At 36.4% G+C, this 72089-nt stretch overlaps 2 protein-coding genes across 6 annotated transcripts; both read right to left on the bottom strand.

The window, feature by feature from the left end:
- Positions 1 to 2228: 2228 nt before the first annotated feature.
- LOC117338647 (alpha-protein kinase vwkA-like) lies at positions 2229 to 5471 on the bottom strand. The gene is made up of 2 exons (XM_033900007.1): positions 5428 to 5471; positions 2229 to 4691 (listed from the first exon to the last, which is right to left on the bottom strand). Exon 2 carries the CDS (start codon positions 4688 to 4690, stop codon positions 3737 to 3739), a length of 954 nt encoding a protein of 317 aa, XP_033755898.1. The 5' UTR covers position 4691; positions 5428 to 5471; the 3' UTR covers positions 2229 to 3736.
- A 25066-nt stretch (positions 5472 to 30537) lies between these two features.
- On the bottom strand, positions 30538 to 59515 carry LOC117337580. Of its 5 annotated transcripts, none has more exons than XM_033898622.1 (5): positions 59313 to 59515; positions 39585 to 39641; positions 34466 to 34511; positions 33001 to 33061; positions 30538 to 32803 (listed from the first exon to the last, which is right to left on the bottom strand). In XM_033898622.1, exon 5 carries the CDS (start codon positions 32800 to 32802, stop codon positions 31798 to 31800), a length of 1005 nt encoding a protein of 334 aa, XP_033754513.1. In that variant the 5' UTR covers position 32803; positions 33001 to 33061; positions 34466 to 34511; positions 39585 to 39641; positions 59313 to 59515; the 3' UTR covers positions 30538 to 31797. The 5 variants fall into 5 exon arrangements, with proteins under 5 accessions (XP_033754513.1, XP_033754512.1, XP_033754514.1 ...); XM_033898621.1 differs by lacking the exon at positions 59313 to 59515 and adding an exon at positions 56614 to 56749; XM_033898623.1 differs by lacking the exon at positions 59313 to 59515 and adding an exon at positions 39764 to 39883.
- Positions 59516 to 72089: the final 12574 nt, after the last annotated feature.

The following is a 72089-nucleotide window of genomic DNA, read 5'->3' as shown; positions in this document are numbered from 1 at the left end:
GTCATGTTGTCGGGCGAAACATCAGTAGTATACGTCGTCACAAACTATGCTACTGATTCCCGCGCTTATTGACGCATAGTTTTTTTCTTCTTCTTCAAATATTAAATGAAAAGGAAATTGAATGGTTTCCTGTTGAATATTACATATCCTTCATTCGTATTACAGAATATGTTATTCTATATTCAAAGGCAAACCGTTGAATATCCTCTGTATATATGTTTGGGTATTCTAATTAGTAACAATTAAATTGGGATACAAATGACATGTGCCATATTATACAAATATATAAATTTAATGAGGTGGATACATGGTTATATCGACCTAAGCAAAAATATTACTTGCGGACGAAGTTCGAAGTCATTATTTCGATATAGGTCAATAGAACCATGTTTCTACCGAAATGAGAATGCTATAATTGTTTTATCATTTTTCTTGGTATTGTGGGAAGTCCAGAGTGAGATGGGTTGATGATACACATTTGAAATCAGTACACTGTACACAGAAGTTATTGACTACGTCAATCTTAAAATAAACTACCAGGGTAATATAGTCACGCTGACAGTTTACTAGGTTTCGATATAACATGTTGATCAATGTATTCATGTCCAGAAAAAAATCTACCCGATCAAAGGGGACCAGTGATTCCAAGAACGCATTCAGTTTTAAATATAATGTAATATCAGATTACATAAATACCTACACATCATTGCCAGGTGACATATTTCCAAGAAGTTGTTGAAATGTAATAGCATTGACCGTGACCTTATACCTACTGATGGAAAACTTATTCTGAATATCATCCCACTTAGTTAGTTTAACGATATTTTTATTCAAAATTCATTCAAATATACATACATTTCATCCCACTTGGCGACTTAGGTTGTCTTCTGACAAATTATTGGTGATAAGGGCGAGTCTATTTATATATGTCACCAGGTTTTACCTTTTTTGAGATAAGACTTTCACAGAAATTTATAGATAAATACACGTCACTTTTTAAATATTTGTGATTTATTTATAGGGATGACAGTCTAGTAACGTAGGTAACCTGATTGTTATGAAGAACGGGTAAACATCATACATTATCAAATATGGCGTGAATAATGCTGGTTGTTTTACGTCATAATAATAATTTGTTTAGATTCTAATTAGTAGCAATTGAATTTATATACAAAAGGCATGTGCAATATCTATAATTTCAGCCATGAAAACTGAAATATACATAGATGTGTAGCATCCAAGTACTCACTGTTCGACATATTGTTAATTGATTTAATACGTCTTATTGGCTTTTAGGATTGGACATATGTTACTAATTGGTGTGGGTATTAGAGTCGGATTCCGTTGATGAACTAGTTTATTTTGGTAACAGAAGACAACAGTGCATCAATAAATACATTTTATAACAATATCACAAATGTGTGAAACTAGATCACGTTTATTGAGTTTATCTGCCTGGTATCTTTACATAGGACAATAAGTCAACATTTCAAATATGAAGATTACAGATGTTGAATAAAATTATCAATTATAAAATACAAATTTGAGTTGATTACTTAAGGGGTTGTTACGTATGCAATTCCTTTTTTAGCAATTATTTTTAACCATTTTGGTTGTTCGAACCGGCACATAGCATTACAGAGAAAAATGAAACAGCTGTTAGGGACATTTTTATACTAATTATGATATTAATCAATGATATGGGTATATGATATACACAAAACTTGTCAATCAAATTTAATACGGCGACATCGGCAGGTAAAATAAGATTAGGTTTACAACGTACACATGTAACCTAAGTGTATTACGTAAGATCACCCTGACGACCAATCTATTTTAGTTCTTAGAAATATACTCACCTGACAATGATGTGTTGTTATTAGTAACAGTATTCCTGGAATCACTTTTCGACCTAACCCCCTTTGACCTGGCCCCCTTCGACTGGATATACTATTTATTTCCTTAACACGAATAAGATTTGATAAAAATGATAAAGATAAGAAACACACCTGAATATGTGCCTATGCTAATCCATATCAATGGATATAGCTCATAATACAAATAACAGTATGATTTAAACTCAAGCTTCGCGCTTGCCCTGGACAAATTGATATGATAACATTACGTTATACAAAACAGTATATGAAATAGACATGCTAGCAAATATATAGAAATGTAAAGATTAAGTAGTTGGCGAATCGTTCTATTGATTTGAATTGATTCCTATACGGGAACGGGGTGGGGTCTGGGGCTATGAATTTGCGTTGTGGCCGTCCATAATTCTGACCTTCCGCTCATAATCTTGTCCGGGTTAATCTAGGTTACCTCCGATCTACACCAAATAAATTATTGGTCCATCTTCTATCCCTACAATACTTGTTCCTGGAACTTCAGGCTAAGGGTATGGGTTAATTTAATTTTTGTGAATTTATCGTATCTGATAGGATGGATTGTAAATCGCCTAATTGGCTTTCTATTCAAATTTAAAACAAAAAAACCATTGATCTTATTCTATTTTTATTATTATTTTTGTTATTATTTAGTTTTTTGTTGTGCTATACTTTGAATTCAATAAACTATTCAAATTCTATATACCATTCTACTTTTTTCTGTATACCATTAGATATATAAGAAACTCACTTATAATGTTATAATCCAACAACATGCTGATTATTGAGATGTCACGTGTTATACGTTTTTACAAAGATCACTTGTTTTACATCACTACATTAGCAATGTGTGGCACACCATGTCACGTGTGATACATCATGTCACGTGTGATACATCATGTCACGTGTGATACATCATGTCACGTGTGATACATCACGCCACGTGTGATACATTATTTTTCACCACACATCCGTTTCTCGGTACCTCAGGTGTTTTTTGATGTTGTCATATTAACAACTGTAATAACAATTTAGTTATCTTAAATCTTTTTTATTTCAAGGTGTATAGTTATGAATCCAAACGAAATAACGAAAGTATTTATGCGAATTTTCAACTTTTTCAAGACGTTTTTAAAGTTTAAACAACCACTTCTTGCTCTTGTAATCCAAACACATTTTGTAATTTATGGCACATTGTTTTGAATGATGAAAAAAAATCAGAAAAAAATGGGAATCAGGAAAGTTGTCTTCTAAAGGTCAAATTTTAATGAGGTCAAGTTAACGAATTTTCTGAAATATTGACCGCCATCATTTTACATATACACAATTCTTCAAATCATTCTTGGGTGTACATGTACAAGAACCGAAAGTGTGTGGAACACTTCCGTTAAAGATTTACATAGCTAAAAATGTGCTTCAGTATGTTCTGTCTTGAAGATTGTGTTCAATGTGCAATAGTGACCTACATATGTTCAGCAAATCATTCTCTTGTGAAGATAGCATATGTCATTGTTTTTTAGATAAAATGTGAAACTCAGTTGGCTAACACTACGTAGGACATAGCACATGTCCCTGGGACATTCTAGAGAATTTAAACATACTTGATTGCTTGTCTCTAAGAGGTCAAATTGGTTCGTGGCAAGTACTTGATAATGCTGACCAATCTGTAGGTAAACACTTTGGCAACTCGCTGCAGGAGGCATTGTATTCGTGGTGGTAGAAGAAACTAGAGATACCGGCCTCTCCAGCATCTAGAACTGGGATGATATATCAATCAGTATGTTTGGACATCCGGTGAGGAGAAAGGATTCAGTGGTCCAGCATTGTTTGATTTTCCATGACAAGCCTTATTTTTGAAATCGTATGGAGGTGGGGGGCTGCGAGTCAATTCCTTCGTACGCCGGGGGATGTTTTTCTGCCGTTACCAACATACTGCGCTCAGTATAAGAAAATTCCGGACTATCGCATCCTGACCGCTTGCTTGGATAATGAACTGGAAACGTGTCTTCGAATGAGTACGGTTTTTCAGATGAAACACTCGATGACGCGGATAAGTCTGTAGGTGAAAATTTTGGCAACTCGCTGCAGGAGTCATTGCATTCGTGGTGGGAGAAGAAACTAGAGATACCGACCTCTCCAGCATCCGTATTCCCGTATTGTCGGGACCGCGAGTGAATACATGGAGTGGACAGGGTGTAGGTGTTGCCATTCTTCACTCCCTGAAGTCCGGATACCACCAGTTCCTCGTGACTAGCGGAGTAGGTGTAGTGACAGAACGCCTGTAGGACAGCCTCACAGTTGGATGTGATGCCGCCATTTTTGTATATGAAAGAGACAAACTCACCTTCAAGTTTTTCCTCAATCAACACGCCCTCTCCCTCGGATAACACTTTGTCGTAACCTTTTAGGAAACGAAAAATACCGTTAAACACTGAGACGTTGTCCATCACGGCCGCTAGAGGGCGCTGAAATTTAAGAGAAAACTTGTCAACGGTGTCAAACTTTTTCGAAAATCCTTCGGCGAATTCTTGCGCCTTGATCGCACCACTTACTTCCGCTTTGACATCTTCCTCAGTTCCTTTTCCGTAGTTTATACACTTGACTATTGCGTGTCTTTTACTCCAATAATTGTTTGGGATATACACATCGTACATCATGCCCTCAAAAACTGTTTTTCGAGAGCCAACCACAAAAGGGTATAATTCAAAACTAGAAAACCACTTGTGCCCCTTTCTACACTTGGTCAGAGACGGAAGAGTACAGTTGTCCGATGGTCCCAGATATGATATCAGAATCCCCATCCTGGAAATATAAGTAACGTAACATAAGTAAGTAACGCTCATATATACACAAATGTATATTGATAGATAATGTATGTTAACTGACCCAGAATAAGTAGTGTTTATACTTACTATTATGTATGCCTACTGTTAACATAATTACTATAGTCTCTTCAGATAACGGATGAATTTATATCCGTTTATTGACATCAATACACAATCATATGTAATAACGGTCTCGTTTTCCCCTGATCTATAGTTTATTGGAATGTAGCCCTGATAGGCGTGTACAGTTTATTCAGAAGCAAAATAATTTTTACAGATTTGTTTTTTATTCTTGCTTTGCTATACTTGCTTGCTCAACTAAATCGCCATTTGTATATTAATAATATTAACTCAATTCTTAGATTACCACTTCTAATTTGTTTTCCGCAAGTAATATAGAAAGTAACATCAAGTAATATAGAAAGTAACATCATGTAATATTAAAAAGCGCCATGTAATAACTACTGTCATAAAAAAGTTGTTAATCATTCTGTTTTAATCAAATTAGCACGTAGTACCAACTAACTGAACAATTCAAATCCAGAAATTAATTCACATGTGTACAAGAGTTCAGAAAAAATAAATGTAGCGTACCCCAAAAGATGATAACATATCTTTATAGTTGACAAGACCTGGACCAAGCAAAACACAAAAACAAAACAAACAAAAAACCAATTTTAACTGAACTCGTATCAAAAATTGTAATTGTTTACCTGAGAAAGATTTTATGTGGCGGCTTCCTGTCAGACCTCCCTCGATTAAATAGTGGCAGTGTATTGGCTGGTTCAGGTATATATACTCACGATACCCGATATGGAGATACATATGATTTGGAGAAGTAGGTTTCAATCAGTAAAACAATGTTAAACATGTATTTATGAAATCATGTTGTTTACTAGACAAATGAAAATAAAAACAATCATAACGATAAACTTGATTATAAATTATTCTAAGCATAAACTGGATATAAACGAAAATAAAACGAAAATGGACTGTTGCCAACTTACATTAGTTTTTATAGTGTTTCCTTGTTTACCGAGTAAGTATAGCGACACGTAATTTTATATTTCTAATGAATATGCTCTAAAATATAATAGGAATATTTTGTGTTCTATACATAATAATATGCAATAGTACAATGTGTATGTAGTGATTTTTTTTATATATATTTCTTTAGCAGTCGATTAGGTTTATTGATGTATAACTGAAACCGCAGACTAGCAAACAGGAAGTATTGTTATTTATATAAGATAATAGTACAGCTAAATTATTAAGAGGTTATAATTATAAGGCCTGGATGACTAGCCTCTTCTAATGCAACATTGAAGTTAATCTAGTTAATTTATGCAGGCGTTAAGATTATTAACAATTTATTCAAATAAAAGAGTAAGTTAGGTATATTCATTTAAATATATAATTTTTTGTCCTACATCTGATCTAATATTGAGAAAATATTTAAGGATTTCAACAAATTTGACCCCCGTGACCTTGAATTCAGGTCGAGGTCATTCATTTTGAACAACTTATGTAGCCCTTTATCCCAACATGCTACATGCTTCTTGGTCTCAGTTTTTGATAGTGTGTCCTATTTAAGTTTTTGCTATCCCTATTCCGCCTCCTCTCCCTCACTCTCCCAATACCGCCATTGTAGGACCTACCTGCACACACCTATAAACATATCGTTTTTCAACTTTATTCAGCACATAATCGGTGCATGCGAATCTATAGTGTGTCAGAGCACAGTACGAATTCTTGACAGGAACATAGGATAGGCCTGAAGACCATATCTTTATACGCTATCATTGCTTTCATATACGCTATATAATACATACTATTTACCTCATCCTTTGTACTAGAGAAACTCAATAGGAATCATATTATGTTTTCATGTGTTGAAAATAACTCTTCATATTTTTCGGTAAAGTTTGATTGTTTTTTTCTGGCCAATAACAACTTCCGGCAATAACGGGATTAGGCTTCGCTAGGTAAAGTTCAATGAAGAGGTATTAATCGTTCTTACTTTCGATATTTGACAGCTGGTATAGACTCCAACGTCAGAATGATCCAGGTCTCTCTGGATAACAGTATACCAGTCTATCAATTTCCATGTTCGGGATATAATCACCCAAGCTTCTGTAATATTATGGCAGATTTAGAATAATTTGCTACCGTTTAAGGACCTTTGTGTTTGAAACATGGCCAGTTTGATTTTGAATATATGACTGTATTAGTTAAGTGTTCAGTAGATGAACTGATACTCCTTAGCTTGAGCATGCGCATGTTCCAATGTGGTCCGCGAACAACGAATCTTGATTCTCCTGAGTTAACCTCTGTTATATTTCTTTGAGTGATTACTCTCCTCCTGTGTCATGTAGTGTGCCATTGTCTATGATATGAGCTTTAGCCTCTAAATTGTAGGACATCACTTGTACTAGTCTGCACTCTTTTCTGCAGTTTTCTACCCAGTCGCATAGTCCTTTTTACCCAGTCACACAACCCTTTCTACCCTGTCACACAACCCTTTCTACCCTGTCACACAACCCTTTCTACCCAGTCACACAACCCTTTCTACCCAGTCACACAACCCTTTCTACCCGGTCACACAACCCTTTCTACCCAGTCACACAACCCTTTCTACCCAGTCGCACAACCCTTTCTACCCTGTCAGACTGACAGAGTGAAACGATGGAACCGATAGATCAGAATGAACTAGTCAATAATATTGATGACTTTGTTTTATGGCCCCCATGAAAATTACGGGAAATTATAAGGCGAGTACTATCAGAACGAAAATTTGTTGAAATTAAAAAAAATTGCTGTTCAGACACTTTTAACTGTATGTTTTTGTTAACTGGTTTTTCTTTGTTTTTTGTTCTGTTTTTGTTTTTAAAAAGTAACGTTTTAATGTAAGCTGTTTTACTAGAAACCTCAGTTACTTCCATGACAGTGGCTCGTTTTTTTTTGTTTTTTTTTTTTTGCAGAAATTCCCTACCTTGACAATTAAGCACGTGCGAACATTCGAGGAAGTCATGTTTATCATTGGTTCGGTCATGTTAACACTTGGCCTGCCGTGTGCAGTTGTTTACAATGTCATTTCGATTAAGATATTTAAGTAGCTTAAATGTTATTATTTGGGACTGTTCGCTTTTGAAAAAACTGCCTTTACACCACGTCTGCTCAAGGAAAAATGTTTGTAAGTTTACTTCTATCCTCAGACCGAAGTTCTTGGATTCCGTCCATTGCTCATCGCTGACCCCGACTGTTGTTTGCAAAGAAACCTAGGCTTCTCTACTTCAACATCTAGGACTCCAGGCCCATAATCCGCTGTAAAAATGCCGTTTCCATCACGTCTGCTCTGCAACGTTTTGAAGCGAGAATCAACATGGTGGTCAGTTCGCTTACTGTGCTTACTTTTTGGCCATGCCAGGTCCTCGGTCAAACTTCCATGGACCAGCAAAGTAAACGCTCTGTTTTCGTCTTTGGAGACCTTAATGAGGTAATTCAATTTTCCTCAATTGGAAAACATGTCAAATCTGTTTGTTATCAATTACGTGTGAATCATCTACATAAAAATGCATGAAGTAAGAATTGATAATGCATTAATCAAAAGCTTAAAGCCCTCGTAGCCAGGGAATTTATCTAAATGTCAATTTCATGAAAGTAAAGTTGAATGTGTTTGTTCCTGGTGTTATGTAAACACTGCAGAGAAGGAAATTTCAATTCGAGTCAACAACATTCCCTCCATCAGGGGCACTCGTCAAAGTAGCGGTCGCGTTTTGGGCGTTCCCTTTTGAATTACTGGACGCCATCTTGGCCGAGCTACTAGCCGCCATCTTGGCCTTACCGCTGGTCACTTTTTGGTAGGAATTTTTCAATCCATCACAACCTGATTTGGGATTGGACTGTTTAGCCTTATTGTTTGAGTTATGCGTAGCCTCCGCCGTCTTATTTGAGTCCAATTTCGCCAATGGACTGGCGAACAGCTCCACTTCAGTGGAAATCATGTTGGGTTTACCACCCACGTTCTTTGTCTGGGAGGTCGCCATATTGACCAGTGGACAGTTCAATATTTACAAGCAGATTACTGCGGAATATACGGATGGCTAGTGATAACACTGCCTCCAAAAGTAACATAGGCTATTGTAGACAATTATGTCGTAATTTTTAACAGTCGATGATAAAAAGAAATAAGCAGATTACTGCTGATTAGAAAATTGATATGATTTTGCTTCTTCTTTAATCTGGAACCTAAGCGCACTGACTTCTGGGACCGGAAGTGTCTTCTCATTGGATCCCTGATTGACCAGATGACGAGGTAGAATACACATCTGAAGAAGTTATGCAAGTAAAACTTACCAGATCAAAATAGAAAACGATAGAATTACGTTATGCATTCCATTCAAAATGGTGTCGTCATGTTGTCGGGCGAAACATCAGTAGTATACGTCGTCACAAACTATGCTACTGATTCCCGCGCTTATTGACGCATAGTTTTTTCTTCTTCAAATATTAAATGAAAAGGAAATTGAATGGTTTCCTGTTGAATATTACATATCCTTCATTCGTATTACAGAATATGTTATTCTATATTCAAAGGCAAACCGTTGAATATCCTCTGTATATATGTTTGGGTATTCTAATTAGTAACAATTAAATTGGGATACAAATGACATGTGCCATATTATACAAATATATAAATTTAATGAGGTGGATACATGGTTATATCGACCTAAGCAAAAATATTACTTGCGGACGAAGTTCGAAGTCATTATTTCGATATAGGTCAATAGAACCATGTTTCTACCGAAATCAGAATGCTATAATTGTTTTATCATTTTTCTTGGTATTGTGGTCCAGAGTGAGATGGGTTGATGATACACATTTGAAATCAGTACACTCTACACAGAAGTTATTGACTACGTCAATCTTAAAATAAACTACCAGGGTAATATAGTCACGCTGACAGTTTACTAGGTTTCGATATAACATGTTGATCAATGTATTCATGTCCAGAAAAAAATCTACCCGATCAAAGGGGACCAGTGATTCCAAGAACGCATTCAGTTTTAAATATAATGTAATATCAGATTACATAAATACCTACACATCATTGCCAGGTTACATATTTCCAAGAAGTTGTTGAAATGTAATAGCATTGACCGTGACCTTAGACCTACTGATGGAAATCTTATTCTGAATATCATCCCACTTAGTTAGTTTAACGATATTTTTATTCAAAATTCATTCAGATATACATACATTTCATCCCACTTGGCGACTTAGGTTGTCTTCTGACAAATTATTGGTGATAAGGGCGAGTCTATTTATATATGTCACCAGGTTTTACCTTTTTTGAGATAAGACTTTCACAGAAATTTATAGATAAATACACGTCACTTTTTAAATATTTGTGATTTATTTATAGGGATGACAGTCTAGTAACGTAGGTAACCTGATTGTTATGAAGAACGGGTAAACATCCTACATTATCAAATATGGCGTGAATAATGCCGGTTGTTTTACGTCATAACAATAATTTGTTTAGATTCTAATTAGTAGCAATTGAATTTATATACAAAAGGCATGTGCAATGTCTATAATTTCAGCCATGAAAACTGAAATATACATAGATGTGTAGCATCCAAGTACTGACTATTCGACATATTGTTAATTGATTTAATACTTCTTATTGGCTTTTAGGATTGGACATATGTTACTAATTGGTGTAGGTATTAGAGTCGGATTCCGTTGATGAACTAGTTTATTTTGGTAACAGAAGACAACAGTGCATCAATAAATACATTTTATAACAATATCACAAATGTGTGAAACTATATCACCTTTATTGAGTTTATCTGCCTGGTATCTTTACATAGGACAATAAGTCAACATTTCAAATGTGAAGATTACAGATGTTGAATAAAATTATCAATTATAAAATACAAATTAGAGTTGATTACTTAAGGGGTTGTTACATATGCAATTCCTTTTTTAGCAATTATTTTTAACCATTTTGGTCGTTCAAACCGGCCCATAGCAGTACAGAGAAAAATGAAACAGCTGTTAGGGACTTTTTATACTAATTATGATATCAATGATATGGGTATATGATATACACAAAACTTGTCAATCAAATTTAATACGGCAGGTAAAATAGGATTAGGTTTACAACGTACACATGTAACCTAAGTGTTTTACGTAAGATCACCCTGACGACCAATCTATTTTAGTTCTTAGAAATATATCACCTGACAATGATGTGTTGTTATTAGTAACAGTATTCCTGGAATCACTTTTCGACCTAACCCCCTTTGACCTGGCTCCCTTCGACTGGATATACTATTTATTTCCTTAACACGAATAAGATTTGATAAAAATGATAAAGATAAGAAACACACCTGAATATGTGCCTATGCTAATCCATATCAATGGATATAGCTCATACTACAAATAACAATATGATTTAAACTCAAGCTTCGCGCTTGCCCTGGACAAATTGATATGATAACATTACATTATACAAAAGAGTATATGAAATAGACATGCTAGCAAATATATAGAAATGTAAAGATTAAGTAGTTGGCGAATCGTTTAATTGATTTGAATTGATCAAAACTTTCAAATGTACATCATAAATTCAGTTCAGTCCACGGTTTAATTCCAAACTTTCAAATGTACATCCTAAATTCATTTCAGTCCACGGTTTTCCAGAGTTTTTTATGTAGTCTTTTTATCTTTGGTTTTTAGCCCTGGACTAGATCATTATTTCATGTTTTGTGGCGGTTTTGGTTTTTATGCCAACCCCACTAAGGCTAGTATAGGTTCTTATATGTTTTTATCTACATTTTGATATTGATTGTAGTTGCCATTATTATATGGGTTCAACTACTTTGCAATCATGAAAATTATTTCATGTTAGAAGCCACTAGGTGGCTTTCTCAATAATAAATTTAAATGTCCCCTGGTGGATGGCCATTTCAATTTCATATACTTGTTTGAGTTATTCTTGATATAAGTGGAGGGACATAAATGAAGATCTCACATCATGCGTTAAAACGAATGTGAACAGTCATATTTGTTCAATTTTCATATCGGTTTTAAAAAAGGCGGAAATTAATTTGTTGCATTTTCTTATGATTTAGAAACATATTTTGCTGAAATTTGATCTGCCTTTAAACTTTAGATGTATAGACAACATCGGGATGTATCTCAAACTTCATTTTTTAGGCTGATGACACAATTTTGTTGTCAGAAATACCAAATGGTTTACAACAATTATTAAATGAATTGGAACAAATATAAGAAAACCAAAAGTTGCAATCTTCTCGAAACGGAAATGTGTACAAATTCACCATTTTACATTGTGTAATGCAGAATTAGACATAGTTGAAGGGTATGGCATATAAGTCAATTTTTGTTAATTATAAGAAACTTGGAAAATGTACTTGCCATGCCAGTTTTATTGTATTCGTCTGAAATGGGGATTGGAAAATACAAATATTATAGAAAAATCATTTGCAATTTTGTAAAAACATATTTAAGTTAAGAAAATGTACAATTAATTTTATTGTTTATGGCGAGCAAGGAAGATACTCTCTTGACAATGAAATCACATTTGTAGATTAATGTATACTAAGTGATAGGAAATTGAAAACGTGTTTTGTAAATGACTTTCATACGTTAAAAACTGGTTAAAGCATTCCTGGGTTTATTTATTTATCTATTTATTTATTTCCATTTCTACAGACCCGGGGGTCCACTTACAGAATGTATAATAAATACAACATAAGTAACACAGACTTATACATACAAAATATTGAACTAGTGGAAAATAGTATTCTTTAGTCGTACTTTGAACATATCAAGAGACAAATAAAACATATCACAGTCTAGCACAAGATAAAAAGAGTTGAAATTACATTGAATCCTGTTAAAACACTATCCTTTCTAATATTTATGCGACTTCTCTGACAGTAAAACTGAACGGAACGAGATGATCGTTGATTACGACCAGTTGCTAAAAGACACATTTGCTCAACTAAATAAGGACAGTCAAATACACTATTTACATGTGCCTTAAAACATACAAAATTCAAAAACTTGCAACAGTATTCTAGCTGGCTCCTAACAACACTTATATACAAAGACCTTAAATCGGATAAAACCGAGCATTCGCATCGACTTGATCACAGTATGTCTAATGTGTGTGATAAAACTCATTGTACAAGTCAACCATACACCGAGATCTTTGACACACGTTTCATTCTTCAGGTTCTCCCCATTCATACTATACATGTAATTGAAATCATAACATTGACTTCCATTTTCCACAACTATAAATCCAATAGCAATCGATATGTCCTTCAAAAGATGAAATAAAGACTAGTTAAAAGTATATTGAAAGATCAATTTATAGAGAAATGGTTTGATTCTACATTTAAGACACAATTTGGCATGGAAAAGGATTTGTTATAGAGCTTCATGAAAAGATAGAAAAATATGTGTGTAAATTTCTATCCTCTAATATTAAACTACCAAGATGGATTGGTATACCCATATGTGCTTAGCACGTTTATAGGTCAAAGACCGATTAATTTCGTTCATCACTTTTTAGAGTTTCGATTTTGCAGCTAAAATAACTAGACTATTAAGGTATGATTTCTTTGTGTCATGTTAAAGGTTACTTTGTAAACGTTTGATTAATATCAGACTATCGCCGTTGAAAAAAAATCTTTTTCTGGTAAAATTTTGACGAACTTAAATGAAATTGACAAAATTGTGCAGACCTTTCTCTATATGTTAGTCTACGATGGGTCTTTGAGTTATACACGTGCTAAGCACCTATGTTATACCTCATAACGAGAAAATTTGTAATTAGTGTAAATCAGATATTGGTGATGATATTCATAATATGTTCAAATGTAAGCATGAATCGGTAATATGTTTGAGAAAGGAAGAAAGAAAAAGTATTTCAAAATAAAACTTTTCTTATCCGAGTCGAGACAAAACACAATGGATGTTCAATATATTTGATGCTTAAGTCTACACAAAATTTTGTATATTTTTAGAGAAACTACGTAAATTGATTCAAAATGATCTTTTGTATCAAGCATTGCTCCTCCATTGTTTAATGTTATTTGTAATTATCATAAATTTGTATAGCATGACATATTGTAAAATTGTATAACTGTACGCCATGTATCTTTGTTATGTATATGTGACCTCTTGCTACACACGATAGAGTGTCAGATTGATATAGTGAAACATGGAAACCTTGACATGCTGAGGTGAAGGGCTACCAAGTTTGTTCCATGAATGACCTTGACCTACATTCAAGGTCACAGGGGTCGAAAATGTTAAAATCTTTAAACGATGACTTTTCGATAGCCAAGAAATTCCACAGACCTGATATTGGCTAATAGTATGCTTATATGAATAAATCTAGCTAAAATTCTCTGATAAATTAATAAAGTGGTAATCTGCATTAGTTAGTATCTGTATATAAATGACCTAGAACAACTTCAAAGTAGCTCTAGAAGCAAGTGAGCGAATCAGGCCCATTGAGCTTCTTGTTTTATCATTGATTGATCGGAACATAAGTAATGCCAGGGAATAAAACTCGCATTTACCGGTAGGTGGCATACATGAAAGCCTTCGATTTGCCAAGACATTTTCCATGGATGAAGAGACCGTATGATATCGTAACCACTGGAGTATCAAGGACGATGACCGTTTGGATACCCTTTGTGCCTGGGGTAGAGTTACCGTAAGGATCCCTTGTTTAGTAGAGGCAGAACATTGAACTATAATCGTATAGACCCCTTTTGTGACTGGGGTAGATCTCAAAACTCTTGTGATCGTGTAGACTCAAATATCGTTTGACCGTGTGGTAAGGGTAAAACTCAAGTCTCATGTGACCTAGTACACCCCCTTCATGGTAAGGGTAGAACTCAAAACTCGTGTGAACGTGTAGATCCATCTAATGGCAGCGATGGAAGTGAAAACTCGTGTAACCGTGTATATCCCTGCGTGGTTTAGGTAGAACTCAAAACTCGTTTGACCGTGTATATCCCTTGTGAGGTTGGGGTAAAACTCAAAACTCGTGTGACCTTGTATATCCCTGCGTGGTTGGGGTAAAACTCAAAACTCGTGTGACCGTGTATATACCATTCATGTTACTATAGGAAGAGGATATGCCTTCTATTAACCTACACAACTTATCACATTCTTGGCACCAATCGGCTGTCAGACTGACAGAGTGAAACGATGGAACCGATAGATCAAAATGAACTAGTCAATAATATTGATGACTTTGTTTTATGGCCCCCATGAAAAGTACGGGAAATTATAAGGCGAGTACTATCAGGACGAAAATTTGTTGAAATTAAAAAAAATTGCTGTTCAGACACTTTTAACTATGTTTTTGTTAACTGGTTTTTCTTTGTTTTTTGTTCTGTTTTTGTTTTTAAAAAGTAACGTTTTAATGTAAGCTGTTTTACTAGAAACCTCAGTAACTTCCATGACAGTGGCTCGTTTTTTGTTTTTGTTTTGTTTTGTTTTGTTTTTTTGTTTGTTTTTTTTTTTTTTGCAGAAATTCCCTACCTTGACAATTAAGCACGTGCGGACATTCGAGGAAGTCATGTTTATCACTGGTTCGGTCATGTGCAGTTGTTTACAATGTCATTTCGATTAAGATATTTAAGTAGCTTAAATGTTATTATTTGGGACTGTTCGCTTTTGAAAACTGCTTTTACACCACGTCTGCTCAAGGAAAAATGTTTGTAAGTTTACTTCTATCCTCAGACCGAAGTTCTTGGATTCCGTCCATTGCTCATCGCTGACCCCGACTGTTGTTTGCAAAGAAACCTAGGCTTCTCTACTTCAACATCTAGGACTCCAGGCCCAAAATCCGCCGTAAAAATGCCGTTTCCATCACGTCTGCTCTGCAACGTTTTGAAGCGAGAATCAACATGGTGGTCAGTTCGCTTACTGTGCTTACTTTTTGGCCATGCTAGGTCCTCGGTCAAACTTCCATGGACCAGCAAAGTAAACGCTCTGTTTTCGTCTTTGGAGACCTTAATGAGGTAATTCAATTTTCCTCAATTGGAAAACATGTCAAATCTGTTTGTTATCAATTACGTGTGAATCATCTACATAAAAATGCATGAAGTAAGAATTGATAATGCATTAATCAAAAGCTTAAAGCCCTCGTAGCCAGTTAATTTATCTAAATGTCAATTTCATGAAAGTAAAGTTGAATGTGTTTGTTCCTGGTGTTATGTAAACACTGCAGAGAAGGAAATTTCAATTTGATTTCCAGGTATAAAGCTGATAACATTGTATCTATTTTCAGTATACAGTACAGGTTTAAACTTATCAGATCGTTTGTGCACGTGCGTGTGATGTGGATATCAGAATAGATACATTACGATCGATGTATGAACAATGTGAGTATATATAGTAACTTGTTTTATTAAATTTCTTACCAATGTCATATGACAAATTTTCAAATGGATAAAAACGTAACATTTTTTACCAATCAGAACGGCGCTTTCTTTCCACCGCATTGGAATCCATCGATTTTTAGGTTCGAATACAACGGATTTATTTTGCTGTGCCTCTTCAGTAGCGTAGCAGTTCTTTTGTGTGTATATATAATACACATCTGAAGAAGTTATGCAAGTAAAGCATACCAGATAAAAATAGAAAACGATAGAATTACGTTATGCATTCCATTCAAAATGGTGTCGTCATGTTGTCGGGCGAAACATCAGTAGTATACGTCGTCACAAACTATGCTTCTGATTCCCGCGCTTATTGACGCATAGTTTTTTTCTTCTTCTTCAAATATTAAATGAAAAGGAAATTGAATGGTTTCCTGTTGAATATTACATATCCTTCATTCGTATTACAGAATATGTTATTCTATATTCAAAGGCAAACCGTTGAATATCCTCTGTATATATGTTTGGGTATTCTAATTAGTAACAATTAAATTGGGATACAAATGACATGTGCCATATTATACAAATATATAAACTTAATGAGGTGGATACATGGTTATATCGACCTAAGCAAAAATATTACTTGCGGACGAAGTTCGAAGTCATTATTTCGATATAGGTCAATAGAACCTTGTTTCTACCGAAATGAGAATGCTATAATTGTTTTATCATTTTTCTTGGTATTGTGGGAAGTCCAGAGTGAGATGGGTTGATGATACACATTTGAAATCAGTACACTGTACACATAAGTTATTGACTACGTCTATCTTAAAATAAACTACCAGGGTAATATAGTCACGCTGACAGTTTACTAGGTTTCGATATAACATGTTTATCAATGTATTCATGTCCAGAAAAAAATCTACCCGATCAAAGGGGACCAGTGATTCCAAGAACGCATTCAGTTTTAAATATAATGTAATATCAGATTACATAAATACCTACACATCATTGCCAGGTGACATATTTCCAAGAAGTTGTTGAAATGTAATAGCATTGACCGTGACCTTAGACCTACTGATGGAAAACTTATTCTGAATATCATCCCACTTAGTTAGTTTAACGATATTTTTATTCAAAATTCATTCAAATATACATACATTTCATCCCACTTGGCGACTTAGGTTGTCTTCTGACAAATTATTGGTGATAAGGGCGAGTCTATTTATATATGTCACCAGGTTTTACCTTTTTTGAGATAAGACTTTCACAGAAATTTATAGATAAATACACGTCACTTTTTAAATATTTGTGATTGATTTATAGGGATGACAGTCTAGTAACGTAGGTAACCTGATTGTTATGAAGAACGGGTAAACATCAACATTATCAAATATGGCGTGAATAATGCTGGTTGTTTTACGTCATAATAATAATTTGTTTAGATTCTAATTAGTAGCAATTGAATTTATATACAAAAGGCATGTGCAATATCTATAATTTCAGCCATGAAAACTGAAATATACATAGATGTGTAGCATCCAAGTACTCACTATTCGACATATTGTTAATTGATTTAATACTTCTTATTGGCTTTTAGGATTGGACATATGTTACTAATTGGTGTGGGTATTAAAGTCGGATTCCGTTGATGAACTAGTTTATTTTGGTAACAGAAGACAACACTGCATCAATAAATACATTTGATAACAATATCACAAATGTGTGAAACTAGATCACCTTTATTGAGTTTATCTGCCTGGTATCTTTACATAGGACAATAAGTCAACATTTCAAATATGAAGATTACAGATGTTGAATAAAATTATCAATTATAAAATACAAATTAGAGTTGATTACTTAAGGGGTTGTTACATATGCAATTCCTTTTTTAGCAATTATTTTTAACAATTTTGGTTGTTCGAACCGGCCCATAGCATTACAGAGAAAAATGAAACAGCTGTTAGGGACATTTTTATACTAATTATGATATTAATCAATGATATGAGTATATGATATACATAAAACTTGTCAATAAAATTTAATACGGCGACATCGGCAGGTAAAATAAGATTAGGTTTACAACGTACACATGCAACCTAAGTGTATTACGTAAGATCACCCTGACGACCAATCTATTTTAGTTCTTAGAAATATATCACCTGACAATGATGTGTTGTTATTAGTAACAGTATTCCTGGAATCACTTTTCGACCTAACCCCCTTTGACCTGGCCCCCTTCGACTGGATATTTAACACGAATAAGATTTGATAAAAATGATAAAGATAAGAAACACACCTGAATATGTGCCTATGCTAATCCATATCAATGGATATAGCTCATAATACAAATAACAGTATGATTTAAACTCAAACTTCGCGCTTGCCCTGGACAAATTGATATGATAACATTACGTTATACAAAACAGTATATGAAATAGACATGCTAGCAAATATATAGAAATGTAAAGATTAAGTAGTTGGCGAATCGTTTTATTGATTTGAATTGATTCCTATACGGGAACGGGGTGGGGTCTGGGGCTATGAATTTGCGTTGTGGCCGTCCATAATTCTGACCTTCCGCTCATAATCTTGTCCGGGTTAATCTAGGTTACCTCCGATCTACACCAAATAAATTATTGGTCCATCTTCTATCCCTACAATACTTGTCCCTGGAACTTCAGGCTAAGGGTATGGGTTAATTTAATTTTTTGTGAATTTATCGTATCTGATAGGGTGGACTGTAAATCGCCTAATTGGCTTTCTATTCAAATTAAAAAAAAAAATCATTGATCTTATTCAATTTTTATTATTATTTTTGTTATTATTTAGTTTTTTGTTGTGCTATACTTTGAATTCAATAAACTATTCAAATTCTATATACCATTCTATTTTTTTCTGTATACCATTAGATATATAAGAAACTCACTTATAATGTTATAATCCAACAACATGCTGATTATTGAGATGTCACGTGTTATACGTTTTTACAAAGATCACTTGTTTTACATCACTACATTAGCAATGTGTGGCACACCATGTCACGTGTGATACATCACGTCACGTGTGATACATCATGTCACGTGCGATACATCACGCCACGTGTAATACATCATGCCACGTGTGATACATCACGCCACGTGTGATACATTATTTTTCACCACACATCCGTTTCTCGGTACCTCAGGTGTTTTTTTATGTTGTCATATTAACAACTGTAATAACAATTTAGTTATCTTAAATCTTTTTTATTTCAAGGTGTATAGTTATCAATCCAAACGAAATAACGAAAGTATTTATGCGAATTTTCAACTTTTTCAAGACGTTTTTAAAGTTTAAACAACCACTTCTTGCTCTTGTAATCCAAACACATTTTGTAATTTATGGCACATTGTTTTGAATGATGAAAAAAAATCAGAAAAAAATGGGAATCAAGAAAGTTGTCTTCTAAAGGTCAAATTTTAATGAGGTCAAGTTAACGAATTTTCTTAAATATTGACCGTCATCATTCAACATATACACAATTCTTCAAATCATTCTTGGGTGTACATGTACAAGAACCCAAAGTTAGTGGAACACTTCCGTTAAAGATTTACATAGCTAAAAATGTGCTTCAGTATGTTCTGTCTTGAAGATTGTGTTCAATGTGCAATAGTGACCTACATATGTTCAGCAAATCATTCTCTTGTGAAGATAGCATATGTCATTGTTTTTTAGATAAAATGTGAAACTCAGTTGGCTAACACTACGTAGGACATAGCACATGTCCCTGGGACATTCTAGAAAATTTAAACATACTTGATTGCTTGTCTCTAAGAGGTCAAATTGGTTCGTGGCAAGTACTTGATAATGCTGACCAATCTGTAGGTAAACACTTTGGCAACTCGCTGCAGGAGGCATTGCATTCGTGGTGGTAGAAGAAACTAGAGATACCGGCCTCTCCAGCATCTAGAACTGGGATGATATATCAATCAGTATGTTTGGACATCCGGTGAGGAGAAAGGATTCAGTGGTCCAGCATTGTTTGATTTTCCATGACAAGCCTTATTTTGGAAATCGTATGGAGGTGGGGGGCTGCGAGTCAATTCCTTCGTACGCCGGGGGATGTATTTCTGCCGTTTCCAACATACTGCGCTCAGTATAAGAACATTCCGGACTATCGCATCCTGACCGCTCGCTTGGATACTGAACTGTAAACGTGTCTTCGAATGAGTACGGTTTTTCATATGAAACACTCGATGACGCGGATAAGTCTGTAGGTTAAAATTTTGGCAACTTGCTGCAGGAGGCATTGCATACGTGGTGGGAGAAGAAACTAGAGATACCGGCCTCTCCAGCATCCGTTTTCCCGTATTGTCGGGACCGCGAGTGAATACATGGAGTGGACAGGGTGTAGGTGTTGCCATTCTTCACTCCCTGAAGTCCGGATACCACCAGTTCCTCGTGACTAGCGGAGTAGGTGTAGTGACAGAACGCCTGTAGGACAGCCTCACAGTTGGATGTGATGACGCCATTTTTTTATATGAAAGAGACAAAATCACCTTCAAGTTTTTCCTCCAGCAACACGCACTCTCCCTCGGATAACACTTTGTCGTAACCTTTTAGGTAACGAAAAATACCGTTAAACACTGAGACGTTGTCCATCACGGCCGCTAGAGGGCGCTGAAATTTTAACTTTTTCGAAAATCCTTCGGCGAATTCTTGCGCCTTGATCGCACCACTTACTTCCGCTTTGACATCTTCCTCAGTTCCTTTTCCGTAGTTGATACACTTGACTATTGCGTGTCTTTTACTCCAATAATTGTTTGGGATATACACATCGTACATCATGCCCTCAAAAACTGTTTTTCGAGAGCCAACCACAAAAGGGTATAATTCAAAACTAGAAAACCACTTGTGCCCCTTTCTACACTTGGTCAGAGACGGAAGAGTACAGTTGTCCGATGGTCCCAGATATGATATCAGAATCCCCATCCTGGAAATATAAGTAACGTAACATAAGTAAGTAACGCTCATATATACACAAATGTATATTGATAGATAATGTATGTTAACTGGCCCAGAATAAGTAGTGTTTATACTTACTATTATGTATGCCTACTGTTAACATAATTACTATAGTCTCTTCAGATAACGGATGAATTTATATCCGTTTATTGACATCAATACACAATCATATGTAATAACGGTCTCGTTTTCCCCTGATCTATAGTTTATTGGAATGTAGCCCTGATAGGCGTGTACGGTTTATTCAGAAGCAAAATAATTTTTACAGATTTGTTTTTTATTCTTGCTTTGCTATACTTGCTTCCTCAACTAAATCGCCATTTGCATATTAATAATATTAACTCAATTCTTAGATTACCACTTCTAATTTGTTTTCCGCAAGTAATATAGAAAGTAACATCATGTAATATTAAAAAGCGCCATGTAATATCTTCTGTCATAAAAAAGTTGTTAATCATTCTGTTTTAATCAAATTAGCACGTAGTACCAACTAACTGAACAATTCAAATCCAGAAATTAATTCACATGTGTACAAGAGTTCAGAAAAAATAAATGTAACGTACCCCAAAAGATGATAACATATCTTTATAGTTGACAAGACCTGGACCAAGCAAAACACAAAAACAAAACAAACAAAAAACCAATTTTAACTGCACTCGTATCAAAAGTTGTAATTGTTTACCTGAGAAAGATTTTATGTGGCGGCTTCCTGTCAGACCTCCCTCGATTAAATAGTGGCAGTGTATTGGCTGGTTCAGGTATATATACTCACGATACCCGATATGGAGATACATATGATTTGGAGAAGTAGGTTAGGAGTTTCAATCAGTAAAACATTGTTAAACATGTATTTATGAAATCATGTTGTTTACTAGACAAATGAAAATAAAAACAATCATAACGATAAACTTGATTATAAATTATTCTAAGCATAAACTGGATATAAACAAAAATAAAACGAAAATGGACTGTTGCCAACTTACATTAGTTTTTATAGTGTTTCCTTGTTTACCGAGTAAGTATAGCGACACGTAATTTTATATTTCTAATGAATATGCTCTAAAATATAATAGGAATATTTTGTGTTCTATACATAATAATATGCAATAGTACAATGTGTATGTAGTGATTTTTTTATATATATTTCTTTAGCAGTCGATTAGGTTTATTGATGTATAACTGAAACCACAGACTAGCAAACAGGAAGTATTGTTATTTATATAAGATAATAGTACAGCTAAATTATTAAGAGGTTATAATTATAAGGCCTGGATGACTAGCCTCTTCTAATGCAACATTGAAGTTAATCTAGTTAATTTATGCAGGCGTTAAGATTATTAACAATTTATTCAAATAAAAGAGTAAGTTAGGTATATTCATTTAAATATATAATTTTTTGTCCTACATCTGGTCTAATATTGAGAAATTATTTAAGGATTTCAACAAATTTGACCCTCGTGACCTTGAATTCAGGTCGAGGTCATTCATTTTGAACAACTTATGTAGTCCTTTATCCCAACATGCTACATGCTTCTTGGTCTCAGTTTTTGATAGTGTGTCCTATTTAAGTTTTGCTATCCCTATTCCGCCTCCTCTCCCTCACTCTGCCAATACCGCCATTGTAGGACCTACCTGCACACACCTATCTCTGTTGTTTTTTTTGTTTTTTTTTTTTAAAGTGAGGATATCACGTGTTTATTGTTAATGGCAGTAAAAAGGAGTGGATATATCAAATTAGATTTTGAATAAATACCTTATGATTTATCTAAGGTATGGCACTTCCAAAACCCATCAAACAATAATCGCTACGAACAAATATATCTAACTGATCCTAATATCGTTAAGATCAACATATAATACAAAAGGAAAGGGGACAATCGATTATCTTACGGCAAAATCAGTATTGTTTTTGTTTGTTTTTGTTGTTGTTATTTTTTTTCGATTAAATGATTGGTTAATCCGTAAATATCCCGGAATGAAATCATTTTGATAATAATATACATTCCAGTTTTAAATGTACATATGGGTGAGAAAAAAAGATGATCTCTGTTATTATTTGATGATATACATTCGTCTTGGTTTCAATCAATTGATCTCTTAATATGTTTAGAGACTAAAAACAACCCCTTTAGTATCGAAACAAGACCTTAGCGATCTTCTAATTCGAAAGTGCTATAATTTCTTTTATGTAGATTAGCATATAAATCAAGAAACATATTTATGTAACATGCAAGTATATTTGTTTACTCATTAGACAATATTGAAAAGTAAAATGTAACAATTACGAGCCGAACATATAGAATGCGTGGCCTGTGTCATATCTTTGGACGTGTTTGAAGTAGAAAATGCTTGTATCAAGCTCAGTCTACTGGGATGTTCTGAACCTTTATTTCGATTTTTATTTTAGAATCAGGCTTAAACTAAGAAAACTTCAGTGACACAAAAGTCTAACGCATTAAAAAGACTTATTTACGTGTGGAGGATTAATGTTGTTTACAGATGCACACTGTAGTTATCATAAAGACTATCTTTTATATATTTGATATATTAAGACAGTTTCAATTCTTATATGAAAATGAAGTGCTCTGTTTTTAGTTATTCTAGGACCGCCAAATGTTTTAGCGATTGTTAATAAATATCGTAGCAAAAGTGTTTACAAGGTGTTATTTTTATTTTGTTTTATTTCCGTTTAGTTACCTGGTAGGACTTATACCGTTGACCAAAAACGATAAAAACAAACAAGCAAGTACACAAGGCAGCTGATCCATGAAGATTGATGCTGCCGCAAAGCAATCCACAAACGACGGGAGAAATTTAAATATATTTACTTTTAACATATTATATTGTAAAACGGTTGACAAAAGGATTAGACACAGGTTATTCAAATTAATTATATCAATTTTAGATACATAAAAGTTGTCCTTGGAAAATAACTGACTCGACTATATGAATAATCCAAGCAAACTTTTAATACCATCCTGCCATCTAGTATGAGAAATGTCGACCAAGTCATAGTTGATCCATGGAAGAAAGTGATTCCATCATACCATCCATATACGGGGGGAAATGTGACATTAAACGAAAATATTGTTCCAATTTAAAGTTTAAGGTCAAAATAATCTCCTATCTCTGTTTTAATACATGCTCCACTAAACATATCGTTTTTCAACTTTATTCAGCACATAATCGGTACATGCGAATCTATAGTGTGTCAGAGCACAGTACGAATTCTTGACAGGAACATAGTATAGGCCTGAAGACCATCTCTTTATACGCTATCATTGCTTTCATATACGCTATATACTACATACTATTTACCTCATCCTTTGTACTAGAGAAACTCAATAGGAATCATATTATGTTTTCATGTGTTAAAATAACTCTTCATATTTTTCGGTAAAGTTTGATTGTTTTTTTCTGGCCAATAACAAGTCCCGGCAATAACGGGATTAGGCTTCGCTAGGTAAAGTTCAATGAAGAGGTATTAATCGTTCTTACTTTCGATATTTGACAGCTGGTATAGACTCCAACGTCAGAATGATCCAGGTCTCTCTGGATAACAGTATACCAGTCTATCAATTTTCATGTTCGGGATATAATCACCCAAGTTTCTGTAATATTATGGCAGATTTAGAATAATTTGCTACCGTTTAAGGACCTTTGTGTTTGAAACATTGCCAGTTTGATTTTGAATATATGACTGTATTAGTTAAGTGTTCAGTAGATGAACTGATACCCCTTAGCTTGATCATGCGCATGTTCCAATGTTGTCCGCGAACAACGAATCTTGATTCTCCTGAGTTAACCTCTGTTATATTTCTTTGAGTGATTACTCTCCTTCTGTGTCATGTAGTGTGCCATTGTCTATGATATGAGCTTTAGCCTCTCAATTGTAGGACATCACTTGTACTAGTCTGCACTCTTTTCTGCAGTTTTCTACCCAGTCGCATAGTCCTTTTTACCCAGTCACACAACCCTTTCTACCCTGTCACACAACCCTTTTTACCCAGTCACACAACCCTTTCTACCCAGTCACACAACCCTTTGTACCCAGTCACACAACCCTTTCTACCCTGTCACACAACCCTTTCTACCCAGTCACACAACCCTTTCTACCCTGTCACACAACCCTTTCTACCCTGTCACAGAACCCTTTCTACCCAGTCACACAACCCTTTCTACCCAGTCACACAACCCTTTCTTCCCAGTCACACAACCCTTTCTACCCAGTCACACAACCCTTTTTACCCAGTCACACAACCCTTTCTACCCAGTCACACAACCCTTTCTACCCAGTCACACAACCCTTTCTACCCAGTCACACAACCCTTTCTACCCAGTCACACAACCCTTTCTACCCAGTCAAACAGCCCTTTCTACCCAGTCGCACAACCCTTTCTACCCAATCACACAACCCTTTCTACCCTGTCACACAACCCTTTCTACCCGGTCACAAAACCCTTTCTACCCGGTCACACAACCCTTTCTACCAAATCACACAACCCTTTCTACCCAGTCACACAACCCTTTCTACCCAGTCACACAACCCTTTCTACCCAGTCACACAACCCTTTCTACCCAGTCAAACAGCCCTTTCTACCCAGTCGCACAACCCTTTCTACCCAATCACACAACCCTTTCTACCCTGTCACACAACCCTTTCTACCCGGTCACAAAACCCTTTCTACCCGGTCACACAACCCTTTCTACCAAATCACACAACCCTTTCTACCCAGTCACACAACCCTTTCTACCCAGTCGCATAGTCCTTTTTACCTGGTCACACAACCCTTTCTACCTGTCACACAACCCTTTCTACCCTGTCACATAACCCTTTCTACCCAGTCACACAACCCTTTCTACCCAGTCACACAACCCTTTCTACCCGGTCACACAACCCTTTCTACCCTGTCACACAACCCTTTCTACCCAATCACAAAACCCTTTCTACCCGGTCACACAACCCTTTCTACCCAGTCACACAACCCTTTCTACCCAGTCACATAACCCTTTCTACCCAGTCACACAACCCTTTCTACCCAGTCACACAACCCTTTCTACCCTGTCACACAACCCTTTCTACCCAGTCACACAACCCTTTCTACCCGGTCACACAACCCTTTTTACCCAGTCACACAACCCTTTCTACCCAGTCGCACAACCCTTTCTACCCGGTCACACAACCCTTTCTACTCTGTCACACAACCCTTTCTACCCGGTCACACAACCCTTTTTACCCAGTCACACAACCCTTTCTACCCAGTCACACAACCCTTTCTACCCACTCACACAACCCTTTCTACCCAGTCACACAACCCTTTCTACCCAGTCACACAACCCTTTCTACCCTGTCACACAACCCTTTCTACCCAGTCACACAACCCTTTCTACCCAATCACACAACCCTTTTTACCCAGTCACACAACCCTTTCTACCCAGTCGCACAACCCTTTCTACCCGGTCACACAACCCTTTCTACTCTGTCACACAACCCTTTCTACCCGGTCACACAACCCTTTTTACCCAGTCACACAACCCTTTCTACCCAGTCACACAACCCTTTCTACCCAGTCACATAACCCTTTCTACCCACTCACACAACCCTTTCTACCCAGTCACACAACCCTTTCTACCCAGTCACATAACTCTTTCTACCCAGTCACACAACCCTTTCTACCTAGTCACACAACCCTTTCTACCCAGTCACACAACCCTTTCTACCTAGTCACACAACCCTTTCTACCCACTCACACAACCCTTTCTACCCAGTCACACAACCCTTTCTACCCAGTCACATAACTCTTTCTACCCAGTCACACAACCCTTTCTACCCTGTCACACAACCCTTTCTACCCAGTCACACAACCCTTTCTACCCTGTCACACAACCCTTTCTACCCAGTCACACAACCCTTTCTACCCAGTCACACAGCCCTTTCTACCCAATCACATATCCCTTTATGGAATTAACTTACATTTAGCCAAGGTAAGTTCAATAATTAAGTAAATACGTACCCGTTATATATAACCGTGGAAATATTTACCAGGGAATGGGGCAATTTTCAAAATTATCAGTACGCAAGCTTGGTGTATAGAGTATGATTATCTACGTAACTAATACGTTTGTACCTGTCATCACGGCATACCGCCAGCTTTAGCATCAGTACACTGTTAAATTTACTTACAGGTGTCCTGTATTACAAACGGAAGGCAAAATAAGGAAGCAATGGTAAAGTGAAATGTCATATAGACAAAATTACTTCAACAGTGACTAGTATAACCTGAACTTGTACTAACGATATCAAAGTTTCGTTAACAAATAGTCCCAACTTCCAGGCATAAAATGCTGCTTACATCAAGATCGCATATAAATAATTAAGTGAGGATACATCTTCTCAATAGCAAAACTTTTCGTTTGAATGAAAGATTTGGCACTGACTTTTTTTTTCTAATAAGACCACTGTTGACTTTTCTACATGTTGTTTACGACATGTAACATTCTGTCAACTATCTGTCTGACAGAGTTCCCGAATGGTGCAGGTTGACACGTCTATGAAACTCATTAAGTTCCTTGCATAACGTTGTCACTGGCTTAGTAGAGTCAAAACGAAAATGGTGAGATTTTTTAAAAGTTTTTCAAAGTATTGCTTTATATACGACTTCCTGTCCCTAAATAATCACTGGTTTGTCCTTATCGTTAACCAACCGAGGAATGGTGTACCCATTACGTCAGATCGTAGCTGTCTGGCCAATCTCTTCTAGAATTACAACATAATTGGATCGCCAACTCAAACTCCACACACAAAACTGTTAGTTAGGATCAAACATTGTATGACCGCAAATCATCTTGGAGTATCTAATGACAATATGCAGGCCTGCAAAATATACTAATACATATATAACACTCTATATCCTATGTTGAACTGCGAAAGAAAATAATACACCTTTTGCAAGTTGTATCTTATACGTGTCCAAAACAAATTAACACCAAAATGTGTGAAATATTAAAATTTCCTTAGATATAAACGTAGGTATCTGCAATGTAAATAAACACGACTGGGGAGAAAATGCTCGTGTTATCACAAATGATAAAGCTGGTGTTTTTTTTCTGAATAGAACTCGTGAGTCTGTGTCGTGCATGTGATGTGGCTGTGTAAGAAAAGATAAATATATAAATAATGTGTATAAATAACAAATTCCACAAATATGCCTAATGCAATTTCTGGTGTACATTATAAATAGATCTTATTTTTAAACATTAGGAAACAAGACCTTCATCAATGTTACATAACCTAGAGCGTATACATTGCTTCTCACAATAATGCATAAAATGACATAAACATATATAGTCCATAAACAAATTGCTCACATACACTGAAAGTTGTAAGGATGCATACAAATATAAAGACCAAGCATCATAAAATATCATCAAGAATTAATTAAAAGATAAAAAATATCTCACACTTTTGGAGGTTGGTAACTAATGTAAGTCCGTCTTGTTCTCGATCATAGCTACTCTCTTATATGTAGCATTTATTAGTGTTTTCTATAAAACAAAAACGAAAACGTACGCGCTGTTTTTGTATGACTTTTACCTGTTGAATCGAGTTCGAGGCTTGGCTTATCTTTATGTACATATGTTTTGGTGTTTTATTAGCTATTTTGTATCAGTAAATATTTTAAACCCTGTTACGAGGATTGATTGATAAGTTGTGAGCCTCGTGTTGAAGGAGTTGAAGGAGGTATTCAAGGAATCCCTAGTATTCTCTGACTATATAGGGCCGTTTACCTAAGGACTGGTGTCATTTGGTTAGTTTATATCGACGACTTATATATTATTATTATATATATCATATATTATTATTATATATATCATATATTATTATTATATATTATATCACAACTTATCAATCAGCCCTCGTATTTCGATATGAAATACAACATTTGAATCCGAACACAAAAATCGGCCCAGATGTTTTCCTGGTTAGTAATTGTTATCTAACAAAGGAAATACACCTATGTAAACATGGTCGGGATGTATGCATTGTTATCAGTGTTGTTGCCGATATCAATATATCGTCACACTGAATATGACACGTCTGTCTATATCTGATACCTCCCGGAAATGTCATTCTTTCTGATATACGAAACCTCAGCATTAGCAATTCGTATTCCATGTTGAAATAGTCAAATTTTAAAAAAAAAATACAAGGAAATTATACCAGTTTTAATAACAATTTCTTGTCACGATATAATGTAACTATAAATACATATATGTACTTTAATTACAATAGAAATGGTGAGAATATATATCTTCTCTAGTTTTAAATGCTTGTTCCATCATAAAGCTGTTTTGTCCATGGACTTTTCAGTGACGCCAAGGACATTAGTGTTACGCTGGTACTTGGGTTGAAACAGAGGTAACACAAAATAGGCCTGAAAAGGTCAAAATCAGGATGTGGTGGTGAAATAGCCCCACATAAGAATCAGACACACAGCATGACTGTGTCTGTCATGTCTAATCTAGTTCGTAAATAAGACGGTGTGATATAAATAAACGAGTCGCATTGATTCCGTAAGAAAACGTAATTTGAGGAAATTCAACTCACAACTCTATCATATGTTCAAAAATGTTTCTTATATAATTGACATAATCAAAATTCTTTCTTGAGCTTCCTGTGCTCCATAAAATTTTAATTATTTTGGCTCCACTTTTTTAGAGTCTCAATTATTTTGAAATGTCTTAATATCTTATGTCTTTCGTTATACAACATAAGAGGGATATACTTTTTATCCATCGATGAAAGTGTTGGTCTGTTAATGCCTTGCTTTAATCGTCGTACCAGAATATGGTCATCATTTACATTATATGTATATGTTAAAATATACTTTGCGCCATCAGGAATTCAAGGAGAATGTTTATGTAAAATATCAGAAAGATGCCCCTAATTTCGCCAATAAAAGCAAAATAATGGACAAACAACGGAAAGACAAATACACGAACAATATGATATTACTGTTATTTGCGTGACTGTCAGGTTCATATTGACGAGGTTCAGCAAAGTCTGTCCTTTCTTATGTTTAAGGTTTTGTTTGGGCCCCTCTGTTCCCTTCAGGAATGCTGTCTTCTTTTCCTGAAATGTCTGTCCGTTCCTTTCTGTGTAGGTTCAGGAATGATATCCCTCCTTTTTGGTTTTCGTTTCATCATTTACTGTGTTAGGTTTCCCTTACAAACAGTTGTCCAATCAGCTGGGTAACATCTCTGTGTTTATAAGATATTTCTCAGATAAATAAAACACGCATGTCATTATAAGGAAAGACAATTTTATTTAAAAGTGAAATTTCTCAGATAAATAAAACACGCATGTCATTATAAGGAAAGACAATTTTATTTAAAAGTGAAATTATTTTATAATAAGATTTTGAATAAATTAATGCACAATATTACATATTTTTGCAGAAGAAATACATTAAAGCGAAATTCGATTGTTCGTTTATTTAAACAAAACAATTGATAAATATAAATTTATAAGAAAAGAAATGAATTCTTGTATATATATATTATGACTCTAGTTTTGTAGCAGAATGCAATAAAATCTATCTAAGAATAAGCATATTTAAAATTAAATAGGAAGAATACAAATAAATGTGTTACGTTCTGTACAAAGCCAATCATTTTAAAACAGAAATATTGTTCTAAGGTCAGAATAAAATATCTGATTACGATGTATACTGATATAATTTGTATAATTTGTATCACATTCATTTAACAGCGTGAAATAAATAAAATCCAGGTAAAGATGAGATCCTTATAATACAGCAATCTCAATTTCAACTATACAAATAGTGTTCACCTGTAATTTACATATTATATAAATAACACAATCACAGCCAGGTGAGCCGCTCGTTAGGCATTAATTACCTAACATCACCAATTAATACACTTTTAAGTATATAATATAAATATCAAACAATTTTACAAGAAAACATAATTTGACGTACATTGATATAAAGGAATATGATAAAAATTGGTCCTTTCAGTCGACGTATTTACAAAACTCGTGATAGGAATCTCATGATTTCTATAATACAAACACGTCTATGAAAATGATTGTCTGATTAGTTTCTCAATATAGAGTAAAGAAGCACGATAAAGCTGCACTGTAATAAGAATTTGTGGTAGACCTTAATGTTTTGAAAAATACTTGCTATATATTATGCAGACATAGTAAATTATTATTAGACGGATAATTCCAATTCCGAAACTGTACGTAAATATATAACTTATCCTATTAACCAGAAACCCGAGATTTCAACCGAATCCACATTCCAGATCTTACAAAATTAAACTATAACCATGTCCTTGAAAGTTACATTTTTTTCTTCTGGCAGTTTAAATGATCGATTATAACCACTATCTGATGGAGAAGTAGACATCTTACCGTCATTGTGCACTACAATGACACAAACCGCCGCTACTGAACGGAACACCCCTATAACACCTTCTTCATAGTAACATACACGTACAGGCAACCAAAGACGACATTATAATATTGTTTAAGAAGGCTCCTTAAGCTAAGCACTGTTGTCTATTGAACACATTCGAATAACTAGAACTGGGATGATATATCAATCAGTATGTTCGGACATCCGGTGAGGAGAAAGGATTCAGTGGTCCAGCATTGTTTGATTTTCCATGACAAGCCTTATTTTGGAAATCGTATGGAGGTGGGGGCTGCGAGTCAATTCCTTCGTACGCCGGGGGATGTATTTCTGCCGTTACCAACATACTGCGCTCAGTATAAGAAAATTCCGGACTATCGCATCCTGACCGCTCACTTGGATACTGAACTGGAAACGTGTCTTCGAATGAGTACGGTTTTTCATATGAAACACTCGATGACGCGGATAAGTCTGTAGGTGAAAATTTTGGCAACTCGCTGCAGTAGGCATTGCATTGGTGGTGGGAGAAGAAACTAGAGATACCGCTCTCACCAGCATCCGTATTCCCGTATTGTCGGGATCGCGAGTGAACACATGGAGTGGACAGGGTGTAGGTGTTGCCATTCTTCACTCCCTGAAGTCCGGATACCACCAGTTCCTCGTGACTAGCGGAGTAGGTGTAGTGACAGAACGCCTGTAGGACAGCCTCACAGTTGGATGTGATGACGCCATTTTTGTATATGAAAGAGGCAAACTCACCTTCAAGTTTTTCCTCCAGCAACACGCACTCTCCCTCGGATAACACTTTGTCGTAACCTTTTAGGAAACGAAAAATACCGTTAAACACTGAGACGGTGTCCATCACGGCCGCTAGAGGGCGCTGAAATTTAAGAGAAAACTGGGGAAACTTTTTCGAAAATCCTTCGGCGAATTCTTGCGCCTTGATCGCACCACTTACTTCCGCTTTGACGTCTTCCTCAGTTCCTTGTCCGTAGTTTGTACACTTGATTATGGCGTGTGTTTGACTCCAATAATTGTTTGGGACGTACATCATGCCCTCAAAAACTGTTTTTCGACTACCAACAGCAATAGGATAAAACTCAAAACTAGAAAACCATTCGTGACCATCTTTACACTTCGTAAGAGACGGAAGAGTACAATTGTCCGTGTGTTTCAGTTTTGATAAAATCCCCATCCTGGAAATATAATTGAAAATAACGTAGAAAACAGTCATTTTATCGTGTACAATTTAAATATATTTGCTATTAAAACATTTTTTATCATTAAGATATTTTTTATATACTCATGTATTTATATTTGATAATCACTTACTCGACTAAATCATGCTTTGTATATTGATAGTTCGTATGTAGATATCAATAAGTAAACCTACCTTCTGTTTAACACACTGTTGACTCAAGTGTGTCAGACGGGTAGTACAGATGTGGCGTTAACTGCAAAGGATGAACAACGATATATTCACAAAAATACACAAATGCTGATAACATCATATTATTTTCAATACTCGATACACTTACAGCGGGATGTAAAGTTTCCACGTATACTGATAGAGAAAGGGTATTATAGGCTTTCCCAATCATGTCTTCGTCAACAATGAACCGCCTAAGCTAAACACAAACCACTTCTCTTTCAAAACCGACAATGACTTTTTTGACTTCAATGATTTAAAGATATATTAACATATTGCCCTATAATAATTACTGACATCAGGCCATTGAAAATGAAACATATATTAGCTGAGTATAGGTTAAGTGCACATTCGTTGAATGTTGAAACTGCATGGTAGATACCATAGAATCTCTAGGCCTAATAGGCTATGAACTATATTTGAAAGTTAAAGATGAAACCCGTTTTATATTGTTGTGTCCACCTTACTCAGAATTACATAAATTAAACATAGCAATCCATACTTTACCGTCGACCATCGGTTTACAAAATTACGGAACTTTTCTCTAGCAATAATGTTAAAACCTTAAGGGATTTCGTTAGATATTTAATTCATGTTACGGCTAAGAGAAAATCACTTTTAAATAGTTGAGATATTGTTTATATTTGTCATCTTTGTAGCGTTATGTATTGTTTGTCTTGTTTACAAGTACAAGATGCTTGTGAAAAGCGTACAATTTTCAAATAATATCCATTTCGATATAGATACTTCAGGTATACTAAAGTAATTCAAGATATGATATGAACAGTTTCTTTGGTATCTTTGATCATAAATATCAAGAGAACATGTTTTCCCAACTTTCCGAAACGATGTTTTTGTATATTACTCCTTGCTTATTCATATTGATTTTTTTTCATGATGACGTCATATGGTTATGTTTTGATTATATTTTGAATTATGCTAGCTCTGTTCTTCGCCATCTTGTAAAATGCAATTATGTTATAATGAGTATGTATATTATAATCCTATATGCTGATGCAAACGAAATGAATAAAATCAGAAAGGTGTTTTAATCAAAGCAGCACGAATAACCCACTAACTGACCAAAATACATCAAGCCCAGATGTTTAAAAGGCGACTAGCTTATTAATTATCAATCACTTCTCCGTCACTTCAATACCTGTCTGTGTATTCCTTAAAACTAAACAGGTAGGAAGAGAATAAAGAGTGCTAGAGTTTCATAAAAAATTGTCAAGCAATTATCAGGATTGTTGTTGAACTTCGATTACCCTAATCACCTTTCGAAATATTTCATTCAAATTCATAACTTATTTATAGAAAATAATCTATCATTATAGCTTACAAGACAAGAACCAAGCATTCATATCAAAAGAAGAAATTAAATCAAATAATTTTAACTGTATTCATATCAAAGTTTGCAAATGTTTACCTCAGAAAGATGTTGTCGGCTTCCTCACGGGTGTTCGACTGATTTCCTGGAATAGAGAGTAAACATATTTATTATTCATGTGGAATTACATAATGACGCAGGAAGGTCACTGATAACCAGACGAAAAGTATCTTTCCGTTGCATTGGTTATAAATTGATAACAATAAAGGGGGATTTAAATATGTGCTGAAACCATAAATAAAATCATGCAATGTAAATATGTTTAACCTCACGAGGGGCGTTATAGCGGGTAGTCAACATTCAGTACCAAGTAATACAAGTCCGAGACAACCTTGAACATATTGACGGGTTATATAGGACAGACATGAAACATATAACAGATTTAATTGGTAAACATTAAACTGTATTGAAAGGTTGTAACTTATATGATTTGTGTTTTATCATTGTCTTTTAGAATATCCTTTAAATGAAATGATTTCGGTAAAAATTCCAATATTGCTTCAACCTTAAAAGACATCCGTATTCTCTACTTTGAGGTAGCGTCAATGCTGCACTGCTGCACAGTTCACGATATCCAGTTAACGATTCTTGTTATCCCTCTTCTCTCCCTTTCTCTCTCACTCTCGCCATTGTAGGACAAATACATCCATCTGGGTTTTTTTTCTAACCACATGGTCCCCTAAATAGCATGCGGATCTATAATATGTCAGAGCTCGGTACCAATTATCGACGTGGGCAGGTAGCATCTGCCATTCATTTGGCCCGGTAACAATCTGACTATATGTTGGTACTGCCCTAACGTTATAAACAGACATATTTACTCCCTCCCCGGTAATATGGGAAATACGGCAGTGGATCGCACACCCGTGTACACATAATATATCATAGTCTTCTTTAAAAAAAAACCACACATACGCACATGTGCTTGATCTGGTAACATATTGAGTGGGTTCATCCCGCTGTAGACGTGCATGAAGCAAGATGTACGCGATAATGAGCACATGAATTATACTAGGGAAGAGTTACAGTGGGGCTAAGCGTACCTGAATGCATTTAGGACCTCGATTTAAATGATGTACAATAAAAGAAGATATTTCGTCGGCATAGTTGTGCTAACTGTGGAGTTATACGTGAAGGCGTATTATGTTACCACGTTGATCAATCTTAACACGCCGGATCGTCGATTTTTTTGTGTGAAATAAAAGGTCGTTCTACAAAAAAATACTCGACATGACGACTTTGTACAATTGACATGTATGATATCACATTTCATTCCGGGAAAACGTATTTCTATTATTTCTCATGAATGTGTTACAAATGTTTAATGGTCCATGGGACAACAATATCTGTGTCAAATATCTACACACAACATCAGGTAAATCTGTTGCGAGGCGACACTTGTAAAAATACAGATTGTATTTCTAAAATTAATTAATGAACGTCTATAAATTTTATATATCTGTCGTGGAAAATTACCGTCAATTCACACACAGGTGAGTATCGTCTACTACATATCCAGGATGGAAGGTGAGTGTACGGTTACTAAAAATAAAGACATTCAATAAACTCTCCGTCTAAAAATATGTCTCTGCCAACAGGCGTAACAAGATCTGTTGGTTCAATTATGTGAGATTTAGACATGTTGATAAAATATTAAACAATTTCTAACACAATGATGATGTTTCCTTACACGCTAGAGTAAAGATCCCCTTTAAATTCAGAGACAGATAAGGTTAGTTATCCGAATCAATAGCATAAGTACATCAGCACAGCACGACATTCCGTCCTACTGCGCTTTCCCAGTATTGCTAGGGGTCTATGAGGTGGAGATAAAACTGGGAGTTATGGAAAATCCAAATCACGTACCGAAATGACCCACCTCACAAGAGTATGCTCACAGACTGCACACCTGGTCCTTATACATACGTACACAAAACAAAGCCACAGCCATAATGATAAGACATAACACGATTGTCGGCCAAGATCTTTCCAGGAACAACATAATGTTTAAAAGGTAAACTTATTTTTTATAACAATTGCAAAACACGTTATATCAATTTATATCAATCACGTTCATTGACACGGATAGTAGCTCAATGGGTCTTACTGTGGGTGGAAACCGGAGTATCAAAGGAACCCCCAAGTGGTCGGACAGGTGACCCCATACTTATTCACGTCCGTTCGGGGAATCGAATCCCAGCAACCTAGGTGGAAAGCAGGTGTGTTACAACTGCGCCACCCGGTCACTCGACCACAGTAGTATTATTTGGCTAAATTCAAATTTCATCCTGATAATACATCAGTCTTTTCTTTTTGGAAATATTTCTAGTAGTAAGATATGAAAATCGATTAAAGTTACTTTGAAGTTAGCCAATATTGCCGGGTCAATATCTTTCATTTAGTTTTTGACTTACCAGAATTTCCGGGTCTTTTTTTAATTAATTTCCATAACAGCAATTGATGAAATATATCAAATCAATAATATTGAATATATCTTATATATCTTAACATATACATAAATTCGATAGTCCTAGATTCGATATTTTAGTTAGATAAATAGTTTTAATAATCAACTTCTGATACCAACTCAGTATAGAAGTTTGAGAAAGTTGTTAGGTATGACTATATAACACATAATCTGTATAACATTGACATTACGTACATATATATACCTGAATATAATAATGTTCAAATGATTTCATCCATCATACATAATCAGAAAAAATGTTAGCATGATAGATTGATAGTAACTGTGTAAATTCTATAAATACTGTGGGTCATATTGCCCATTAGTACATATTATATACACAATCGTAATATACGTGAACAACAGCAATACAAAATACAAAGATACCAGTACTAATTTCAAACAAAATATGTGCCTGGAGAGAGAGGATGAGAAACCACGACACTGCTATAATCGTTTTACACAGCGTACACACATACATATGATGAACATATATACACACATCGTCTTCAGTAGTATATACATGTAATCCAGAAAACCAAACAATTTCATCATAAACCTCGATTAAATTCAATTACATAACAAATAACGCATACATACATATCTGTTAGAGCTTTGCTTTTGACACGTGCATAACATTCCCTGAAATATGATCGCCCATCCATACATGCACGTCCGCTTGGTAAGATGAATAGTGCCTTGTTTCTGTGGCTGACTAGAGTATATAGACCATACCTATGTTTTATAGAAGTATACGTGCGCGCACTATCTGTCGATGGGTGTAGCAGGTTAAGATGAGTTCCGTACTATCTTTAACAGACTGTTATGCTACCTCTCGGCCTCAGATAGAACAGAAACATAAACCCCCCAGCCAATGTCGATTTCCATCACGCTGGCTCACAAATTGCTAAACCCAATGAGTACATAATCGTACAAGTTTGCCTTTAGATGTAATTTACTGAGAAGAAGGCAGATAGCTGATGGGAAACAGGACGAACTCTTATGTTATTGTATTATCTCTGTACCATTTAGTTGGATGTGAAATAAATGAATCTTAAATCTTGAATCCAGGATTAAATTATACTTTTGTCTGGCAATTTCGATTTATATATCTAAGAGAAGACTTCAGTCAATCTCATCTCATTGTCCATTAAATAGTTTAGCTATGCACAAGTGGCTGTATTTCACGGCAGTTTCATTTTGATGAGATAAAACTATTGCGTTCATTATACAACTGAGAGAAACAGAAAAAAACATTAAACGATAGCGTTCCCCTATATATCATTGTCTTTATATCTTATTTTGATCTTTAGTATAAAGATTGAGTCACGTTCTGTCAGACAGACATAACATGTATATTTGACCCAGATTACTGCTGTCAGAAATATACGTCATATTGTATTAACGTCACAAGCACATGTCATATGGTAATGTCAATTGCTGTTTTTATATTATATAGAATATTTATATCAGAAATATATATATGCTGTTTTGAATGACATGATAATTCTATATTATAAATACATGTCAAAATGTGTTTACTTAAGCAGAAATGCATGGTATTTGATATTTCATATCAAAAAGTGCATTTATATATCAGAAATACATGTCATGTATTATTTTCTAAATCATGAATAAATACCATGCCGGTATGTGTATTCATATCAAAAGTACACTGATTATCATATTGTACCCCCTATGACATACATACCTATAGCTAATACCTATAATATCGTTGTCCTATATAAGTTAAATGTTTTATTGCGTTTTCCCCTTTTTTATTATATTAATTTCTTAAATAAACATTTCTTCCGGCAGAAACACAAAACTACGTATATGCATAGATTTGTCATAATTTTAACAGGAAATAATAAAACAAGCAACCTCTGAATTATGAACGTTTAATTTTGAAATCGAAACCGCTTGTAAAAGTTCCTGGTACACTCATTTTACTACTTTAATATGTTTATCTTGTGTTCGACACTCCTTCGTACCAATTTCCGGTGCACGGGTATACATTAAATATGTTTCTTACACCAGTTTCCCATAAATACATGTAATACTAGTTATATAAAGAAAACATTATTTTGACCCTCACCCCGAAATGAATTACATTTATAGAGTATGAAGAAAACAATATTCTCTCAAAATAAGATCTAAAATGATAAATGATTCTTGGTGGATTAATTTTGTGTGTTGCGACTTAACATGGTGGATGGCTAGAGCTTCTTTCAGGCATTTAACACCAACTTTAACTATAATACCTACCCTAATACAAACCCCAATATCTACTAACACCAACTTTAACTAGAATGCCTACCCTAATACAAACCCCAATATAACACAAACTTTATCTATAATACCTACCCTATTACCAACCCCAATACCTACACCAACTTTAACTATAATGCCTACCCTAATACAAACCCCAATACCTACTAGTCTAACACAAACTTTAATAATGTCTGCCCTAATACAAACCCCAATATCTATTGTGGCACTTAACAGACGATTAAACACGTGCTATATGGTAACACTTATACAGTTATGTAGATTAAATACGGAAGACAAATCAAATTTACAAGCATCTGTCTCACTATCAAATTGATTCACAACCCTTTAGCATGTTATTGATAAGTGCGAAAAACACGTGCGTGCCCGAACAGTGGTCGAAACACAAAGCTCGCTTACCTGTAAAGCGTAGTGACGGACATCAACGTCTCCATACACAAGAGTCAATGTTTCAACCTGCCAGATAGATAATACATACTCATTAGCATATTCCTATTATCAACGGTCTTCTGTGTTAAAGTAATAAACTGGTAAAAGAGTGGATGTGAAATAACACGTAGTTATGTCGATATTATTACCATCCATGACCCGGATCATCACTGCTTTGTTAACACCATTCAGTAGTGTTGTCAGCCGTAATAACGTTGATTTACACTCTCGGATAGTACATCTGACGTTATATAATAAAGTATTCTCCCAGTATTAGAACATTCAACGTAAATACGTGTCATCAATGACGAATATATACAGTAATCTTCCAGTGTTACTTGATATGGACGGAAACGAATACCGGGAAGTTAAACTGTTGTCATATTCATATCATAGTAAACTAACCATACTTTGTGGGAGCATCCAATGGTCAAAACCAATTCTTGTCACTATCATACGGTCAATATATTCAGTCTCTCTGGACCACGGTCAACAGTTAATTAAGTTATTCTTACTAGTCCTCACCTGGTCATTATGTCGTACCTGATCATCTGCCTGTGTTTGAACGTGTGTAATTAAGTTCTCGATGCATTTGTGTAAATTTCAGACGGGCCTGGTCATGACGAATATTTTAAAGATATGTGTTTGTTGTATACTATTGCTAATTGGTGTATGCTAGTGTGTCTTTGTTGTATACTATTGTATATACTGTTTTACAGTTAAGCTCTGTTATTTAAATGTGCACATTAAAGTTCATTTAAAAACTGGATTTTAGGTTTATAATCTACCAAATCTTTATTGACAATCGACTCCTTCAAATTGAATTTAAACATTTAAACAGGGTTTATCATTTAGGATACAGAATTATCTACAGAGCTTTGACATTTGATCAGATAGATGCACATCGAGATGGCAGATATTAGAGGCCGGGTTAAGCAATGATCTATGAATAAAGCGAGAATGGTACGAATTTGTAAGTGATTATACAAAGGGGCAAACACATTTTGTTTTTCCATAAAGCTATTATTACAATGACGTAAACAAACTAAGTATTGTAAGCCAAGTAACATACCTGTGATCTGTTTGTAACAATGGAAAATTTCATATTCTGCATCGCATAATATTCCTGTCTCATACAGGTGTAAACTTGATCTCCGGTGAAGTGATATCGGTAACAAAATTTCCATTATAAAAATAGTGTTCATGTAAGATATCAAAACTCTTAACTATTCTATTTATCAATCTTTTCCATTATGTTCAGTATTGATTTTTGTTGACCACATGTTTTCAGTGTAAATAAACAAATGGAAGACATTATATTTCTAAAACACGTGTTGAATGTCTTGTATGGAAGAAATATGATCTTCTGTAACAATGGTGGAAGAAGGTATATCATTCTTCGGCATCTAGTGGAAGAAGGTATATCATTCTTCGGCATCTAAGGTTTACAGAGATTAACATCAGGGTGACATCGTGTAATGGCATGTCCACGGATAGAAAATCTTTTTAAAAACTCATTTCAAATTCATTTTGTTCAATTCCAACAGCATTATACCTACTGATATTACCATTTAGAAAACAGATTTAGAATTATTTAGAAAAAGCAAATATATTTTAAAGGTTATTTTAATTACATAATGACATAATGGATTAGAAATGAGTATCAAGATTATCATTGGGGAATGATAAATGAATATAATTTGACTAAATGTAGCGTATATTGAATAACAGAAGGAAGTTAAAATTGAAATATCTTGTACTTTCACTGCCTTTTATCACCATGTGGTTAAATGAATGTTTGTATTTCTCGTTATTAATAATATTGTTGAGAAAATCTTAACATGGCTATTATCAATAATGGAGTAGTCTCAAAACGATATCCAACAAACCATGTTAATATGTTCTCACTGAATAAACGGGGACAACCCCTACCCAGGACCACCTCAACCCCACCCCCTCAACCCCATTCCCTCAACCCCACCCCTCAGTTCCACCCATTCAATCTCACAACCTCAGCCCCACCCCTCAACCCCACCCCCTCAGCTCCACCCCTTCAATCCCATCCCCTCAACCCCTTCCCCTCAACCCCAACCCCTCAGCTCCCTCAATGCCACCCCTCAGCACAAACCCCTCAGCTCCACCCCTTCAAACCCACCACCTCAACCCCAGCCCCTCAACCCCAACCCCTCAGCTCCCTCAATCCCACCCCTCACCCCACCCCCTCCCCTCAGCCCCACCCCCTCAACCCCATCCCCTTCAGCTCCACCCTATCAGCTCCACCCTTTCAATCCCACTTCCTCAACCCCTCCCTCTCATCCCCACCCCCTTAATTTCACCCCACCCCTCAGCCCCACCCCTTTCTATAATTGTGTTCCTTACGTTCCTTATGGTTTCCACGTCCTGGTCTCGGTACCACTAACGAGTCTGTAATAAATAGCTATATGATGCAGATTTATATTCATTAATCGGCATTTACCTTATCTATATCTATACTGACATCTACACGTGATACAGTGTGAAAGCCATGTCCTACTACGCCGTGATTTCTGGTTGGGTATGTGGGGTTGTGAGAAAACGCTTGCCAAATAGACGTTCTTGTCCGAACAAGGTGTCGATTTAAACTGATCAATACCGTTAATAATATATAAATACCCCGCACGCGTACACACGCTTACTCATAGTATAGTTAATTTCAATTATGCTGCAACTTGATTTATATAATAAAATTGGTTGTCTATGTACATAATTTATATAACTGTGGATTGCTAGCGAGTATCACTAGTTTGTACCGGTATAGTCAACACGGTAGCTTCCGGTACAGCTAGATCATACCCGCTGTACCCCTATTCGTTTGATAACGAAGGGTGTCATTTAAGAGTGTTTGGAGACTTAATTTAGATGATATCTAAAATCCGCCTTTGTCGCTCGCTAGAAACCTGTATAATTTAAACCACGTGCGATTTAAAGGTAATATACTAGCATTACTGGCATACAAAAAATAATGTATTTACTTTTACATAAAACGATAAGGAACAGTTTCCGGCTTACCCCCAAAATATGTTAAATCAATAAAAAGTATTTAGGCTATAGAAACGCATACTTTATCTCGTCAACTAAATACAGTAACAGGTTGTGACAGTGTGTATCATGCTGGTTCATCTCCCAGCGATAGCCGACTACACACAAGCTGGTGTTTTATTGGTATGTATCGATAAAACATCGCATGCTCACTTCACCGATAACGTCATGTCGATTTCAGGTTTCATTATCTCCAGCGACATAGTGTATTTTGAAGAAAGAGTTTTATTTCCCTTGTGTCATTTTTACGATACGAAAATATTACACCATTCTATAGTCCGACCATTGTGATATTTCATTTGTTTACCTAAAAGTACATTTTTTTAATAAACATTTTGTATATGAAATTGTTTGGGTTTTTTTTTTTTTTTTTAGCTTAAGAAAGAAGTGCTAGAGATTCTGGTTAATATTTATTTAGTTAGGGTTGGTTGTGGTATCAAAGGATGTAAATCATTTACATATTTTATGTATGCTGTCAGAATAAATCTATGTATCTATGTATGTATCTAATACATATTATACCTCATGTTTGTATCGGGGAATATAATATCTTCGGGTCAATAAACATTCATACTGGGGCCATAAATACATAAAATGGTATACCTAATCATGCGGTAAACAGAGAATGACTAAAATAAAGTAGTGGATGGCACACTGATACAAGGTATACTTATATATATATATTAATTAGCAGAGAACATTATCAGCTTCATAACAGAGGAAGAGTTGTTGGGTACACAAACTAGTTATAGATCAGACGGAGCCTACATTAAAGTGACATCACCGATTCTGTGTAAATTAGTGATGTTATTAATTCCCCGATTGGTTAGCGCCACAATAAATTCTATCCAGGGTCGACGGAAAGGCAACCACAGTTGGGCTTAATCAGAAACCCCCATGTCACAAAATACAGAAATTCGTCAGATTACGACCTTCTATCCTCCTTTATAATCGAGATGTGCTCGACATTCATTCGTTTGTCGTACCGAGACGCTTGGATTGTTCACAACAATTGAACGTCATATTGTAGCATTATGTCTTGGGTAGCACACCACAGTAAGACAGCCTGGCCATGGGCAATTTTTTTGTTAAGCAAATAACTCCTGTATTATGATATGTATAAAAAATGAAAAAATAAATGTACACTATAATTGGTATATTCAGTATGAAGTAGTACATACAGGCTTCACATTTATTAAAACAAAAATCAATAAATTGGTTCCGGATTTTAAATATCCGGATTTTCCGAACGTGTGTTTACACAGGAAATTTAGTTTTGCCTACAGCGCAAAATGGAAGCCCACAGAAAAGGTAAGATAGCGGAAAAACTTAATTTACAACATATGTCCAAACAAGATTAATTCTGTCTTTGGGATAGAGATATTTAATTTTAAATAGGTTTCAGAAAAAAAAAATTGTGTAGAGAATTGTGCCATTTTGGGTCAAATATCATAATATTTTGCAATTTTTGAGAATTTATTAAGCTGTTACCATGGTATTCCCAGCTCTAAAAATCACAGAAAATATCAGTTTACTTATCCTTCAGAGCTCTATTAAAATTGCAAATGTTGTACAGATTTCAAATATATATACTTTATTAGAGGTTATATGTAAGGTTAACTGGCAATGTTTACATATCTAAAACATGTGCCATATTTTTCAGAATTTGGCATTTTTACTGTACACTGCTACCTTGATAAGTTTATGTTAGTTTTCATAACAAAAATGTGTTGCACAATACCTGGGGGAAATGTCGTCAGTGTGAGAAGCAACATAAGCATATCCATTACGATTTTCCACGAATCCGTGAAGCCATACTGGGTATTTATGTAAAAAGACTTATTGACTGGTGTTTTTTTTTTTTAATATTGAATTAAGTCAAATAAGATCAGGTGGTGTTTCTTTGAAGCATATGTCTGAGAAACCGTGCCATTTCCTTCTCAGTCATGACATGTAAATACAGTTAGCCACTTGACAACAACAGGCTCACCTGTGGACAACAACAGGCTCACCTGTGGATGATCTACCCATGTGTGTGATGAATCACCCTATCAAATACTGGGATGGAAAGAAGGAAATACTCGATATCGATTCGTGTATCTAATCTACATACGCCATATGTCAAAAATATGTAAAGGAATAATATGTGGGCCCGTCAGAAAATAATATTTGCATATTTATATGCATGATGTATGGGTTTTTCCTTAAATCCCTAATACCATATACTGTATACTAGAGGTAGGGCGGATATACCGCACTGTGGAATTAATAATATAGAAACTGGTTACAATTCAATTGCGTGCCTCTAAAGTTTATGAAGATATAACGTGTTATTTTTCATTAAGTATGCAAACAAATAACATAGAATCCTATAAAATCTGAAAAAACCCACAGAAACAGATAATGTTCATTACGGCTAAGGTTGTTGTAGCGATATAAACGTTACACGTAAGCCTATTCCCCTGGAGCAGCTGGAACCCAATTAAATACCGAGAACTAGTACTGCGACATCAGTCTTATGACATAACATCACACATCGCCGAGTCACCAGTGAGCTACAATAGCAGTATACTTGACTACAGATATCAAATGTTAATGCTTCTCGATCTCAAACCCAGCCAACCCCGTTTAGTATAATCTTATACTACCGTTTTATAGGGGTCAAACTAAAGGCACATCTAAACCCTGTATAGTGTTATACTACCAATTTATAGAGGTTTTAGTGTCAAACTACAAAGCCAAACCCGTATATAGCAATCTCTACTTTTGGTTTGGTTTCATTTGTTTAACGTCAACGTCAACGGTAATTTAAGGACGGCCTCCCGTGCGTGCGATATGTATGGGTGTGGTGAATGCGTATATGTTTTGCTTGTTTGGGGGGGGGGGGGGGGGGGGGGGGGGCTTGTTTGGGGGGGGGGGGGGGGGGGGGGGCTGTGGTATGTTTGTGTTATGTCTCCTTGTGATAGGCCGGAACTTTTGCCGATTTATAGTGCTACCTCAATGAAGCATCTATACAACATCTTTATAGGGGTTTTAGTGGCAAACTACATACAAAGCCAACCCCGTATAGTATAATCTATACCACAACTTTATAGGAGTTTTTAGTGTCAAACTACATACAAAGCCAACCCCGTATAGTATAATCTTTACAACCACATTATAGACCTCGGAACCAGGGTTATGTGAGGACAGGTACCAACAATGAGGTTCATATTAGGCCTGGGGTCAAGGAGACACCATCAACCAAAATCATACGAGACCTGGGGTCGGGGAAACACCAACAACCAAAATCATATGAGGCCTGGGGTCGGGGAAACACCAACAACCAAAATCATAATGGGCCTGGGGTCGGGGAAACACCAACAGCTAAAATCATACGAGGCCTGGGGTCGAGGAAACACCAACAACCAAAATCATACGAGGCCTGGGGTCGGGGAAACACCAACAACCAAAATCATACGAGGCCTGGGGTCGAGGAAACACCAACAACTAAAAGCATATGAGGCCTGGGGTCGGGGAAACACCAACAACCAAAATCATACGAAGCCTGGGGTCGGGGAAACACCAACAACCAAAATCATACGAGGCCTGGGGTCGGGGAAACACCAACAACTAAAATCATATGAGGCCTGGGGTCGGGGAAACACCAACAACCAAAATCATACGAGGCCTGGGGTCGAGGAAACACCAACGACTAAAATCATACGAGGCCAGGGTCGGGGAAACACCAACAACCAAAATCATACGAGGCCTGGGGTCGGGGAAACACCAACAACCAAAATCATACGAGACCAGGGGTCGGGGAAACACCAACAACCAAAATCATACGAGGCCTGGGGTCGGGGAAACACCAACAACCAAAATCATACGAGGCCTGGGGTCGGGGAAACACCAACAACCAAAATCATACGAGACCAGGGGTCGGGGAAACACCAACAACCAAAATCATACGAGGCCTGGGGTCGGGGAAACACCAACAACCAAAATCATATGAGGCCTGGGGTCGAGGAAACACCAACAACCAAAATCATATGAGGCCTTGGGTTGAGGAAACACCAACAACCAAAATCATACGAGGCCTGGGGTCGGGGAAACACCAACAACTAAAATCATATGAGGCCTGGGGTCGGGAAAACACCAACAACCAAAATCATACGAGGCCTGGGGTTGAGGAAACACCGACAACCAAAATCATATGAGGCCTGGGGTCGAGTAGACACCAACGACCAAAATCATATGAGGCCTGGGGTCGGGGAAACACCAACAACCAAAATCATATGAGGTCTGGGGTCGGGGAAACACCAACGACTAAGATCATAATGGGCCTGGGGTCGGGGAAACACCAAGAGAAGATAACAAAGAAGACAGAAAGAGAACGCAAGAAGGAATGATTGTCTTAAGTTATTTCAGTGTCGGCACACTATAAAACATTTAAAGACGCCGTCCTAAAATATATTAAATGCCAAAACAAAAACTGCTTCTTAATTAGAACTCAATGTCAGACGGCCCGCATAAAACATTTCTGAAAGAACTCTATTTCAGACGGCCCGCATAAAACATTTCCCATTGCATGCTCAATCACATACCAAGTATCAGGGTTTCCATTTTTCTCGAAAATTCTACCCAGCTTGTGGCGTTGTGTGCTTTACTGTCAATCATATCATTGTGTTATTGTACTTCATATTGACCTCTTGTCACATCCAATATAAAGTGTACCTGAGTGAAATAAAACTGAACTGAATTGATAACAGGGGGGGTGTGTGGATGTACGAGGGCTGATTGGTATGTTGTGAGTCTCATATTGAAGGATTTCAAGTTTGCCGGACATATTGTATCATTTTTCAACATAATCCCCTTCGGTATCTATACACTTTTGCCAGCGGTGTGTAAGGGCCTCAATGCCACTTTTATAGAACTCCTTTTTTTCTAGGATGTTCAGAAAGTCATCCACTGCATGTATGACGTCATCATCGTACTATAAATGGTGCCTGAAATATTTGTTTTCAGTTTTGGAAATAGATGAAAAATCTGATAGAGCGAAATCAGGTGATAAGGCGGAAGCTCAATCAATTCAAAGCCACAATCGAGAAAGGCGGCCATGGCAATTGCAGACTCATGAACAGGAGCATTGTCCTGATGGAATAACATACCTTTAGCGCGGCGCTTCAGTTTGATATTTTCCCGTAATTTCCTCAGAAGTGAAGCATAGTATGTGCAATTAAATGTTTGTCCCTTTTGGAGATAATCTATCAGCAGAATACCATCTGCATCCCAGAAAACCGAGGCCATAACATTCCCAGCTGATGGAACAGTCTTCTTTGGCGGGGGAGAGCCAGGATGCTTCCATTGTTTCGATTGTTGTTTGGCCTCTGGGGCAAAATGATGGATCCATGTTTCATCCACAGTGACAAATCTCTGAAGAAAATTGGCAGGATCATCCTCGAAAAGGTTATGATTAGCACGCGATAATGTGCGCCTGGTGTACTTCTGATCAACAGTCATAGGTATTGGTACCCATCGGCTGAAAGCTTTATCATTGCAAGATCCTCGGTCAGAATGGAATGTACTCTTTCCTGTGAAATGTCAACTCTACTGGCTATATATTTTTCTATGATTCGTCTGTCAGTCATAACAATATCATGAGCTTTATTGACCATTTCTGGGGTTGCAACATTGACAGGCCTTCCAGGACGGGGGTCACCCTCAAGGGGCATCTTTCTCTAGTTTTGCTACTAGGATTGTTATAAAGTTCTCTCAGGATTAGTCAATATGAAACTGACTGGGATTGTTATAAAGTCCGTAACCGTACTGGATTAGTCAATATAAAACTGACTGGGATTGTTATAAAGTTCTCTCAGGATTAGTCAATATAAAACTGACTGGGATTGTTATAAAGTTCTCTCAGGATTAGTCAATATAAAACTGACTGGGATTGTTATAAAGTTCTCTCAGGATTGGTCAATATAAAACTGACTAGGATTGTTATAAAGTCCGTAACCGTACTGGATTAGTCAATATAAAACTGACTGGGATTGTTATAAAGTTCTCTCAGGATTAGTCAATATAAAACTGACTGGGATTGTTATAAAGTTCTCTCAGGATTAGTCAATATAAAACTGACTGTGATTGTTATAAAGTCCGTAACCGTACTGGATTAGTCAATATAAAACTGACTGTGATTGTTATAAAGTTCTCTCAGGATTAATCAATATAAAACTGACTGGGATTGTTATAAAGTTCTCTCAGGATTAGTCAATATAAAACTGACTGGGATTGTAATAAAGTCCGTAACCGTACTGGATTAGTCAATATAAAACTGACTGGGATTGTTATAAAGTTCTCTCAGGATTAATCAATATAAAACTGACTGGGATTGTTATAAAGTTCTCTCAGGATTAGTCAATATAAAACTGACTGGGATTGTTATAAAGTTCTCTCAGGATTAATCAATATAAAACTGACTGGGATTGTTATAAAGTTCTCTCAGGATTAGTCAATATAAAACTGACTGGGATTGTTATAAAGTTCTCTCAGGATTAGTCAATATAAAACTGACTCGGATTGTTATAACGTCCAGGAAATATTCCAAAGGTTGTCTCGAGCCCATTATATCTACCGGCGAGTGATTGCTATTTAAAGGATGTGAGCGTTCTATCCTTACAAAGACAGATAAAAAGTTATGATTTCAATCAGCATTAAAAAAAGAAAAGGCCCTGGTTGTCATATCGTTCTATTGTATCCTGGTGAAAAACAGTTGGATACTGAAATACTATATAGGAACAATAACACTAGGTTACAATTGAACCTCCTTGTACTCTTTTACAACATAATCAGAGAGAGTTGGACGACACTCAGCCGTAATACATATTCAATACAATAAGATTATATCATAGTCAGGTATTGACAAATGAGACACCAGACAACTTGGAGACAAAATATGCAGAAGAAACAGGTCTTAGAACAAAAACTGTCAAATAAGCTTCAATTTCAGGGAAGAAGAAATGGTAAAATTCTGATCGATTGCACATCAAACGTCAGACAACGTTCTGTTGACACAATTAAGTTTCATAATAAAACTTCATATATTTTGCATTTTGCGTCATTAGGTCTCGGCAAATTCAATCGTTTATGATTGTGTTGCCTAGTAACGACCTGGGTTGCGACGAATTCTGTAATGACGTATTTGAATTTTAAATGGATGCTAACGAAGTCATTAGAATTACAATAACTGTAAATCACTGCGCCACACCGATGCAACATCCATCAGCGAACGCGCATGCGCTTGGCATAGTCTCAAAGGGGAGATTGTAGTAAAGTGGAATGAGAACTAACGGGAATCGATAGCACTATACTATCTGAGGTTGTGATAGCATTAAATATCCCAAAACAACGCATTCTGATTAAACCCGGTGACAAACTAGACTCTAGATGGAAGGTCATACAGAATTACACAATAAGATTAATACAGATTTGACATCCACAGGAAGGGTTTCTGTATTGTTTTACGACAGTCTATTGATTAGTAAGTCATTTAGAACAATTCAGCAAAAAAAAAACCAGAAAACAAAACCACTGGTGTATGAATATATGTCCACATTTCTGACAACATTACAACTAACATGTTATTGTGACCGGAAGTGAGTAGTTATAGTGACCGGAAATGAGTAGTACACACAGATAGAACCAGTCCAAAATCCGCGTAATGGTATTCGGATATGAAGATACACCGACAAACGAACAGACAAAAATAGAGAAGAAATAGCAAAAGGACAGAGTCAGAGAGGTAAATAGAGATAAATTGACGCGGAAAATTATTTTCAAAAAGCGACCGGAGAAGATAATTAAGATGAAAAATCATCCTTTAGTCATCACGACATGGCACGAACATGAAGAAGAAGGGTTATTGATAGAGGAGAGACATGCCAGAAAATATATATTATTTTTGACCGATATTCAATTGTGTGGCCAGGTATCCGTCGATATGTTGTTTAAAACAATTACCCGATAATAAATTTCCATCCGCAGTAAATGTAGCCATCAACTCACAGCAAAAACAGTGTATCGCGCTAGCTGGCTGTCGGATATGGCATTCTTACAGTCAAATTCCCGAACGGCATTGCATGACATCAAAATGGTTTTCATTCGAAATCTTCTAATGGTAATCGCTGCGACAGGAGACCTGGCCATCAATTCAAACTCGAGTCGTCGCAGAAAGCGTATGTCAGTTTTAGGCTGTAATTGTGTAGAGCTGTACAGCCAGATATTCCAGCCAAACATTTGTGTAAAATATTCAGCGATCGCCAAGGAAGGTATCAACGTAATCCCATTACAAGACGTTGGGAAGGATGGAAATGGGCAGAGATTGGAGATATAGACATACTGCTGTCTCGACATTAGTGTTCACTGTTAGAGTTACTGCGAATAAATGCATGTAGGATTGGACTATAAAATTGGTGGGGTAGAAAACACGCTAGACGATCACTGAATCAGAAAGTAAGCAAAATATGAGACAAGGTGTTCTTTTGCAGAATCCGATATAAAGAACACAGTACACTTAGTCTGCTCGATCCTTCACAACTGTCTAAAGGTCACAGAAGCGTCGTGCAGGCTTATCTACGAGAAACCTTGCTTACATGTGTACCTTTATTGTGCGGCATTTGGAATATTTTACTGTTGTACATATTTTATCTCGTTTAATTGACAGACGACTAGTGTCATATCTGGTATCAAATGATACTGTAAGTGTAATCCTATTTTATGATACTTCATATCACAACTAACAGGTATTGTAGTACTGTTTAAAGGTAATGCCCTGCTACACTACATCATGTGGAATCTAGTATAATGATACTAAAACCTTCCTTATACCTTCAAAACCAACTTTTGACTCGAGCGCAGTGTGGCCCTCAATTCGAGGGGTATTGGACTACAAAATAAAACCATTGTTAATTCTAAACTTGGACATATAAACCTAGATGGTATTCAGTAGGTACTGGATACCGCATCATTTGTATCTACTCTGAACAAGCATGATTTCTCACTGAAACCTCAAACATGTCGTTAATTGTAGTCTGACCTCTTCATTGACCTTTCCTGGCGATGTTTAGTTCTATGAGCAGACGACACAATGTAATTCGTCACTGACCGTTTCTATACCTTATTGTATTTCAGTTTTCGACAATCGTAGAAATTCAATCAGAAACGCAGTCGGATTATTGCCTGATGGGAACGAAAGGTAACAAGAGAACAAAAGACGTGTTAGCAAACTTTTTATCATTTAAACTAATCTGAAGAAAAAAGGCACACAAATAAACAGCTTCGCGTTACAATAAAACAGGATCAACAGAGCAACCTCAGAGAACGGCAGTGGGTACACATCAAAGAGGGATGGTGGGTAATCTCGAAGAAACGGTTGGTGAACATACAAGGATGGCGGGTAGTCTTCACAGAACGGCTAGAAAACATCAAAGGAGGGCGGAGGGTAAACATCAAAGGTGGTTGGCGGGTCAACATCAAAAGGGGTCGGCGAGTCAACATCAAAGGTGGTTGACGGCTCAACATCAAATGTGGTTGGCGGGCCAACATCAAATGAGGGCGGCGGGTCAATATCAAAGGAGGCGGAGGGTAAACATCAAAGGATGGAGGCAGGTAAACATCAAAGGGGGACAGCGAGTAAACATCAAAGAAAGGCGGCGAGTAAACACCAAAGGAGGGCGAAGGGTAAACATCAAAGGATGAAGGCAGGGAAACATCAAAGGGGGACAGCGAGTAAACATCAAAGGAGGGCGAAGGGTAAACATCAAAAGAGAAAAGCGAGTAAACATTAAAGAAAACATCAAAAGCGGTCGGCGAGAAAACACCAAAATTGGGCGGCAGCTAAACATCAAAGGAGGGCAGAGGGTGAACATTAAGGAGGAAATCGAGTAAACATTAAAGGAAGGCGGCGTGTAAACATCAAAGGAGGGCAGAGGGTAAAGATAAGAGGGCGGAGGGTAAACATCAAAGGAGGGCAGAGGGTAAACATCAAAGAAGGGCAGAGGGTAAACATCAAAGGAGGGCAGAGGGTAAACATTAAAGGAGGGCAGAGGGTAAACATCAAAGGAGGGCAGAGGGTAAAAATCAAAGGAGGGCAGAGGGTAAAAATCAAAGGAGGGCAGAGGGTAAACATTAAAGTAGGGCGGCGTGTAAACATCAAAGAGGGCGGCGTGTAAACATCAAAGGAGGGCGGAGGGTAAACATCAAAGGAGGGCGGAGGGTAAACATCAAAGGAGGAAGGCGTGTTAAGATCAAAGGAGGAAGACAGGTAAACATCAAAGGAGGAATGCAGGTAAACATCAAAGGAGGGCGGAGGGTAAACATCAAAGGATGAAAGCGAGTAAGCATTAAAGAGCGCTGCATAATTATTATGATATACATTATGATTGTTACAATCAATATGAACAGGCTTCACATTTTTTTTACATGGGTAGAGATTATGATTTCATAGGAATAGGTAGCTTTACTTGCAGCAGAAAAAAAACAATATAGTAGAGATTATGATTTCATAGGAATAGGTAGCTTTACTTGCAGCAGAAAAAAAACAATGTAGACAGCAGACGAGGTAAGATAGCAGAAAATTAATGATGAACATTGTGTCAAATCGAGATTTATTCTGTCATTGCGACGGAGATGTTTGATTAAAAATAGGTTTCAAATAAGAATGTAGGGAATTTTGTAATTTTGAGCCAGAAATCATGATATTTACCTTTTTTAATGTCTTTTTGATAAGGTCATTATTTTCACAGGTCTGAAAAATTGAAAATAAGTTTCCTTATCCTTCACTACTGTATTACAGTTGTAAATGTGTACAGATGGACGATGAAGTATACACTTTCTATGTGTAACATGCAGGGTTAACTGGACATGTTTATCGAAAACATGTGCCTTATTTTGCAGAAACGTGCACTATTACTTTACACTTCTCCCTCAATTTATTGAAGAAGGGCGATCGGGAAGCACCAAATAGGGATGGTGGATAAATATAAAAGAATATTTACATTTAATGCTTCACTCACCCGTTACCTCAGTATTAATCTGGACTGCATCTATGAGCCGATAAATGCAGTCTAGATCACATGACACGATTGTTACACAGCTTCGCACTGCACTAAGAATAAATAAAGCACGTGAGCGATTTAACCTATGTTAATATAAATATATAACTTAAACGCTTGTTACGGACGCCATGCTATTTATATATCACCAATGTTGCATTTATATTGACAACATGAATATTTTCAATATATACAAAATAACAAGTGTTTAATTGTTAAAACATCAAAGAAAGGCAGTCGTTTTATATCAAATATGAGACAAGAAAATCGAGATAAACCTATGGAATATTTAGTCTAGGTTCTCTCTCTCGTTTTACTGTTCCCTATCCTCAGTAGTGAACATAAAAGCGAGGCAGTGTCATTATATTAAAACAAGTCTGTTGTACCATACATCCGTCATCTCTTTACCCTATTAACAGAAATACCAGTCAAAAAAAATCTGTCTACAGTGTTGGACAGGAAGAAATCGAAATCCACCTGCGTTTAACTACACCAAAGATTTGTCATTAGTTTCTCTGAGAACAGAAATGGCCAGGGGGAAATCATCTATACATGTATCTGATGTTAGGATAAATGGAATGGATAGGTGGAGGAGCGCATATCGAGCGGAACCCACACAGAGAAATTCAACCGGAACTGGTAAGAAATCGACTACCATGTAAACAACCATTAGGGCATGCATTAATACGATTTTCTCTTTTTAATAACATGACGTATCGAACAGCAGGAACGAAATCGTTGTGGAGTGAAACGTTTGGGGGAATCTATCTACACCTTACCGATGTTTGTAGTGGAGCTATCTTGTATTCAAGTGACTCAAGTCAAATTTAACTAAAAATATCAGTACCTACAGCAGACAATGAAGAAAACAATTGATTTCAATTATTTTAATCAAATGTAGTTGACAAAGAAAGGAAACAGCTGTGGGGGAAATGCCTTCATGGCGATGAATAAAATACTAGTCACTTCCGACGATTCTTATCCTGCCGTCGGCGACAGTCGTGATTCGTTTGTTAATTTACAAGCGCACGGTCATAACGGTTTATCAGTAGAAATACAATGTCACACAGTGGGGAGAAGAGGAAACCCCGACCTATTAAAGAGGCCGGTCATAAAAAGGATAACACTTTAGTGACGTCAACACGATTAACAAACGATATAGAGACGTGTGACGAGACAGAATTGGAAAGTTGATATCAATTACAATTAACATATTTAGAAAGTTGATATCAATTACATAATACAGTCAGATTAATGTATATATTTAACATATTAATTTTAGATTTTCGGTCCATAGATTTGAGTAAAGGCGAGTGTTAAGAGTGAAATAGTGACCTGGAAGTCAAATAATATTTTAATGCTCTTGTAATACTAAATTTTGGCTGCGGCAACTTATTGCTACCTATATACCTGTATTCTTTAATTTTGAATATAGTATAGCTTCTATAACGTCCAGTTTAAAGTCGACTTATTCGAAATATTGAAATTCACAACAATAATATTACAAGTTATAGGGACGCAAAATGTATATTTCTCAAAATAGTGCAAGAGTGCAGGGAAGGAATCGAGAGAGTGAGAATGGTGTAGAGGAGATATCGACAATGTGGGGGAGGAATCGAGAGAGGGAGACTGGTATAGAGGAGATATCGACAATGTGGGGAAGGAATCGAGAGAGGGAGACTGGTATAGAGGAGATATCGACAATGTGGGGAAGGAATCGAGAGAGGGAGAATGGTATAGAGGAGATATCGACAATGTGGGAAGGAATCGAGAGAGGGAGAATGGTATAGAGAGGAGATATCGACAATGTGGTAGAGCAGATGCAAGAGAGAATGATACAGAAGAGGAAACTTAGGTGGAAGCGGACAGAAGACAGGTTACGGAAGGTAGACGGAAGAGGAGACATTGGTGGAGGCGGACAGAAGACAGGTTACGGAAGGTAGACGGAAGAGGAGACATTGGTGGAGGCGGACAGAAGACAGGTTACGGAAGGTAGACGGAGGAGGAGACATTGGTGGAGGCGGACAGAAGACAAGTTACTGAAGGTAGACGGAGGAGGAGACATTGATGGAAGCGGACGGAAAGCAAGTTACGGAAGGTAGACGGAAGAGGAGTCCTTGGTGGAGGCGGACAGAAGACAACTTTACAGAATGAAATGCTATTTGTTTAAAATCATGAACTAAGCATTTAGAGTGTCTCAATAACTATAAGGAAATGGCAAAGAGAAATTGTAAATATTCGTACAAAATGTCATAGGTGTAGGCAAAACCAAGTTGAAAAATAGTCTGGGAACGAATACCAAATCAACATTATTACCCTCTGCTATACCAAAACGGGTAATATTCTAGTAAGAAACCCAATTGCAATGTTCTAGGAACGAAAACCAACTAAACTATTTCTAGTAATAAATCAAAACTACCTGTATCTTCTATGACAAACGTCAGCTGTGAAACACTTTGAATGCGCAAAATGTTGTCAATATTAAGCCTATAAGAAAGGTCTTAAGAACTGATAAAATATTATCTAAAACATCGTTATAACACAGAATAAGTGTCCAGTAAATGTGATATACAAATGTATATCTTGTTTGTTCTGAACATGTGCCATACTCAAGTTATTCCTCATTATATAACAACCCCGAAGTGTATGGATTATATAGAATCGGTAATGGTTGTGTCATTGACAGATAGATACACACAGGTCAAACATCAATGGGAGTGCCACACATTCAGAGTATAAAACTCCTACTACACGTCATCGCCTGCTTCTGTTCCTACTGGATGTGGCACCACATTTACACACCATCAACACCATAACTGGTACCTTACCTCAGACAAACGCCATCCTCTCAGGTCCTCCACAAACCGACCAGAATCACGAACCACCACGGAATAAACATTGACTACAGGCATGCAAGCGTAATATACAGATAGTAATCTTCACTCTCTCGAGCATGCGCTAACCAAACACCATTTCAGGTTCAGCAGCAAGTAGCAAGCGGAATCGACTCGCGCATGCGTAGTATTCTGAATGTGATCGATAATTATCAATACACACACGCACACCGGTTAGAGTAATTGAGGAGTAGTTGTGTATCCAGTGTAAACACGACTAACCTTACCTATATACCAGGATACCACACGGTCGTACAGTGGTGTGGCACCAGATGGCCAACTATTGATGAATCGATCTTCCTTGGCTTATTGGTATCGCTTTTGTCAGCGGCCTATTTGTATCATTTAGTATTCATTATACGTATTTAATCCCGATACATTCATTTGGGTGACGAAAGCCATCTTTCAATAATACACTCTTCAACAAGTCTAGAGACTACACGGCATGCCAGTAGGAATTCAGACTACTATCAAACATGCTAGAACAAAAAAAACCGGTAGCTGTGTCGATAAAAGTGTCAAATATGTTATGTTCGTGATGCGCAGAAAATCGTAAAACAATATAGCTCTGTTGTCTATCTATACACGCTTCTGCGTCGAATATCGAAAATGACGTCAAAGCAGACATTGCATGCATCGTCTGTAAACAACCAACCCTCCCTACCAGGCCGCCTGTTGATTTTAACGTCTGCAAAGCTAGCTTTGATACGTAAAAGATCGCGATAGGCATTCACGAAAGTAAACTACAAACGAATGTTTAGACATTTGGTACATAAACTTGTACAAAATGGTAGACATGAATCAATTCATCACATTTCTTTGGCTGCAAGAACTGTTCTAGTATAACGCACCATACCCAGACATTCGTATAGAGGTATGGTATTCAAACATTCACCTTATTAACACCGAGATATGATTACGTCATTCTGTTTAAAACCAGGGGAATACGTTACATTCTGCATATGTGTAAAACTTTTGAATTTATTTTGAATGTAAATCAGTTTTATTGATAACACAAACTAGACCTGTACCTAATATTACACGGAAGTCCTGATTTAACAAAGGAAGAAAACGAAAGAATATGTCTGCACATTCAGCAATATATTCGTGATACAAACAGATTTTGATTTCTGTGTCTCGCTCCGAACTATTTCTCTCCCCTCTATCACTCCCTTTCTACCAGCTCTCTTCCTCTTCCTTTAATCAATGATATCCCTTCAATAATATATATGTATGTATATAACTAAGGACAGTGTCTTTGATCTTTCTCGATTCATCAGAAGGAAAGGAAAGACAACGGTGAAAGCAAAACATGACATGAGATATGATGAACACTGAACAGCTGAAAGTATGGAATAGTGTTATGTCAACAAATGTCAGCTGAGTCGAGTAAGATCACTCACTCTGTCTAAAAAATAATACTTTAAAACTTTCTTGTCAAAAATTTCCTAATTATTCTTCAAAAAATGTAAAATAATTTGTAAATGAAGGAGATTTCTACATTCTCTCCCTCCATTCACACTAATTATCATCCCATCTCTATACTCTTTTTAATTTCCTATTTTCAAAAAATAAACCACCTATTTAAATTCTAATGTCATCTTGTGTAAGTATTTCAATAAAATAAAAAGAAAGCACAAAAGGATTACGCAAGTTATCACAACTTATCAACAATTATACATATGCAAAACTTTGCAATGACCTAATGATAAACATCATATGATAACTCTGTCATAGAATCTTAAATAGAGCAGAAAAAAATCTGAAGAAGGATACTTGTAGGTGAAATGAGAATACATTGTAAAAGATAACGGACAGGCCGACGACATTAAGAATACGTACTTATATATTAATTTGCTATCAACAAATGAAATTTTGAATATGTTAACAAATAGCCTCGTTTCGATTTTATATCTAAGGAATTATCACCATACATAAGGCTTCCGTATGTAATATTTCTATACAATGTCTAAGCATTGTATTTCTTTGTATGTTACACAAAGGGAAGTGAAAAATAAAACGTTTTCCGTCCTTTCCCTGTGCAACGGGAGAGAAAGGTCTGATTTGTCGACATTTCATAATCAAGAACGTATTGTTCCTTTAAATCTGATGAGAAGTCAACCAGTAGGTTCCAGTTTATATCCCGACCCTGTGCAGACCAGGAGCCTTGTTCTCTCCTCGTACAGACATGTCTGTTTGTAGTGTACCAACCTTTGTAAAGACATATATACTTCGTAAACAGATATCAACAGATGGACGAATATTTTAAGAGCGGATCTGAACCATTGGTCTAGTCCATTAGGGCTATATTGTCCCGTCCTGTAACATCTTTATAAATTCTCTTTCTTTCCTCGTACTATTATCGACTGAAATCTTTACCAGTATCTCTAGTACAGGATCTAGACATGGACTCTTTCATGTCTATCATGGCTTCCTTTAATTCGTAGTGTTTTATCTTATATGTCACCTCCAAGGGACAATTGTACTGAAACCTTTGACTCTGTCTCTTATCATGGCCCCCACCATCACTGAAGAGTCATAGGACAAAACAGCTGTGTATTGTTATTTAATTTATTTTGGTACCCCTGTATCTTACTCTCTAATAGAAAATCGTGTATTGATGCCCTCCATACCTTTGTTCGCCGTGTTCTGATGAGTCTGGCCTCCGAATCGTTCCTCCCGACGCCTCCAGTAAGATAAATCCCCCCCAACCAAAATCTCTCGCCACGATGTTGATTTACATAACGCCTTCTTTGAAATTATTTGTGAGAATACTAAAATAAGGCGGATCCAATCTCGCCTTGAGTACTGTCTGCTGCCAACAAGCCTCAACTTGGAGTTGCTAGACAGGGATCATTATTTATTACGTCATATCTATTATGACGTCATCAATTGTCTGTTAACGATAGCTTTGATACTGAAGATATGATATGGATGAATATTAACATTCATTATAGTTGAAAGCATTGAAGATTTTTTTTATTATTTTTCATAACAACATAGGCCTCATCATAGTGTGTAGTAATGTTAGGGACCGCGTTATCTAGTACTGGTTCATTTGGAATATGCTAATGTCATGTAGCATCCTCATAAAGTAAAACATATCGAAATGCTGGAGCGGGTCGACTACTCGGGTTCGTGATTCTAGCCCTGTACACACCTGTCATATCCTGTGTTATTTTGTCACCTGGAGTACATCACTCGCCACTCGCTGAGGCGTGAAAGTATCAAACAACACCTAGCGGACCATTCTACAGTAGATAGACTTAATTAATACAGTCCAGTAGTAGATCTCACACACTGATATTCCGTTTAAAAATTACCAATCCATAATATTGATCGACCATGCATTTTTCCGTCTTCTCTGGTCATATTCCTGCATTTCCCCTTCCCTCCTTGACCTCGTTCCTGTATTTTTCCGTCCTTCCCTGACCCCGTTCCTGTATTTCTCCGTCCTTCCCTGATACCGTTCCTGTATTTCTCCGACCTTCCCTGATCTCGTTCCTGTATTTTTCTGCCTTCCTGGACCTCGTTCCTGTATTTTTCCGTTGCTCCCTGACCTCGTTCCTGTATTTCTCCGTTCCTCCCTGACCCAGTTCCTGTATTTTTCCGTCTCTCCTTGATCTCGTTCCTGTATTTTTCTGCCTTCCTGGACCTCGTTCCTGTATTTTTCCGTCCCTCCCTGACCTCGTTCCTGTATTTTTCCGTCCCTCCCTGACCTCGTTCCTGTATTTCTCCGTCCTTCCCTGACCTCGATCCTGTATATTTCTCCGTCCCTCCCTGACCTCGATCCTGTATATTTCTCCGTCCCTCCCTGACCTCGTTCCTGTATTTTCCCGTCCTTCCCTGACCTAGTTCCTGTATTTTCCGTTCTACCTGACCCAGTTCCTGTATTTCTCCGTTCCTCCCTGACCTCGTTCCTGTATGTCTCCATCCTTCCCTGACCTCGTTCCTGTATTTTTCCGTCCTTCCCTGACCTCGTTCTGTACGTCTCCGTCCTTCCCTGACCTCGTTCCTGTACGTCTCCGTCCTTCCCTGACCCCGTTCCTGTATTTTTCCGTCTCTCCCTGACCTCGATCCTGTATATCTCTCTCCTTCCCTGACCTCGATCCTGTATTTCTCTCTCCTTCCCTGACCTCGTTCCTGTACGTCTCCGTCCTTCCCTGACCTCGTTCCTGTACGTCTCCGTCCTTCCCTGACCTCGATCCTGTATCTCTCTCTCCTTCCCTGACCTCGATCCTGTATCTCTCTCTCCTTCCCTGACCTCGATCCTGTATTTCTCTCTCCTTACCTGACCTTATCCTGTATCTCTCTCTCCTTCCCTGACCTCGATCCTGTATTTCTCTCTCCTTCCCTGACCTCGTTCCTTTATCTCTCTCTCCTTCCCTGACCTCGATCTTCCCTGACCCCGATCCTGTATCTCTCTCCTTCCCTGGCCTCGATCCTGTATCTCTCTCTCCTTCCCTGACCTCGATCCTGTATTTCTCTCTCCTTCCCTGACCTCGATCCTGTATTTCTGTCTCCTTCCCTGGCCTCGATCCTGTATCTCTCTCCTTCACTGGCCTCGATCTTGTATCTCTCTCCTTCACTGACCCCGATCCTGTATTTCTCTCTCCTTCCCTGCATGACCTCGATCCTGTATTTCTCTCTCCTTCCCTGACCTCGATCCTGTATCTCTCTCCTTCCCTGAGCTCGTTCCTTTATTTCTCTCTCCTTCCCTGACCCGTTCCTGTATGTCTCTGTCCCTCCACTATCATGATTGGTATGTAAATTCAGGTTATTTCATGTTTTCAAGTCTCTGGTTCCCAGTCGTCATATACACGAGGTTATTTGTTTATCAAATTAACAAATTTAGTTTTAACTTTATACAATCATTTTCAAATCATATGTAACTTGGTGCTTAATCGTATTAATCAAAGATAAACGGCATAGTTTTAATGCTAGTAGTTTTAATGTAAAACTGCTGGTGAAATAAATCAACGAACTAATGCGTTTCAGCACGGATAACAAAATTATATCAGTTTGAATCATTTTTGGTGATAATAAGACTGCATTTGAATCAGGAATATAATTTTATCAATATGTCATTTGAAAGGATATATCCACTTATTCAGATTGCATTCAATCTTAAATTTGTTTCGTTTTAACTGCATATCTGCATTTTGCATTAACCGCTACATTGACCAATCACATTCTTCATCTTGACCAATAACGCCACCTGTCGCGTCATATCCGGGGCCAAAAGAATATTATACGGCTATGCCGAGAAATGTTAAACAGGTTGTGTCCCCTTTATCGCTCGCCCCCTGACTGCTGATGAGTTCAAGGTGGCCTATTTACATAACACGCACTGGCTAGTGTATTATCATATCGATTAGGAAATCGATTGATACCGGTGGCACGCGCCGGCCCCATACTGACCTGGCGTCACGCCTCGTGAGGGTCGATTCACTTGCTACAGTCCGGAATTGTTTACCTACCAACATGTGGTCGGTATGCCGGCCATCTTGAACACGCGACCTTGACCTGTACTCTATATCGTTCGCGTTCTCGCCACGGATAAAATGTATAATAAAAATCGACTGTGGTACTATTTAGGACTCGTTGAGACCTCTAATTATTTCAAAAGCGGTCGTTAAATCAATGTACTGTTTTGTTGGGGAAGGTGGTTTGTTACATACTCAGTGATAGGAGACTAACAAAACGCAGGTAAAAATTATGAAAGTCTCAACAAAATGATACCATTGTACTATTACGAAAGCCGGTTGGGATCATTTTCGTAGAAGAAAATAATCTTTTTTTCGCGTTATATCGCGAGACGTTCGCGTTATTACGCAAAACTAACGCGTTACATCGCGGAACTAACGCGTTATTACGCGAAACTAACGCGTTATATCGCGAAACTAACGCGTTATATCACGAATATATAAATATAGATACAAGTATCTGCTACCTTCCAAAGCACGTTGTTATTGTCAGACTTCATTTAGTTTGTCAATACCATTTTCTATAGCCTACCTAACATATATGATGTATGAAATTTACATTAACATAGACATTATTCACCTTTTATATTTATACTTGTCGATTTATTTCAATACAATAGGAATGGGCGCACATTATCTTTACGTTACGTAAGCTTTCTTGTATTCTGCATGCAACAGCATGTTCGTTAGCCTTGCAAGTAATAATTTACCAAAAATCCTTTTAAAATTGGGTATTATTTGTTAGATAAACATCAGGGAGGGCATTTAGAGTTTTGAAATATACAACCAAACCGTTCGCCAACAAACGGTTGTTTTTTTTTACTATATTCCAGCTTCCGTACCATATATTTGGCCTACATAAATCTGAGGTAAGCCGTTTGATACTGACTTATACTTCAAAAGAAACGGATCATGATTATCTGTTCTACTTGTAAGATACATCCCCCTGCCGATAAGACGATTTGGGGATCAGCTGATATTCGACGCACGTGCGGCTCCTTACCACTTTGACGTAAAAGCCTCTTTGCGGGCTTCACTTGATACAACCACGGGTCGCCCGTGGTCAAGTGGTGAGGATCACAGCACGTGCTACTTAGGTTACGTACAATGTATATGTTATAGCGAGTAATTTGGGGATTGAGTATAGAGAAAGTAGATGTTAGCAGGACTCAGGGTTGATCAACAACATCCCACTACAATGGATGAGTGGTACGTCACGTCCATCACAGGAACGTTCGGTATTCGGAGCAAAACCCTTTAGGGATTCCGATGATATTATATATTTTATTGATTGACGAATGCTGTGTACGGAATATGTGTCGATACAAAGGCCTGTCATTTGAAGCTCCACTGGTGTATGTTGACGCCTCCGTAAGGATTCTCCTGTAGGGATTTACTGGGAGTTAACCAACATCACCACAAATAACAGGTCTAGATATCAATATATCAGGTCAGCTTACTAGCTCGGAATGATGGGGAAATTCCCTTTCTTTACATAGTGGTTGGATGGACGATACTAAGAGGGTGACAGGTCGTTAGTTCGAACCCCAGCGCGGACAGGTGTTATTTCCTATTACATCAATTAAAGAGCGCTCCTTCATGTTTATTTGGATATCCATCCACAGGTGCCTGACTCGTTTTATAAAATAATAAACATATAGAGTACATATAACCATCCAGTTTTTAATCAGTGTAGCTCTCTCTGTTATCAATAATCTTCCAACTTGTTGTGCACTACCCTAAATATCATATTTAATACGGGTGATAGCCTGAGTTTTCTCTGGCCCTGTCACCATGTCTGGTGTAGGGGCGAGTTTTCTCTGGCCCTGTCACCTTGTCTGGTGGTGTAGGGGCCCTACACCAGACATGGTGACAGGGCCAGAGAAAACTCGGGCTATACGGGTGAGAGTGTGTAGTTACACTTCAATTTGAAAATGAAGGAACAATGTCATCTGATTGAACTGTATATAAAAAAAACACCTACCAAATAAACACAATCCCTTCCAATAGAACGAAATGCGAGAATATCTTATCTCCTGTAAATACGGGGCAAATATACGTCAAGTTTTCAGGGAGACGTCTCTCAAGTTAAATAAATGAATTTAAAAAAAAAGCCTTACATTGTTGTTGTTTTTTTCAGTCATAATCGTAATTCAGGAGATAATGAGATTGTTTTCCGACAACTCATTGTTATCGTACCAAGGTAAAAGTTACAACAATTAAAACGTGACGTTTGTGAGAGGATATATCGTCAATCATGAGCGATAAATAACATGATAATTGAATTATCATCCAACGGACGTCACTATTTACCGATCAATGATTAAATCGTTCGAAATTGATCGCAGAATCGCCTGGTGATAATCAATGCACTGACTGTATTAGCTAATCGCGAGTCTGTGTGCCCTCACATTGACCTGGTGTGGCCTATCGAGACCCTATTGGCCGCTTCAGGTGTCAATTACTTAATTACCTTACGTCACGGTGGAGGCCCATTTTACGCATGTACCAAATGGTAAGCGAACTGTGATCATCTTCGTCAGCGACAAGTTACGTCGATTCGGCACTATGATCATCGTCATCAGCCACAAGTTACGGCGGTTCGAGCTAATTAAACATATTGGTTTACCGGGTTTACAATAGTCCTCTTTCTTGAAGGCGAAAACGATCAAATTCTAACTTAAAGGAATTGTCCAAGTTCCAGTGGTCAATGAGGACGTAACGTAACACGGATATTCGACATTAAGTTTTTAGTGCATATCTTTTTTACGGAATTAAATTACATGTACATTTTTAAAACTTTAAAGATGGCCTGTAGTGTGTCAAATTTTGAGAAAAACGTGAGAAATTTCCGACCAAGAAATAAGCATTACGATTCCCTTTTGTCTTTCAGTCAAGGTTTCAGTCTTTACGCCAATTTCTCTTTGAAGTCAAAGTTGTTCCCATTTGGTCTTTCAATTCTAACTCTTTTGCGCCTATTTACCAGATGTTCCACCGACTCTCATGTGTCCCTTGTTACGCTTGCTGCACTCCCCATCATTCTGTCATCGCCGTACATCATTTTTGAAAATCTACGATTTTTAGAAGTTACTCAAATTTGCTTGAGTATGGTCTTGTCCACAATCATTTTATTTGTCCTTTTTTTCCATTTTCCCCTGTCATGGCAAATGCACCATGCCATTCACCCATATGGTAAAAAGAAGCTGCCGTGATTCCTGAGTTGGAGTGAATTTCAACAAGAGCTGTTGGAGAACAGCATAGCTCGTCTCGCAAATGTTTGTCAATAAATAATTAAAATATATTAATTGGAATGGTTTCGCAAATTGCATTAATAATATCAGAGACCTATATACTAGGGATTCGCAACAAGCTCTTTGGCTTACCCAGAGACCTATATACTAGTATATAGGTCTCTGGCTTACCAAACGTCACCGCCGAGCGGAAGTTCGGGTAATTTATCCCATAGTGCATTGCTGCTCCTACTGTTCAGACGCCATATTAAAGGTACGCCTGAAACACGGTCAGCTTTATGACAGCTCATAGAAGACTATTGTCCGATAACAAATCACGGGAATCAAACGTAAGTGCAATTATTTTTATGTAAACTGGTGTTTCAAACGTATTCCGTCGTACTTTATGTTCGGAAGACTGCACATGTGACCGTTCTTTTCACGGCGATTACCACGCTGGTTAGCTTATGTCTGGTGTTAAAGACGATGCTACATGGTTTTAGTTTACTTGTTCAACACCTTTTTATTTATTGACCAATTTCAAAATGGTTTTCAAATAATTGTTGCTCGATAGTTACTGTATCGCGTTTAGTCAAATTTGTTGTGTAATTCATTGTGAATATTTAGTTATTTCCCAGTGAAAATAGGAAAACAAAACAAATTATGGTTATACTGTGAATGGCTGGTGTTAAGGACAGTGCTACATGGTTTCAGTTTATATAATTAACTCCTTTTTTATTTATTGACCAATTTCAAAATGGTTTTCAAATTATTGTTGCTCGATAGTTACTGTATCGCGTTTAGTCAAATTTGTTGTGTAATTCATTGTGAATATTTAGTTATTTCCCAGTGAAAATAGGAAAACAAAACAAATTATGGTTATACTGTGAATGGCTGGTGTTAAGGACAGTGCTACATGGTTTCAGTTTATATAATTAACTCCTTTTTTATTTATTGACCAATTTCAAAATGGTTTTCAAATAATTGTTGCTCGATAGTTACTGTATAGCGTTTAGTCAAATTTGTTGTGTAATTCATTGTGAATATTTAGTTATTGCCCAGTGAAAATAAGTAAACAAAACAAATTATGGTTATACTGTGAATGGCTGGTGTTAAGGACAGTGCTACATGGTTTCAGTTTATATAATTAACTCCTTTTTTATTTATTGACCAATTTCAAAATGGTTTTCAAATAATTGTTGCTCGATAGTTACTGTATAGCGTTTAGTCAAATTTGTTGTGTAATTCATTGTGAATATTTAGTTATTTCCCAGTGAAAATAGGAAAACAAAACAAATTATGGTTATACTGTGAATGGCTGGTGTTAAGGACAGTGCTACATGGTTTCAGTTTATATAATTAACTCCTTTTTTATTTATTGACCAATTTCAAAATGGTTTCAAATAATTGTTGCTCGATAGTTACTGTATAGCGTTTAGTCAAATTTGTTGTGTAATTCATTGTCTTTAATATCATATTTATAATTAGATAAGTGATTTGATAGCTATAATCTGTAGAATTTTATATAGTATATAATCATGACTTCTGTTAACATTTATCTCATGAATAATAAAGCCATTATTGAAAGAAATGCATTAATTGAAACTAATTGAAAAAAGCATAAATCAGTCTAATGTAAATTAAATTAAATATTATACTTTTTGTAAATTATTTAGTGTTTCAAAACAGATATTTGATACAGAATTGCAGGGATTGATCGAGGAATGAGTGTGTTGGAATATAATAGCTATGATACCTTTTGCACATAGCAAAACATTAAATACTGCGGTATATATTTTATTGTATTGTGTGGGAAATTAATAAAATCAAAAGGTTATATATATTTTTTTTTCCCCATTATGACCGATATATATAACCCCCCCCCCCCCCCCCCCCCCCCCCTGTACTTCTGGATCTACAGAAAAAAATATTGTCATGGTGATCACCTGGGCTCCCCCACTCCATCCAAACCATAGGGACATTGACCACACCTTTATTACCTTTGAGATATACATGAATCAACAGGTGTGTCTCATTGTCAACACCTGTCCTGAGGCTGGCCATGTCCATGTCCATCTCCCCAAAATACTAGAGTTCACTAAAGGCATGCTGTGCAGTATACAATCTAAATATTTACCTGTACTCTGGAAGACAAAAATCCCTCAGGTGTGTCCTCATTCCCTAATTAAACTTAAATGGGTCCATTCATATTTAGATATATATGTTTTTAGGCTAATTTTGAATTTACGAATCTGTTTAATCAACATTTGGGGTATATGAATTTACTGCAGGGTATTTGAAATTTGAATGTTTCAAATTTAAATCTTATAGAAGCTTCTCTGCCTATTCTATACCATAATGTATCAATACTTATTAAACTTGATTTTTTTTTCAGAAAGCCAAAGAAGAAAAGATCTACCGGTACATGACCTAAGCACTATCAAAGTTTTCAATACTAAATAATAAAATATTATCAATCATCAAACATGACAGTGTTTTTTTTTTTTCATTTTACTTAAGACTTTTGCTATAGCATTTGTCTAATAAACAAGAAATATCTCCAAAAAAAGATAAAAGGCATAGTTTTAATGGTGGTTTTTATACTGTAAAACTGCTGGTGAAATAAATCAACGAATCACTGGTCTAGTGGTGGGTGCAGATGAGCTCTAAGGCCTATAGGTATATAAGATATATAACATTAAACAACTACAGATGTGTACAGGAGAGTGTTACATGAAAACTGTTCAATATAAAATTATCTACACTAATAAATTTTGTCTTTTGCAAGCCAACTATAGATATTAACCTAAATTTGACAACTCTCTAACATTATTAACAGATAATAGTTGGATTAATTTAAAAACAGAATGTCTTTTGTGGTAATATTGTTTTATACATTTTACCCTCAGACCTGTAAATAATGGACATATCAAAATAAAATGAAACTCATCCTCGATGTCACACAAATCACAATTGTTACAGGTTCTATTTCTTTGGGTAATATTATTATGTCTACCTATTTCTATATTTAATTTGTGTGAGGATGCTCCACATACATTTATATTTAGTTTCTATAGGTTTAAAACTGTACACAGTGGCTATCTATCAGATATCGATATATAATCTACCTTTCGACGAACTAGATATCTGTTAACATGTTTTGTTTTGTAACATCGGTCAATCTCTGCTCAATGCTTTTAAAAGCATAGTCTACTGGTGAATTAGAATAAAACATGTACTCAATACCTAAAGCGGCTAATTCATTCTTAATGTCACATATCCACACGTCATTCTCATTTACAATTTCATCAAGACATGTTTTCAATACCAGATTATCCGACTGTTTCACCAATATTTGAACACTCTTAATTTTCTCATAATAGTTTATGGTAATCTACCCAATTCACAGTAAACAAAGCCATTGCAAGTTGATTTAGGCACCTTATTAAGTTAAGTATTTTTTTTTTTTACAGAATTTCTAATATACGCTTTCGACATCCGGTGCTTTATGAAATCCCCATATTTCCGATGCATAACGTAAAATACTATTTACATACGAATCAAAAATAGAACAATAAGTTTCTACATTCAAGCAATGATTTCTAAGAGAAGTTGTCAGAGAAAATAAAGCTTTTCTGCCTTGTTCTGCAAAATGTTTTTGTGTTTTGTAAAACTTCCCATTGTAGTTGAACAGCATACCCAAGTATTTAAAACTGTCAACAATTTCTATATTGTCATTATTATTCATTATTATATTTCCATGGCTCATTATTTCTTATTTGTCCACAATTTCTAAACACCATGATTTTAGTTATATCAACATTGACCTCCAGATTCCATTTTATGGTATATGCATATAAAGAATCCAACATAATTTGTAAATCTTCTGGGCAGTTAACAAATAAAGCCATGTCGTCGGTATACATTAGCAAGAAAAGATCAAGCATCTGTAATTCAATACTTGGACAGTTGTCATTAATAAAGTGTATTTAGATACAAAGAAAATAACACAGGTGATTATATTTCCCCTTGTAAGAGTCCGGTATAATTAGGGAAGCACTGACTGAAGTCAGTATCACTATCGAAAATATAAGAATCGTCGTCAGTATATTTCTCTATACATCTAAATTTAGATCATCGTCTAATGGCAGAAAATCGGACGACATTTTCCATATGTTTCTATATTAATCTTTAACGGAAAATGGTGCTTTTTTCGGTTAGACACTACTTAAATATCGTTGTTCACATCTGCCGATATACATTACAGTGCATAGGTATAACTATCGCCAGTATGAAGTTATCTCGGCCAAACGCGGTGACACATGTGCACAGACAGTCGTCGCCATCTCTTGGCACGGCACATGTCACTAATATAAACAACTCCGATATCCACCAATTGCACAGCCGCAGCGCTTGGTCTCGCTAGATCTCGTGCTAAATATACCTCCGGTTATGAGAACAATAGGTGAGGTCGTGACTCTGCGAGAAAAGCGGTTGTTGCGAATCCCTAGTATATAGGTCTCTGATAATATTTATATTGTTTACTTGATCAGAATGTGTTTTGTGAATTCATGCAATTTTCAAAACCATACCAATTTATATATATATATAAACTATTTATTGACAAACATTCAGGAGACAAGCTATGCTGTTGTAGATTAAATGAATATATATTAAATACAAATGTAATTGCTTTTGGACATATTTCTCCAATTTTTTTTTATAAAATATTATCCTTATGAGAGTTGTCTCCCTTGAAAAATGTGGACTGGTATAAATTGTCTAATGTGAGCATTTTCACATTGTTTTATTTTCAGTTTCACCCCAAGAAGGAATAGTGTAACTCCATAGGGACTCTTTTACCAAATATCAGCACCCTAGTACAATTATAAAGTGATGTATTAATACCTTTCAACACTTGCACCAAAAACTTAGCACCCTAGTACAATCATAAAGTGATGTGTTAATAGCTTTCAACATTTGCACAAAAAATTTAAAAATCTGTTTTTTTCCCAAAAAAATCTTTCAGTTTAACTCCGGCAAGGGATAGTTTAACAACCACCACAGGTTGTAGATCAAATGAATATATATTAAATACAAATGTAATTGCTTTTGGACATATTTCTTCAATTTTTTGATAAAATATTATCCTTATGAGAGTTGTCTCCCTTGAAAAATGTGGACTGGTATAAATTGTCTAATGTGAGCATTTTCACATTGTTTTATTTTCAGTTTTACCCCAAGAAGGGATAGTGTAACTCCATAGGGACTCTTTTACCAAATATCAGCACCCTAGTACAATCATAAAGTGATGTGTTAATAGCTTTCAACACTTGCATCAAAAACTTAACGCCGAATAAGTCCAAAACTTTGAAAAATCTGGGTTTTTTTTCAAAATAATCTTGAAGTTTAACTCCAGCAGGGGGTAGTTTAACTCCAGAGGGACTCTACTGCCAATTATCAGCACCCAAGTACAATTATAAAGTGATGTATTAATACCTTTCAACACTTGCACCAAAAACTTAACACAGAAATATTCTAAGTCCAAAAATTTGAAAAATCTGGGTTATTTATAAAAAAAATCTTTTAGTTTAACTCCGGCAGGGGATATTTTAACCCCCACAGGGACCATATTACCATAAATTACTATGCCTCTCAACACTTGCACCAAAATTTAACATTTGAAAAACCAACGCCGACGCCGGAGTGATGACATAAGCTCTCACTCTTCTTCGAAGAGCTAAAAACAAATTTAGAAGAAAAAAAATTTTTTCTTTGAAATGATTTAAACCCAGTATCTTGGGCCTGTTTGTTTTTTTATTTCAATATTTCAGGCCTGACTTTTTTGCTGACTTGCAGATATCAATACAGGCATTGGAAGTCTTCATCAGAGCTCGTTCAAAAGCAACTTAAAATCACAAGGTCCATAAATATTTCATAAACGAACTACTCTGATCCTTCCGGTCCAAACGTTTGTACCGTGATAAACGAACTACTCTGATCCTTCCGGTCCAAACGTTTGTACCGTGATAAACGAACTACTCTGATCCTTCCGGTCCAAACGTTTGTACCGTGATAAACGAAAACGCTACCGGTTTTGTACACACTATCAGTTGACCGATGTTTTGTACACACTATCAGTTGACCGATGTTTTGTACACACTATCAGTTGACCGATGTTTTGTACACACTATCAGTTGACCGATGTTTTGTACACACTATCAGTTGACCGATGTTTTGTACACACTATCAGTTGACCGATGTTTTGTACACACTATCAGTTTTGTACACACTATCAGTTTTGTACACACTATCAGTTGACCGATTTGCCTCCCTTGGATAAACTGTAAGCTTGACAGATTTATCTCCCTTAGATAACCGAAAATGTTGCAATATGGTCAGTCGAATAACTTAAGATACGTATTTGCATTATATGAAACAGATTGTTAATTAAGATATATGCTTACAATATAATAACTACAATGTAGATTGTATTAAAACAAAACTACAGTATTCCCTGATTTTACCAGGCCCTGCCTAATCCAAATTCCTGTCTATTCTGCCTTTGATGTTTTATCCTGGCATTTTCCCTCTTAATCTACAGCAGCTGAAACCTTAATAATCCATACCCTGTTTAATCTGGTTTTGTTTTTGCGTTTACAGTTTTAATAGTCTACACTCATTACACTGATCA

The sequence above is a fragment of the Pecten maximus genome, chromosome 11, assembly GCF_902652985.1.
Source record: "Pecten maximus chromosome 11, xPecMax1.1, whole genome shotgun sequence".
Taxonomy (NCBI): Eukaryota; Metazoa; Mollusca; class Bivalvia; order Pectinida; family Pectinidae; genus Pecten; species Pecten maximus.
The sequence above is the reverse complement of the archived record's forward strand: the minus strand, read 5'-3'. Positions and strand labels throughout refer to the sequence as shown.

Excerpts from the sequence above, each read along its gene's own strand:
- LOC117338647 (XM_033900007.1), bottom strand. The coding sequence starts at position 4,690 with ATGGGGATTCTGATATCATATCTGGGACCATCGGACAACTGTACTCTT.
- LOC117337580 (XM_033898622.1), bottom strand. The coding sequence starts at position 32,802 with ATGGGGATTTTATCAAAACTGAAACACACGGACAATTGTACTCTTCCG.